General features: G+C 36.8%; 5 protein-coding genes, 1 long non-coding RNA gene and 1 other non-coding gene across 7 annotated transcripts; 3 read left to right on the top strand and 4 right to left on the bottom strand.

Annotated features, from left to right (window-relative positions):
- The first annotated feature begins 22,553 nt into the window (after nt 1-22,553).
- LOC112801130 (polygalacturonase At1g48100) lies at nt 22,554-29,021 on the top strand. The gene is made up of 7 exons (XM_025843699.3): nt 22,554-23,632; nt 25,337-25,468; nt 26,045-26,266; nt 26,357-26,401; nt 26,490-26,697; nt 27,338-27,528; nt 28,254-29,021. Exons 1-7 carry the CDS (start codon nt 23,195-23,197, stop codon nt 28,644-28,646), a joined length of 1,629 nt encoding a protein of 542 aa, XP_025699484.1. The 5' UTR covers nt 22,554-23,194; the 3' UTR covers nt 28,647-29,021.
- LOC112801131 (uncharacterized) lies at nt 25,825-29,843 on the bottom strand. The gene is made up of 5 exons (XR_003201764.3): nt 29,681-29,843; nt 28,422-28,639; nt 27,277-27,469; nt 26,864-26,982; nt 25,825-26,286 (listed from the first exon to the last, which is right to left on the bottom strand). It is a non-coding gene; the product is annotated as an uncharacterized lncRNA (long non-coding RNA).
- On the top strand, nt 29,450-38,741 carry LOC112801128 (phosphatidylinositol 3-kinase, root isoform). The gene is made up of 18 exons (XM_025843696.3): nt 29,450-30,534; nt 30,806-30,902; nt 31,361-31,454; nt 32,038-32,190; nt 32,275-32,484; nt 32,675-32,853; nt 33,473-33,620; nt 33,863-33,958; nt 34,501-34,636; nt 34,727-34,848; nt 35,345-35,539; nt 35,732-35,902; nt 36,164-36,301; nt 36,959-37,113; nt 37,440-37,583; nt 37,690-37,837; nt 37,909-38,090; nt 38,278-38,741. The coding sequence occupies exons 1-17, from the start codon at nt 30,420-30,422 to the stop codon at nt 38,044-38,046; spliced, it is 2,439 nt and encodes an 812-aa protein (XP_025699481.1). The 5' UTR covers nt 29,450-30,419; the 3' UTR covers nt 38,047-38,090; nt 38,278-38,741.
- A 3,861-nt stretch (nt 38,742-42,602) lies between these two features.
- LOC112803405 (uncharacterized) lies at nt 42,603-43,058 on the bottom strand. The gene has a single exon (XM_025846900.1). The coding sequence runs from the start codon at nt 43,056-43,058 to the stop codon at nt 42,603-42,605; it is 456 nt and encodes a 151-aa protein (XP_025702685.1).
- A 3,106-nt stretch (nt 43,059-46,164) lies between these two features.
- LOC112803404 (uncharacterized) lies at nt 46,165-47,224 on the bottom strand. Its single transcript, XM_025846899.1, has 2 exons — nt 46,967-47,224; nt 46,165-46,743 (listed from the first exon to the last, which is right to left on the bottom strand). The coding sequence occupies exons 1-2, from the start codon at nt 47,222-47,224 to the stop codon at nt 46,165-46,167; spliced, it is 837 nt and encodes a 278-aa protein (XP_025702684.1).
- A 1,582-nt stretch (nt 47,225-48,806) lies between these two features.
- Nucleotides 48,807-50,750, bottom strand: LOC112803403 (uncharacterized). Its single transcript, XM_025846898.1, has one exon. It carries the CDS (start codon nt 50,748-50,750, stop codon nt 48,807-48,809), a length of 1,944 nt encoding a protein of 647 aa, XP_025702683.1.
- Nucleotides 50,751-65,312: 14,562 nt separating this feature from the next.
- LOC112804840 (small nucleolar RNA R71) lies at nt 65,313-65,420 on the top strand. Its single transcript, XR_003203460.1, has one exon. It is a non-coding gene; the product is annotated as a small nucleolar RNA R71 (small nucleolar RNA).
- Nucleotides 65,421-71,668: the final 6,248 nt, after the last annotated feature.

Raw genomic sequence — 71,668 nt, 5'->3', positions numbered from 1 at the left:
CGGATAGGAATTACTCATCTATCCACAAAATCATAACTCGGATAGGGATTACTCGTCTATCCTCGGATAGGAATTACTCATCTATCTATAGAATCATAACTCGGATAGGGATTACTCGTCTATCCTCAAAGTATTTACTCAATAACTCCATCCTCATAACTAATATTTTAAGCTTTCTTGTCTCACATCTCATTCAAGTTTAATTAATCTTCTTCACATTAACTATCATTCATCTATTGTCTCATTCATTACTTTCATCATCTCATCAAATCAAGTATCCCCTTCTTTAACTCCTTCGATGCCAATTCTATTTTCTTCCACTCGCTAACCCTTATTTCGTGACTCAAAACCTTACTAATAAAATTTAATCAGAGTTGTAGAGAAATATTTAATAGTTCAAAAATAGTGAATTTCCATCAAAATAATAGTTTCAGAGGTTTACAGGCTTGTTGAGAAGGTCAAATGCTGAAAAATGGAGTTTTTGTGCAAAACAGGGTAGTGTGCGCACGTAAGTGTTATGCGTATGCACACAACATAACAACCTTCCCAACATGTGCGTACGTACCCTTGTGTGTACACAACCCAAATCACACTTTCTGGTTTTCTACACTTAGAAAAATTTCAGTTTTCTGCACCTAATTTTCAGCGTTCATAACTTCTTCTACAAAATTTTGATTTCTAAAAACTTTATATCGTTTTAAAGCTCTTGAAATTATATTTATTTTAAAATAGATTTCATTCAAATCCAAAGTCTGAAGCTCAAGTTATAAACCGTCGAAATTCATTAAAATTTTATTTTTACCAAAACTTCAAAACTCAAGTTTTCCAAACCAAAACCAACCAAATCCTATTCAAAACCATCTCATGCCATATCATAACTCACCAAACGTTCAACATGTCATTTGTCAATCATTAATTACCTAAAAATACCAACATTTTCTTATCAACCTATCATCATATTTTTCACATTCATACATACACATGTTAATTCCATCTATTCAAACTACACCACATCAATTCACTATCCATCCTTAACACATCATCGATCATTATTATTTATACTCATCAACATCATAATTTCACATACGAACCCTTTTAGTTATTCACCAATCTCATGCATAATTTTTCACCAAACTCAATATTTATATCAATAATTCACAATCATCATCAACTCATTATATTTATATCAACTCATTATATTGGCAAAATTCTGAACTCATGCGTATGTGGAAGGCATGCGTATGCATGACCATCCTGTTTTATAGAAATTGTATTTTTGTGTTTTTAAGCATTCCTCTAGTCTTCTAAATTTCCATAATGCTTATTTAAGATCCCCCTAGCTAGTGTTTAGGTTTTGGGATGAGCGAGCATGTTTTGGGAGAATTAAAAAAGAGTGTTTCTGTTATGAGCTTAGAGACAGTGACTTAGGTTCGTAACATACTATGGATGGAATAATTAGAGTAGATTGGTGGAGTGGCATGTGGATAGTAAAGTGGAAAGGGAAACCTAATGATGATTTGTAAAAGATTGAGGTTGGAGAACCTATTGAATATGAAGAGTGATAGCTTAGATGAGTAGCAGATTATGATGCATTGTTGTTGATAAGTTGTGATGTACCTGGCAAGGACGGTGATTAATCCTGCTATGTCATCATCACTATCATCAGCAATCTTGACGGGCTCCATATCATCATCATCATCATCATAATTCAGCAGTACATCTTTAACACCATCTGGTGCTCCACCATGTCCGAAAATCGGTACCATATCAGGAGTACCAGCCGTTGTAATCATTAGCTCACTGAAGGGTTGAGTATCACCTCTTTCTCTGTCACGATTGCAGTTTAGATCAGCTGTGAACGATAGGAGGCAACCAAAACTACCTCAGGTGCAATCATGGGCATAGATGAAGAGGCACCAATAGGTATTGAACTAGAGCAGGTAGCCATTGCTAAAGGTTGAGGATTCTGGTTCGAACCTCCTAAATTGCATACCACATCTATAAGCTTGGCCAATAGCTCAGGGTCCTCACCTCGAGAAACTGCCGACGACAATGAAACAGAACTTGCAAATCTTCGTCGCTGCCTATGATGAACGAATCGTACTTCACAGCATCCCGCAACACGAAAATTGAAATTTTGTAGAATAACTTCTCTACCCATTTCATGCCTTGCATCCCCAATTTTTGGATTATAGTATTCTGAAATTCGGTGAAACTCGTCAAAGTTTTCAGAAAAATACTAAGCGGATTCTTATCAGTAAACTTAATTACAGAACGTGTTTTTTTCTTAATCGACCCTCTATAGTGCACCAGAACTAAAAAACTATCATCATTAGCCATTGTGATCAACTATAATGAATCTATAACATTCTGATCATGTTTATATAGGAACTAATCCTTTGTAAATCGAATTAGTCGAATTCAATTTATATCACTTGCTGGGTATCATAGTAATTCGAATCAAGTAGACTCGATTTACTTTGGTTATTTAAAACAGTAAATCAAAATTGGGTGATTCGAATTACATATCCATCCCTACTCCTTGTAAATCGATTCTTCTCATTTCGATTTACTAATGCTTTTAGTAAATCGAGTCTATCTCATTTGATTTATTCTAAACCCTACTAAATCGATATAGGCTAAGTCGATTTACTACTACAATTTATAATTCGACTTTAGCTAATTCTATTTATATAGTAACATGCATAGAGACATTGACATTACGTTTTTTTACTTTGGGCGATTCATGTAATTTTGAATTGCTTTTAGTTTATATAAATATTTTACCCTAATTTTTGTGGTTTCACCTTTGAAACAATAGAAATTAATTTAGTTATGGATTAAATAATGGTGATAATTATCAATATGGGTGCATGGTGTGTTTTCCACAAATGTGGACCTGCATCGCTCAGTAACCTGCAAAACGCAGGTTACGTTTTGTATGGGACAAAAAAAAGAAGCTGCCACCCACTGTAAAACGTAGGCTGTGATTGGAAGTAAAGGGCGTCCAGAAAATCGAAACGTGTCCGTTGGCTCCCTGCATGCAGACAGGAGCGGCCTTTGACTAGCCTGGTTCCCAAAACGCAGCTTGCATTTGGCAGGCATTAAAAGCAAGTCGCAGGCTGCATTTGGCAGCATCCAGCCTTGAATGCGCAACACATGTTGAATGGGCGGTGATCCAGGTCTTTAAAAGTCAAAACGCAGGCAACCAAGAGTGAAACAATGTGTTAAGAAACAGTGAATCATTGTGCTTAGAGTGAAAGTGAGGAGAAGTGAGCCGAAAGTGAAAGGGAGAGTAAGGGAGTGATACATTGTGCTGGTGTGGAGGAAGAAGAAAACCGGGAAGGGGTTTAGGCTCAAGTGAGGGAAGAAGAAAAAATGGGAGTGGGGGTTCCGGATGATCTCGCTCCCTATTTATTTATGTGCTCCATGAAGCCGCCGCTAGTGTCATTCGAATGCATGGAGTGGCACCCGATAGACCGTGTTAGACGACAGTTTGGGATGCAATAGCTTCCAACATTGACCTCCTCACCAACTGCGCCTAACCCTGACTGTTGTTCGAACTCAACGTACAGCTCTATCATCGGCACGTAAAATCGGGTTTGTTGATAAATACATAACATCTGCTACATACTGGCATCATAAGTGATGGGCATCATTTGAAACTGTATCAACCCACCAAATACTTGTACAGGATTCCTGTATAAAATATTACTCACCCTTTTTGAAATGTAGCTTTGAATGTTATTACAAAGCCCATCTTGCAACTCTACAAAACTCATGGTACATGGAATAGCAAATGATAACGGACATTCACAAACAAAAGATACTCCTTCACGTGTGTTTGGTATAACCTCACCGTTATAATACACTCGCAAATTTGCAATATTTTTTATAACTTCAACATCACCTAATCCGACTATTTTGACACACTTAATTGCCAAAAAAAACTAAGCACTACGACATATGTGGAAGAAAGAAGAATAGAATAAATAGAAGTAAAGTGAGGCAAGTTGAATGAAAGCCTTGCTTCGTATTTATAGGCGGGCTCTTGATTAAAATATTTTTTTAATCAAAACGCAACCTGCATTTTTAGTTTATAAAAAAGATAGCTGACACCCCCATAAAATGCAATCTGCATTTTGCGTATTCTAAAAATAAATCTGACACAAAAAAGCAAAACGCAAGATGCGTTTTGTTATTTCAAAACAAAACAAAAAATATTACCCATACTAAAACGCAGCCTACGTTTGGACTTAAATTAAAATTTTTTCTTTTAAAAACCTTATAAAAAACAAAACGCATGCTGCATTTGTTTCTTTTCCTGAACAAAAAAAAAAAGAATGCGAAAAAAAATAAAACGTAACTTACATTTTGGCCTAACACCAAAACAGTAAAAATTGTCCATACGTCCATTTCATTGCACAACACCAATATCTTTTCCATAACAAAAAAAAATGACCACTAAAACAATCATATTAATTTTTTTTAGCCTAACTAGTAACTACCACTATTTTAAGATTTTCTTAACAAAACGAAGTTTATTTTTTCTTTGTTCCCAGGTTCTTTGAAGATGTACGACATCCACTTATCTCTGCATAGATTTGGTACTTTTGGATACGGTACCTAATTTGGCAGCATTGATCTAAATGACATGATGAAGCAATGAACATTCCATAATAGCAAAAACCAAAAGTGCCCACATGGGTGTGCACTGTGCACACTCATCACAGCTAAGCCAAAATAGAGTTATTGTCTTTTACTCTCTGTCATTTCATACGTATGTGTCTCATCGTTATTTGCCTTGGGATAAGGGTCTTTCTAGGCCATCAAATGAAGGGAAGTGCTAATACATTAAATTATTCAGAAAAAGAAATATTGAAATATTGATTTAGCTCCAAAGGGGGTTCATCAGTTAATAGTTAATAGAATAAAAGAAAAAAAAATATTTCTTTCCATGCATTGAGTATTATTAAAACATATAAATTCTAACAGCTAATTTATATTTTCTATCAAACTTTCTACTTTGTAATATCTTTAACAAGTGTTGATAAGACCCTTAAAATAATAACCAAACATACTTCTATTTTTTTTTTTGGTTTATTATCTTTATATCTTTATCTCAAAATACTTCCAAACACTACCTACAACTACAAGATTAGTAAAATTATTTTCTGATATTTTTAAAATTTAAAGTTATGTTTACCAAAATTATTTTATTTATAACTTATAATTTATCTCTTTTTTTTTAAAAAATACTACATACACATAAAAAATTAATTATCATTTATTTGTGTATAAATATATTTTTGAATAAATTATCAGTTTTATCTATAAAAATTCAATATGTTGATAAATCTATCTATAAATAGATAAACTAACTTTGTATTTATAAAAGACAAAAAATTATCATTTCTACTAAAAAAATCAGAATATTAATAAATCTACGTATGAATAAAATTAAAATTCGGATACTTTTCTTACATATATAAAAATGATCTTTTATCAGTGTAAAACTAGTTTCACTCATTTATGATTAAATTTGTTAGTTTTTTAAAGTTTCATAGTTCAAAATGATAATTTATTTTTTTAATTTATTTTTAATATATATTTTGTATTTAAATATGTATTCTAAAAATGGTTGATTATTAAATATCTAAATTTTAATGTACATAATATAGTTGATTTTTTTAATTAAAAAAATATTAAAAGATCATCAGAATTTATTATTTTTTACTAGTAATTAGTTATTAATGTTTAAAAATATATAATAAAATATGTTGTTGAATTACTAAATTAAAAAAATTAGACTAAAATATTAAAAATTAAATTAATAATTAAATAATAATAAAAAATAATAAATTTTGATGGAGTCTAACATTTCTATTTTAATTATTGTATTGTTTTTACAATATGCAAAATCTTACATTTAAAAGTGGGGTCTCTTCCTTCAAGGAATTATTGATGAAGAGAACACTTTAGGGGCTCAAAGCGATCCGTGAATGTGTGCATTGCTTGTGTGTAGGCCCTTAACACAAAGGGAAGGTCCATGGCCAATGCAAGCTTTGTGATGTGGACAAATGCACTTTTTGTCTTTTGCTTTCTTTGTTAATTTAAGCATCAAATAATGTTAAAGAAAGATTGAAGCATATAAATAGGCAAACGGGTGCTCTTACAACTGAGGGTTCACATGCACAACAAGGCAATAACAATGAATCATTAATCTTCAATGGGAAAACAACTTCTTCAGCTTCGCCTATTTATTTAATCATGGTTTGCTCAAGAATTAGTGTTGGAAATTGTTCATGAGATAGCTGTAACTAGATGATGATGGGATTGGACATACACAATCCTAATTAACTTATTATTTACCATTAAATTAGATAAATTATGGGTTGATTACTGAAATACAATATGGAATTAGTTCAAATTTAACAAATCATGTTCTTATCTTATTTAATAGTAAATAGAATATATGTTAATTTATGATATTTAATAATAATGAATATCATATATATAAGTTAATATGATATCTCATTATGTAAAATAAAAAAAAAAACACACATATACACAAGTTTAATTTTAATAGCTTTTCATTGATGCGATATTATATACACCATTTTTTCATCATCAAATTCTAGGTTGATTCGCGAATCATAAAATGTAACTAGCTAGAGAGCCTAGCAGTAGATAGTCTATCTCAGTAGCGCATCTTACATACAAAGTTAACTAATATTTTTATTTATAGAAACTTTTGTGGCAAATTTATATTTTACACTATAAAAAATGCGCTTAATATCTTCGTGTTTATTATTGGATATAACAATGGATATTATTAGTGGATTTAGTAGCAGATTTTTCGACGATTACAAGTTAAAATTCATCCTTCGAATAAATTATAATCAAATTTAAAATTTTCATAACTAAATAATCCGACGATAAATAGAGACACACAAGTTAATTTTATTAGCGTCAAATTTAGTGACAGAATTTTCTGACGATAATAGAATTTAGTTAAATGCGGTGTTGCGCCAATTGAAGAACATTGTTGCGCCACCACCTGGAGCTATGATCGTCACAACTGCTTAGCCCCATTGTCGTCACAGATCAGTACGGCGTCGTCACTGTTGTTGGAATCTCCGTTGAAAGCTTCTTCTGCAGCTGTCAGCGTCCTTTATCGTTGGAGATCGTCATCGGGTCGCTGTCACCGCAGTTGAGGTCCACTGCGCCAAAGGTAAACTAAGGTTGTTGTCCATTTTTTTCTTTTAGTTGTTTGTTATATTACTAAACCTTAGTTCCACCATCGTAGGTTCACTGTCGCCTCTTGTCACCACTACGCTTTCATCATCCTACAGCCACAATTTAAGGTAATTTTTTTATATTTTTTGTATTTTTTCTTTTTTTTTGTTTGTTTAGGATTTTATTAAGTTTTTTTATTAAATTTTTTAATGAAGTGTGTGATTAGGACTTGTTACATTAATTTAGGAGAAAAGAACAATAGGTCCCTGAACTTTTGCCCTGCGGACATTTTCGTCCATGACCATTGAAAAATACTTTTAAGTTCCTAACCTTCACAAAATTTGGACGGATCAGTCCCTCCGTCCAAATTCCTAACGGAAAATGCTTGTCTTGCGTACGCGTCGCCTGGCAAACTTTCCTCTCACGCGTACGTGTCGATATGAATTTAACAAATCCCCATTCCTTTATGAATTCTCCATTTTGCATGCTTTTTTTTTTCATTTTTTTAAAGTTTTACTTTTTAGTTTGCCTATTTTTTCTTCTTCTGAACGTAAACGTAATTCTGCTCTTCAACCCAAGTTTAGCCAAAGCTAAAAATGATAGCTTTTACATTTACATTTTCACGTTAGATTGAAATTTATTTTCTATCTCCCAATTTTGTACTTCATTGTTCATATGATTAATTTTGTTGCTTTTTTTATAATATTTTTTCTTTAGTACTCTCTCATGGATATTATTATTCTTTATTCTTTTTTTTGTTTATATACATTTTTTATTTATTAATTTTTTTGTATAAAATAATAATAGTAAAATTATAGCGTACTAAAAAAGAGTACTAAGAGTACTAAAAATATCTATATAAAAATATCATAAAAAACTTTTATATTTATTTCCATCGTTGTCAAGATAAATATTTAATTTTTATTATTTTTAGCACTCTCTTTTATAATTGTAATTCTCGTGTACTATATTTTAGTGTAATTTTATTTTATAATATAAATTATGATCTCATTAAAAAAGACAAATTAAATAAAAAATTAATCATAGGTAATAATATAATCGTAAACGTTAGATTCAAAAATAATATTAAGAATAAAATCATTGAGAGTACTGGAATAAGAGTACGATGTAAAAGAATACTAAATTAACATTTTGATGTACAATGCAAAGCTATGATGATACATAAAATAAAAAAGAAAAAGAAAAAAACCGACGAAAAATGTTACTAAAACTTTGAGAGCAGTTTCATCATTGTAACTTTCTTTTAAGTTTTGAAGGCAAGAATGACTTGAAAGAAATGGAAAAAAAAAACATGCAAAGTGGAGAATTGATGAAGAAAAGGGGAGATTTGTTGAATTCATGGTGACGCGTCTGCGTGACCCACGCGTATGTGTGAGAGAGAAGGTTTGCATGCGACGCGTATGCGTGACAAGCATTACGGGAGCCACGTCAGCCTTTTCCGTTGGGTCTGACGGAGGTATTTGGACGGAGGGACTAATCTGTCTAAATTTTATGAAGGTCATGACTTAAAAGTATTTTTCAATGGTTAGGGACGAAAATGTCCGCGGGGCAAAAGGTCAGGAACCTATTTGTCCTTCTCTCTTAATTTAATATAATAAGAAATTAAATAATGTTATGTTAGGTGGATATAATTTAGGTTTGTTTTAAATTTATGCTATTTTGATTGATTGTTAATTTTTTAAATTAATTATTGTTTGAGTTAATTATTTTTTGAATTAATTAGTACTGATTATTAATTCTTTGAGTTAATCTTTACTTGTTAATTTTTTGAATTAATTATTGATTTATTATTAATTGTTGTTAATATTCTAAATTCTATATATGTTACTGCTCTTCTGATTTTTTGCATTTGTCGGTGGGTGTGTAGTCATGAAAAAATTGAATGTTATTCCCAATATAACTTTGTATGTCAATATCTGAGATAAGGCTCAATGTAGTCCTTGAAGTTGCACTCGAGTCTCATAGTAGTCCCTGAACTTAAAAGTTCCTCAGAGTCATCCCCGAACTTGCACTCCAGGACTCAAAGTAGTCCTTCCGGCAATTTCAGCATATGTGGCGCAACCGAAAAGCTTAGCTGGCAGCGTTAGTGACACGTGGGACTCACAACGGCTAGCTGATGTGGCAGAGTAAACTCTTCCGACTCAATTTGGTCCCTCAGGTGAAGTTAAAACCTTAATCCCCTTTTTTGAAGATCACATTGTTCACTCTGTTGTCTCCTCGTCGGTACTGTGTTCTTCTGTTCTCCATCTCTGAAGCCCGAAGGTTATGGCAAGTACGAGCAATGCAGTTGGGAGCTCGAACAACCCACTATCATTTGGAAGCATCATGAGGAGAATGAACAAAAACAGAAAAGCTCGTTTGCCAGAATGGTGTGCCTGCAGGTTGAGACCGGTGCTGCGGTGGTCAGGGACGGATTCTAATCTAGGGAGACCGTTCCTGGGTTGCTCGAACTACAATGTAAGTATTATTGTTGTTGATTGCTGTATTTATGGATATAAATTTTGCTGATTGAATTTTTTTTTATGTGTAGAATGTGGGTAAGAAATGGTGTGGATTGTTTATGTGGGTTGATAAAGTTTTGGAAGATGCCATGCCATGTGATGATAGAACAAGACATTCAGTTGATGATGAAGAATGGAAGATGAAGATGGCTTGGAAATTTGGTAAATTAGAAGCTGAAATTAGGGTTCTAAAAATGGAGAGAATTTCGATGTTTGTGTTCATGCTGCTGATTGTAATTGGTGTTTTTGTATTAAAGTTGGATAGACAGCAGGGTCAACTGTATCTAGCAAAAAACAAATGACATGCATGTTATATGCATTCCTTGTTCATGTACTTGTTCCTATCCTTTTGTTTGAAAGAAATGGAAATTAAAGTGTTTGATTATATGCATACTTTTGTTCCTGGACTTCTTTTCAATGAAATAGAAATGGACAGGATTTGAACTACTCTTAAGTTTGTAACAGAGGATAAGATATAAACAAAAGGTTGAGAAAACTCAATTCAATAAAGTCATAATTCATAATTCATATTGGTAATGTTTGATTCAAAAAAGACACAATATAGAGCCAAAACATCAAGTATATCAAAGTTGTTGACATATTGACTTGATAAAATTCAAATATTAAAATCCCAACACTGGGACAATATTTTAGGCATTGTAAACAACATCAGCAAAATAGATACAAAAAAACAGCCTGCTTTTTCTAAACATAATCATCCTAATCTTCATTTTTTGTGTCTGGGTGCCTTGAATCCAGGGTTGGGCACAAACTTCATGAAATTTGCAAGCCTTGTAGCAGTTTCCTATGTTGCACCTTGCATAGGGCCACTTGTTCAAATACTCCCAGGCTTCCTTATTAACCCTTTCAATCTTTTGATGATATCAAGGAAGCCATCTTGGCTAGTACACCTTGCACAATCCCAAAGTAGCCCTCTAAGCTGGAGATCCTTCCATTGCTTATTGAAGTTCTTCCACAGATGCCAAACACAGAATCTGTGATGGACATCTAGAAAAATCTCCTTAACTGCATTTATAAGGCCCTGTTTCAGATCCCAAAGAAGGGGTCAGATAGTTGTTTTCGAGCAACAAAACTGTCCCTACAGTTATATAAGTGACATCAAAATAGTCCCTAGACTTGTTCAAGTAACATCAAACTAGTCCCTAGACTTATGTAAGTGACATCAAACTAGTCCCTACACAGCACTGTTACAGAACATTATGCAGAACAGGATAAATGAGTAATAATAGATTGACAGAACATTATGCAGCATATAATCAGTCCATGATTAATTCTGCATATATAGACAGCAGCCCAGTGTATTAACATCATATAATCAGTCCAGGATTAATTCAGCATATATAATAAGCAATATGTGCCTTAAATCAAACTGGCAAATAAATCACAAGGACAGGCACCAAACTTCACTCTCCGTGTAGTTCCCCACAAAATCCAAGACCAAGACCTTTTTTTTTTCTTTTACAACTGAGGAAAATATATATATACAACTACAATTTACTAGCAACAAAAAAAGGCACACAGAAATAAAGAAAATCTGCTAAATTTAGAGCTAAAGTAATCACTAATTAGAGAGGTTAAAAAATAATAAAATAATATATAACACTGAAGGTGGAGATGAAACAAGAAAAACCATCTAGAAATAGTAATGGTAAATAGTAGTTCTCTAGACACTAACTTCAATCTTGGTGGATCAAACCATTCAAATTTACATACCCTTTCCCACAACTAATCCACTAGTCCAGACCAAATTCATCAAACAATTTGACTATTCCAATAGCTAAGTTAACTTCATTAGCAATTGCAAAACTTAATTTATATTACTCTAACTTATGTATGCAAGAATCCTTTATGATCACACACTCAGTTTAACTAAACAGCATTACATATTACATTCAGTTTAACTAAACCAACCCAATACAAAAAAAGGCAATTAGGTAAATCAGTCAAATTCAGAATCTATTATCAGAGTTACAAAAAATTTCAACTCCCAAAAGATCTTTACTTCTACTGTGATCATACAAATTCTGTTTAACAAATTCATTCATCAGAGTCATTGTCCTGAAACACATTAACAGTTTGAAAACTCCTCCACTAAGAGTAGTAAACCCTAACACATAAAGAATAGGTTTTCATATCATCAAAACACAAGAAACACTCATACTCTACAATTTTCTTGGCCAAACCACTACGAAAGCCAGTAGTGATCAAACCCTAGCACAGAGAACAGAACAGAGGCGTTCATATCCACCAATTATAATAGAAAAAACGGCCTAAACTTTTGTGAATATTAGATTAACAACAATATCAAAAAACAGAGGAACCACATTTTTTTTTCATTTTTGGCTTACCTCTTTTAGAGAAACTAGGCTTCCCATGATTTTTTTTTTCATTTTTGGCAAACGAGCTTCTCTGTTTCTGTTTATTCTCCTCATGATGCTTTCAAACGATAGTGGGTTGTTCGAGCTCCCAGCTGCATTGCTCGTACTAGCCATAACCTTTGGACTTCAGAGAGGGAGAACAGAAGAACACAGCACCGACGAGGAGACAGCAGAGTGAACAATGTGGCCTTCAAAAAAGGGGATTAGGGTTTTAACTTCACCTGAGGGACCAAATTGAGTCGAAAGAGTTTACTCTGCCACATCAGCTAGCCGTTGTGAGTCCCACATGTCACCAACGCTGCCAGCTAAGCTTTCCGGTTGCGCCACATGTGCTGAAATTGCCGGAAGGACCACTTTGAGTCCCGGAGTGCAAGTTCGAGGATGACTCTGAGGAATTTTTAAATTCAGGGACTACTATGAAACTCGAATGCAACTTCAGGGACTACATTGAGACTTATCTCGTCAATATCTATACTATTTAATATTTAGTCATTGGGTGTTATATAGTTTAAGTGTTAAAATGAAATAAAATATTTTTTATTAATAATAGGAAAGATTGAAGAGTAAACAAGAATTTATGGCTGAGGTGAGAATTCGATGCACTAAAGTAAGTTTGCATTGTCCAAGTCTCACAATTGCTGCTATCTCTTGCACTATCTTTATATATATATGTTATTGACTGTATAATCTTGTTTTGCTTTGATGTTCAAGTTTATAAATAGAGCAACTTGTTACCAATGAATCTCTAAAACTACTGACGACTATGTCAATTAAGAATTTGCTTCTACTACAAAGAAAGCAAATAATCAAGGTTACATACTGTTTGTAACTTTTTGTGCCAATATATGAATTATTTAGATTTTCTATCATTCCTCATACACATGTTCCTTACTCTATCTAATTATAGTTGTCTCTGTTTTGTATATAATTGTAAAAAAATGCAAGTTAGTTTCGTAGATATGATGATGCAATCATTCAATAATAAATTAATGGTTGTTGTAAAAGACTTCCTTGATGTATATATATTCGGCATAGTTTCAAGCATTTTGTTTGTGGGTTACCCATTATATATCAAGATTCAATTCAATTAAGCTGGTAGCGTTCATTAATTTTGTCGTTAACTAAAGATTATAGATAAATTATAGATAAATTATTATAAAAAATTGTAAAATTTTAAATTTTGTTAGTTTAAATATTATTGAATTTAAATATTTAAAATTATATATTAAAATTTTAAATAATTTATTTTAAAAAAATAACATTTAAGTTTATTGTCAGATTTATCATCGATTAAATCTACCGGTAATTATTAATTTAATTATTAATAAATAATATATTATCCTTGGGTTTATCGAGAAATAAATTTAATGGTATCAAACTTTAGAATTTCGCCAATTAGAAGTTTATACCTGTCGATAAACAGTTACCGACGAAATTTATACCGTCAAATTTATTTTGCCGCTAAATTCAACAGTAAACACAGATTATCGACAGACTTTTTAGTAAATCTGTCAATAAATCTGATGATATCTGACGATTTTTGTTGTAGTGTTTGTACTTTATTATATATAGAGAGATTTTTTTAATATAAAATTAATTTTGTTCATTTATAAATGTATTTCTTAATATTTTCGGATTTTATAAAAGATAATTTACCAAACTTTTGCAATTGATGTAAAAGTGAATTTTTCTTTAAATATTTTTTGGTAATATTTTTAAAGTGAACTTATACTTTCAATTATTCTCTATTGGGATAAGTATTGTTTTGGTCCCTCACGTTGAGGGTCAGAATCGAAACCGTCCCCAACGTAATTTTCGATTTAGAATCATACTTAACGTTTTTTTTCGTATTAAAATCGTCCTTTTAATTTTTTTTGAACCAAAATACCCTCACCACTACCAACACAATTACCTCCTCCACCAACACCAACACCAACACCAACACCAACACCACCACCACCACCACCACCACAAACAATAGAATAAACAAAAGAGAAAAAAATTGAGACCTGGGAAGCAGAAATTTGGAACAGGGAAGGAGAAGGAAAACACAGCACCAAAACAGCACAATGAACAAAAGTGATGGATTCAGGCAGTATTCTATTTGTTGAATTCAACAACCAATTACAAGTAAGCAATAAGAATTCAAACAATTACACCCAACTGAATCCAACAATGAAGGTCACATTGAAACAAGAATTCAGCAGCAATAACAACTTAAATTCATACATTGAGCAAAAATCATCCCTGCACAAGCAACCATTAACAATATTTAGCAGCTGGTTCACTCCAAACCGCCATGAACAAACGCACAGCAGCAAGAGACAGGGGTGCAGCAGAATCAGACAAGCCAATTTAGCACTGGGCAAATCAATGAAACAGCAACATTTTTAAACAGGAGCATTAATCAAAACAAAAAACCTAAATCCACTATCCAGCTCAGATTTTCTAACCACCTGGGAAGCAGAAAATTGGAGCAGGGAAGGAGAAGGAAACATGGTGGTGAGGAATGGGCAGAGCAACTTAGCTGGCCTGGTGGTGGCGCTGGCGACATGGCAGCGGTCAGGACGCAGTGAAATGGAAACAGGGATTTTGTCCTGTTCTAACTTTCGAAGACAGTGGGAGGAGCGATGGAACAAGGAGAAGGGGAAAGGGCTTCGCACGAAGGGGAGGGGCTTGGACGCCGCGGCGGCGCTGAGTTGGGTCGCCATGGCTCGTAGATGGTGGAGGCTACGGGTCAGTGGTTCGGCCATGGAAAGGTTGGTTCGCGATGGTGGTTCGACGCTGAAAGGAGACGCAAGGGGGAGAAGAGGGTAGAGGGTCGCGGGGGTAGTTGGCTGGGTTAGGGTTCGGACAGGGGGTGGTGATAGGTTGGGATGCCGGTAAGGGCGCAGTGGCGAAGGTTGGGTGGCAACAGCGTCACTGAGGGGCGCGGCAGCTGTTCGGTGGCAGAGTAGAGGAGAGTGGGACAAGGAGACAGAGAAGAGATGAGAGAAGAGGAAAAAGAAAGGGAAGAGGGGAAAAGCTGGTCGTGTGGCAGAGGAGAGGAGAATGGGAGCAAGGGGACAGAAAAGAGATGAGAGAAGAGGAAGAAGAAAGGGGAGAGGAGAAGCGGTAGCTCGCTGGGGATTAAGGGTAGTTTAGGAATAAAATTAAAAAATTTATTAAAAAGAAGAATTTTAATACGAAAAAAAATATTAAGTATGATTCTAAATCGAAAATTACGTTGAAAATGATTTTAATTCCGACCCTCAACATGAGGAACCAAAACAATACTTATCCCTTCTCTGTTAGTAACCGACCGGGGGAACGGGTCCAAAAACATATAATTGTATTCTTCTTAGGGAGAATGACATAACTATAAACTTTTATATAATGTTCCCATAAACTATTTTAACTTGTAAGCAACAAATTTAAAGTAGGGACACTAGTGCAATAATTTGTCGGTTAAAGCCACCAACCGCAATTTATTCCATTTTCATCAAATTTTTCTTCAATGAATATACGATAATAATAATAATAATAATACAATTGGTCCATTGGAGCAGAAAAGAACAATATATGTTTGGATGCTATTACATCATACAAAAAAAAATTTATAAAATTTTAGTGTATTTTAGAATTTTTTAAATAAAAGTTACATTCTTGTGTTTTTAATAAATTTATCTCAATTTTAAAAAAAAATTAACATAAAAAATAAATAAAAATATTTTTATATTTTTTTATCTAAATATAATTGATAAATAAAAAATATTTTTATATAAACTATTTAAATATTAAATTATCTTTAGATTTTCAAAAAATCTTTCGAAATAAGACCATTTTAAGAAATGTCTTAAAAAAAAAACTCACTCGAACAAACCTAATATAACCTTATGAATTACTAATTCTATACTTCCATTGATATTTATCTGTAGTACATTTTTCAGCACGATAATGATTATGGTTAGAGATAACAATTTGAATTGCTCTTCTATTTTTATTCTATATATGACTAAATTGGTCATATAAATAGATTCAAATCATTGAAACACTTTTTCTATTATGTTCGTATGTCTAATGCATGACACGTATAAGTTAATGCTTTACATCAAACTTTCGTTAATGTCATTAATTGGACCGATTCATTACCTAAAAAACTAATTTAATAATTATGAATAAAGTAACAAATAAATTTTTAAAAATTTAAACTTTAAATATATTAATTTAAAAATAATATTAATAAATTTTTTTATGATAACAGATATAGATATATTATTTTAAGATTGACTCTTATATAATTAAAATAAAAAATTTTAATTTTAGCGTAACTTATCAATAAATATTTACTATCATAAAAAAATTTATTAATATTTTTTTAGACATTAATTCATACGAAATGTAAATTTTTATAAACTTATTTATCATTCTAATCTTTAATTATAATTTGAACAATAAAAAACCAATTTGATTCTCGTGCTAAATTTATAAGTCAACTGAAGAAACAGTGAGGAGCGCATAGTTAACTAGTAGCCTAAGTTTTGGTTTGGTATAATATTTTTAACAAGTGTTTGTACTTTTAAAAAGTATAAATATTTTATTTTGTTTTTGGTAAATTAAAAAATTTAAGTATTTATATTTGCGACTTTTAAAAGAGCATCTAAACGGAAGTTTTTTTAAAATTGGTTGTACTTATTAAATTTTATTTATTTTTCTTATATATTTTTTGCTATTATATTGCCATTGGAATTTTTATTATATTTTTTATTTTTTAACAGTCTTCGTATATTTTTTATTTTTAACCTAATCTTCACAAATTTTAACATAAATACATCTCTACTATATATTAGGTATAAACTTTTATCTATTTATATTATTTTTTTTACGTTATTTTTGTATTTTTTCAGTAAATTTATGATATTTGTTTGTTTTTATTTGTTCTTTAAAATGTGAAGAAGTTGACTTGGTTTATGAAAACCAATCATAAAATTTTTCTTGCATGAATATTAGTCAAAATAATAATAACATGTATATACATATGTAAATATAGATATATAATCATAAGAGTAGTTTATTTGAGATATATGTCTCATTTTTTTGTAATCCGTAAAGGTGAGTCAATATATAAAATAATTTTTTATTTTAAAATTATTTTATTCTAAAATATTATATAAAATTTTAAAGAATTTGAAAAAAAATTATTTTTTGTTATAAACATGTTTATTATAATTTTTTTAAGTTTTAAAAGCTGTTTTACCAAACACAATTGTAGTGTTTGTACTTATTAAAAGTTATTTTTAATTTAATTTTATCAAACACGAGTGTTACAGATTTTAAAAAACTGTCTTTTAAAAGACAATTTTTATGAACTACTTTCAAAAAGTAAAAATTTTAGCAAACCAAACTTAAGTATACTGTTGTGATTATATAATAGTTATAATATTTTAAAAGTATTATTAAAATTAAAAAAATGTTTTTTATTATTAAATAATAATTTTTAAAAAATATTATCAAAATATAAAAATATATAATTTTAATTTTAAATAACATAATCGTATACGAAATTAATAATGGATGAGAAGCAACCCTAATGATCTTCGTGTGCATGCCATGCCGTTCACGAGACGATTTAAATGTTCACGAGAGAGACACAACACTACATACATTCATAGCCACAAAAAGATTGTTAAGATTAAGATGGTCGTATATCGTACGATACGACACACTCTCCTCTTGATATCTTTCGAGATAATTGTCAAGAATGGGGTGAATTTTATTTTATTTTATTTTATTTTATTGGGGCACGCCGTATTTTATTTTTATCACCATAGCTGGAGCAGAGAAAGAAATAAAATGTAAATCAACAGAAATGACTTTATTATTTATTAGAAACTCTAGAGAATTAATAACTTTTGGCCAATAGCCAATATATCAAACTCTTGATATTTTATCAGTTTTTACAGACGCATGTACATACAAATTATTATAATTTACACTTATATTACAGAGTCTGCAAACAGAGATTAACCAAAAACATGAATAATTATTTTTTTTTATTCCCATTTTATCACTATTAGCTATATATTAGCCAAAAAAACTATTGACTATTTAAGGCAACATTTTAATTATAGAAAAGGAAAAGAAATGAATACACTAAACAGAATAAAAAATATTATATATACACAAAAAATTAACTACTAAATTAATTATTATGTCTTTATATATAAATATATGTATTATTTAATTTATATTTTAACATATATTCTATATTATACTTAGTAGCTAATTTTGTGCGTAACAGGGTTGAATAAGAATACATGTGAATATGTGATGAGTTGTAGATGTCCTTAGGTGTAGGCATGCATGATGAAGGTGAAGAAGGGGGAGTCACAAAAAAGCAGGGTGTGTGATGAGAATGAAGAGTGGCTTTCAAGCATTGGCATTTTGCAACTGACACTCATTTCTGACATTCAACAAGCTCCCTCTCATGTACTCGAGATTACAAAAACATGCAAATAACACAAAACAAACACCTGTATTTTCATCATTCATCATTCTTTATATAATCCCTCATGCCTATCATTTTCACCCCCCAAAAATTATATCATATCATGTTGACTTTAATTGCTATCTTACACTCTCATATAATCATGTAATATATTATTTTACAGGTCCTTGCTCTACTGTCTAATTTGTTAAAAAAAAAAACTAAATAATCAACGTTTGATTTTAAAGATACAAAAATTAATAAATTTTGAGAATTTTTGGTTTTTGCTTTAAAAGATAAGTTCAGTATCAAAATAAAAAGACACCAGAAAATTTACCTATTTTAAATCATACTCCTTATAAATTCTTTGACCGTTGTTCTTTTGTGTTTATTGTGTATTTGTGTTATATAAACAATAATCAATCAAGATGAAATTTGACGAGTATAAAGTGTCCGACAAGATACTAGTATAACTATGTAATTATATATAGTTGGAGGAATGTATGTACCAATTTCGTTTACAACAAGAATATAAAAGAACAGATACATAAATGTCTATATGCTTATGAAAGCCTCATAATTCATGCAGAGGACAATGATTTCAAAAATCATGCCATAACCCTGCCCTGAATATGATTCTGCTAGAAATAGTACGGTAACTCTTACATTCTTAACCATACACTAAATCAATAACAATGCTTTTTTCCAACCACACTGATTTTATAAGTTATAATGCCAATAAATTTCTGATAATTGATCACTTTTTTTTTTGTAATCTTTCACTTCTGGGGGACCTGAATAGATTTGCAAGGCATATGCACAAAAATAATGCATGAACATGACATTGTACTTTTTCTTTTGTTCCTATTCATTTGCGCAGAAAATATTGTCTAACAAATCCGTGAAGAAAAAAAAAAAAAAAAAAGAAAAAGCTGCAGAATCTGTGGGCGTTAGAACTTATAAGGTGGTTTAATTTGTTTCAAAACCCTTCCTTTAAAATTTCAATTCTATATGCAACATCATATCATATCCTAAAGATTACTCTAAAAGGAGCTTAGTAGTTTTGATAATGCCTTTATTCAATTCAATTCAATTCAATTCGTTCACTCTTGAAACAGCCGAAATTAGAGGAAACATGTTAAGTTATGAGTGTGTAATGAATTGAGAGTGGGCTCATGGCATATTAAGAAGACAAAGTACACAGAAGTCTTGGCCCGTGAAGTTTGCATGTGATCATGGATTTGTCTATGGTGAGGAAAGTATAAAGTGGTTCTTTAAGGACTAGAGAGAATATGCTATTTTTATTGTGACTTTGAGAATTTTTCACACTATTTTTTTTATTACATAGATGACTTCTAAGCTAGTAAAATTATAATAAATAAATTAAAAGATGGTCCAGTTATACTAAAAATTTTAAGGCATAAATTTAGTGAAAGAAAAATATGGACTTTTTGAAATAAACATATATTTAGTAAAATTAATTTAGTAAAAACAATATATATATATATATATATATAAGTAAATATCAAAATAATCATTTATTCCTTTAATTTTTATATTAATAAAAATAAAATAAAATTGATATTAATTTTATTTGCTTTGCTTTATTTTATTGGTACCAAAAAATATATAATTAATTTGAATCTTTCAACAAAATTATTGAGGAAAGTAAATATTCAATTTAAAACCCTTATTACAAACTATGTAATTTATATATATTCACACAGATTATTAGATAAACTTTAGTAATTATATATATCATGAGTAATATAAATATTTAAAATACAGTAATATTATTTAATTATTCTAATTATTATTTGTATAATACTATTAGTTAAGTAAATTTAATCAAGTCTTTAATTGTTTTTAATATATTTAAAATGAAAATTTTTTAACATTTTTTATTTTAAATTAATATTGTAATTACTAGGTTATATACATGTCGATCATAATTTAATTTTATTCACATAATTTTAGTCCTTTCAAAATCTATATTGCAATCTTACTTATTAGTCAAAATCTATATTCACATGATTTATTTTCCATGATAATTTACATCTCAATTAGATCTCATGAATAATTCTTTTTATAATTTTATTCATATAATTTTAGTCCTTCCAAAATCTATATTGCAATCTTACTTATTAGTCAAAATCTATATTTACATGATTTATTTTCTATGATAATTTACATCTAGATTAGATCTCATGAATAATTTTTTTTATAGATAAAATTCTTAATTGATTGTATTTTGATTTTTCAGTTATATGTCAGAGTTAATTCTTATTTAAAGTAGATGTAAATAATAAAGAATCAAATAAAATATTTACCTCAAGTTACCTGGAGTCATTAAATTTTTTTACCAATAACGTGTCATTAATAATCTCCTCTAAAAGTTTAAGTTGTATAAATACAATTGGATAATTTTAATTATTAAATTATATATAAATAGTGTATATAGAAATATGACTATTAAATTGAATAATTTAGTTTTTTTACTTTAATGTTTAAAAGATATTTTATTATTTTTGTAATAAAATTAAAATTTTAACATTCTCATAATCAGATTAAAATAGACAAACACAAAAAAATACTAAAAAATAAAAATAATCAAATTAAAATTATAATGTCTAACATAATCAAGCATTGTTACATCTAATATGATTTTTTAGTTGTTTAAAATAAAGTAAAATGATATTTTATCATTTTTAATATAAAAATCCAATGAATATACTTGGTTTAGGTATAATTATAAGAATAAAATTAATTTTAAATATAAATAGGATAAATAAGAATAAAAACTAGTGTAATAGATTATTCAATTTATAAAATATCAATATGATTTTTTCTACAAGTGTTTAAATATAAATTATGTGTCATTATTATATGAAAGATACTATTTAAATTATAAAATTGTATGTCACTAATACATGAAAGGTTATTTTATTAATTATAATTCACTTATGTAATGTAATTTTAATTTATAATTGGATTTGTCAAAAAAAATTGAAAAATAAATTAAATATAATAAAAATTTATTTGTCTGGAGGGTGGAATAGTCATTTCGACAGTTAAAGGAGTGAAATGTGGTTGTGTCACATGTGCAAATGAATAAAAAATATACTTTAATTATAAATTGATTTAATATCAAATGAGTTTTAAAATTAAAAAAAAAAATTGCACAAAGATACTGGTCCTCTAAGGACCTTAATATTCTTTCCCCACAGTAGAACTCTCCTGTGATCATTAAGAGCTGTTATAATCAGTGCCCCTTGACTCCTTTTAAACCCACTCACGTGTATCATTTTGTCTTTTCCCATCAAATCTTGATTCATTACACTATAGATACTATACTATACTATACTATATGTTTAAGTAATTTAATTAATTAGTACAATACACAACTTGTAATAATGTTTGTATGAGCAAGGGAAAGAAATAATCCAAATGTAATCATAGGGATAAGTGCAATGATATTAACAATAATTCCTCATTGAAAACCAAGACCCACCATTTTGTTTGGTTAGCAACATTACTGAATCTGGTTTAACAATGTGTGACGTTTCAGTTTTGTTTCAAAATTCACATATGATATGGTTTTTTTCAATTTCAGGATCAATGATTTTCTTTTCTAGCTTTCATCAAATAATAAATATATCTTATCCACATTAAAACTAATGTTTTAAGCTTGTAAATGAAAAAGAAATTGGGACAATAACATCAACAGGTAGATACGGCTATGATGGCCTCCTCCAATAATAATTATGAAAGACTGTGTATATGTGTGCACAGTTAAATGACAATTGTAACCCCAACAACCAATAGGTTGTTTAGTCACTACAGGTGGCAGTGGCACATAGCTGAACTAGTGTTTTTCCTGGTCCAAGAGAACTATAATCCTAATATCCCTCTGGCTTATGTTCATTTCTGCTTCAGTCCAAAAGAGCCTCTGTTGAAACAAAAAAGGTTTAGTCACATGTGACAACTTTTTTAATACGTGGCAAGAGAATAGCAGCCATTCCCAATTTCTGATCGTGAAATAAATGCTAATCAAAATTCACAAAAAAAATTGACAAAAGATAGGAAAAGCTAGGTAAGAGGAGGAAACACAAATACCCGGAACCATGAAGAATTATCTTCTTATTATTTTTCTGCTGCGAATCTGAATTCTAATTAAAGTTTTATTATTGGTAAATGAATTGTTATTTACAGAAAGCAGAATTTAAATTCGTGACACTTATTTAAATAGACGAATAAACTAATCACTCAAGCAAGTTAAATGAGTTATATTTTACCTCACGTAATTGGAATTTCATACAGCTGAGTATAGATTTTTCAAAGAAATATTTTCCATTTTCAAAATTACAACTCAAAACCTTAGTTAAAATATTTATTCTTGTGTTTGCCTGCATTTTCAGATTTCAATTACACATTGCACTCCTTATATAAACATAGCCGTCACTTTGTTCTGGAAATACAGAGAAACTCTCATATTCTCTCTCTCTCTCTCTTTTTCTCTGGCTGTCTTCAGAGTTTTTCAACTTCCATTTTCCACATAACAAGTGAAAATGAGTAGATTGAGTATGAAGAACTTGAACTACATGCTTGTCATTGCAATTCTTATTTGGTGTTCAAGTTTTGAGTCCTGCATTGCAAGAAGAGGCAAGCATTGGAGACATACCAGAGCTTTCTCATCTTCTCTGTATAAGAAGAAAGGTAAGAGTTATTATGGTCATAGTCATAGTCACAATCACAATCACAATCACCATGGTGGAGGATCATCAAAGTCAAAGCCTCCAACACATAAAAAGAGTTCTCCATCACCACCTAATCCTCCACCATACACAACCATTCCACCACCACCACCACCAAAGAGTCACAAGCCGAAAGTCGGCGTACCCTCGACTCCACCGCCGCCACCGAAAGATTGCAATGGTGGCCATTCTATCATATTCAATGTGCTGGATTTTGGAGCTAAGGGAGATGGAAGCACTGATGACACAAAGGTAAAAAGAAAGAACTCTTTTGAGTCTAACATTCACTAGCATTTTGGTTATAATAATTTAGCTTTTTGCTTACAAGGTAACATGAAAAGTTTTTAGTGTGGTTCAAATCTTTCCATAAAAATTCAGTGTTTTCATCACAATTCAATGGACATGCAGGGCAATCTTATTGAGTTATGAACTATACTGATATAGTTAGAAAAACAAGTTTTCATGCTGCTTACTACATTGTTATAGCATTGCATTGTCACATGTGAATTTTTATGTTGTCTTGGATTTACTAAGGAGTAAGGAAGTAGCATTGTAAGAGAAAATTTTTGGTAAATTTTTTCCTTTTGGTCACTTCACCATGTTTGGCACTTTAGTTAGTAGAGTAGAAAGCAACTTTGGTCAAAATAGGTGTCCAATTCTAATTAGACACCTAAATTGAGAGAGTAATTAAAATTACTTTAATGTTAAGATAAATTTAAATGAGTTTACAAAATTAATAAATTATGTTTTCCAAATTATATTTTTCTTATATACACTCTTCTCTCTTCATACTTTTAATTTTCATTTAACAAAGCTATTACTTCAAATTTCTAAATAAACAATTATTACAATCCCAAAAAAAAAATACACTTATTTAGTTATTTATTAGGCAGAAAAGACTAAAAGAGAGTAAATATTTATTTTTTTCCCCTTTTCCTAGCTAAAAGATAGGGTGATTCAAAATCACAAAATAAGAATCTTTTCCTTCACTAACCTGTGAATATGATGGTCACATCTACCTAATTTAACTGTAGAATAATATGGCATTAAGGAGCATATGCATACAAGTATTCTCACCTATCAAAGCCGTTTGTCTTACTCATTAGGAGCATATATACTGCATCAGTGTTCACAAATCATATAATTGCTATTAATAAAAGAGTTTACCATAAAAAGGCTAGAATATATCATAGATTAAAGGTTAAATAGTGAGAAATATATATAGAATAGGTGACAAAGCAACAGAACCAAAGAGATGGGACCCCCACTACTTGATGAATGATTCTCGTCCTTCACAGGCAGTTACTCATGATTCCCACAATAATTGTTAGACACCCACAGGAACAAACTAACACCTAACCTTGTTACTGTGCTGTGGAGTGTTCATGAAGTATTAGATAACTTGGTCTTCTATTTCAACTTTCAATTGATACAACACACATTTTTATCTAAAATGTTACTCAATTATTGGTTGAAATATTTTTCACTTTGTGCTCCACAGACTGCGCGAGTAGCCGAGTATCTATACTTCTATACTACATATAATAAAGATATGAAAAAAGTTGGTACCAACTTTCTTTTCTAAAATGCTTTTCATTATATATAATTTATAAAAAAATATATTTTCCCCCTATTTCCATAAGTTGAACTCAAAGCTTTTAATTAAGTTATAAACAACTTATCATTGCAACTGATTTTATATTTATTACTTTTACACACATTTAATAAGTAAAGTAGTAAATCAGTAAGAACGAATTAATATAATTTGCTCCTGATAAGATTATTAAACTCTTTTGAGTTAACTTATCAACTTCTAAAATTGGGTTCACAAGTTAACATTTGACCATTACATAACTCTACAAAAACTTAGTGAACTCTAGAATCTCATAACCTTATTTGTTTTTTATGGTTTGCCACTTATAAAATTGAAAAAGCTACATTGCAATTGCAATGCAGGCATTCCAAGCCACATGGGGAGCAGCTTGCAAGGTAGAGGCATCAACAATGCTAGTCCCAGCAGATTACACCTTCTATGTGGGGCCTATTTCATTCTCAGGGCCATATTGCAAACCAAGCATTGTTTTTCAGGTAACACAAGTTACACAACGACCAAAACTGAAAGCAGCAGGAAAAAAAATAATGGAAAAACACAAGGCTAGGTAGTAGGTACTAGGTAACATGTGAACAAAGGGTGCTCCTAATCCGCATCCCAATATTCACAAATCACCAGGCTAAAACATGGTTTAACAAAAGACAAATGACTTGCCAATGTCTTGTTGCTAATTCAGAAAGTTACATAACATAGAACAGTTATTGCATTTTGTCCTGAAAACTTTGCATTAACTACCATCCCATCTTTTTTTGTTTTCTTTTTCTTTTCCCTTATCTTTTGCTGGAACAAAAATAACAGCAGTAATATTGAAAATACTTTAGTGACACAATACTGTCAAAATTGAGTAGACAAAATGATGAAATATGCTGTTGAGTATTGACTTACATAAACCAGTCTTATTGTTTTATTTCAACTAACAGTCCTTATGATTTCTAGAACATTTGTAACAATTCTGTCTATTATATAAGTTCTAAATATTAGAAATAAAAATAAAAATAATGTAGCAACAACGCAAACTAGGCTAATAAGGGTGGTACAATTATTTGTGTCAGCTTGATGGTACAATTATTGCTCCAACAAATGCAAATGCTTGGTGTGGAGGACTGCTACAATGGCTGGAGTTTACAAAGCTGGTGGGAATCACCATTCAAGGAAAGGGTGTCATTGATGGAAGAGGCTCAGTTTGGTGGGAAGACCAGCCATTTGATAACCCTATAGATGGTGAAGAAAAGCTCATAGTCCCTTTAAACCACACATGGAAACCACCGGTGCCGGTAAATTATCTTTGTTACTTCTACAAAATTTTACATGACAAAATATCAACAAATTGAAACTAATAATGTACTATGCTTCAACTATACTAGGTTCAGAGTGCTATGGGGAGGAAAATGCCAAGCATCAAGCCAACTGTAAGATCAGTTTGAAACTCCACAAAGAGCGTTTTGAATCAAGTTTAGGGACTGTTTTAACATAATCTTGTTTTTCTAATTTGCACAGGCATTAAGATTTTATGGGAGTTTTAACGCAGTAGTGACAGGCATAACAATTCAAAATAGTCCTCAATGCCACCTCAAGTTTGACAACTGCAATGAGGTTCTGGTCCATGATGTTAGCATATCATCCCCTGGTAACAGCCCAAATACAGATGGAATTCACCTTCAGAATTCCAAAAATGTGATGATTCATACCAGCAACTTAGCATGTGGTAATTACTTCAAGACTTCAATTATATATAAGTAATTACAATGATCATTAAAACAATTGAGTCTCAATGATTGAATAAGCCTGGTGCACAAGTATCCCGCGCCAAGTCATTAATGCAGGGGTCAGGGAACGGCCACATCCAAAACGTATAATGTAGGAAGCCTAACCTGGTAATTATATCAGTGGCTGATTCCAGTGCTTGAACCTGTGGCTTTGAGGTTATATGGAGACAACTCAACCGTGGCTCCAACACTTCTTTTCAAGGATTAGATAAGCACAAAAAAACCTAAAAAAAAAAAACCTTATAAGGTCAACTAACATAAAGTTACTTAAAACAAATCAAAACAAAAAAAGTAAATATTAGTTTTAAAAGAGCATAGCATTATCCTATCACATGGCAAGCAAACAAACTACCAATGCTACACGCCATCTACTACATGACACGTGTCAAACACAAAGTTTTCACTGCATCATTGCTATCAACCCTTAATTGAAGCTCTAATTAGCAGAACACAGGGTGGATATAGAACATGAGAAGCTCCATCACGAGCAAAACCAAACACAAACATATATAACTCACACCATAAAGTAGTTTTTGAGTTGGTTAATAAGTATTGTTCTGAATTTCAACCATGGTGCAGGTGATGACTGTATTTCCATACAAACTGGGTGCTCAAATGTATTTGTGCACGATGTCAACTGTGGGCCAGGACATGGAATCAGCATTGGAAGCTTAGGTAAGGATAACACCAGAGCCTGTGTCTCAAACATCACTGTCAGAGATGTCAACATGCACAACACAATGAATGGTGTCAGAATCAAGACATGGCAGGTACTAACAATTTGTACAAAATCATTTCTCACCACAAAATGAAAACCTTGTAAACAAGTTGGGAAATTTTGGAGTACAGAATTGAATTAGTTCACTGAAAAGGTGAAAGTAAATTAGAGTATATTTGGTTGAAAGTAAAAATGTAGCGGAATAATTTACACACCATTTTTTTCTCCACAACCACACGGCTTACCTTAAGATGAAAATTGGAGTGCAAACAGAGAAACACATTTAGACTCATCCATGAAAATTTCACACAATTTTTATCTGCCAACCAAACATTACCCTAAGATGAAAATTATATTTGTTACATTATTGTGTTGGTCTCTATAATTTTACTAAATTTATAATCAAGAAGCTTTCAATTGGGTCTTTACACTGTTTTGAATTTTGTAATTAGGTCTTTGTTGTGTTAAAGACGTTAGAGTTACCAGAATATTTTTCCTCAAATTGAAAATATCCACACTTAAGTGCTAAGTCCCTAAACCTAAACGTCCTATCATTTTCAGAATATTATGTTAATTCTAATGATTTTCAAAATGGTAAAGGGACCAAATTGGAAGTTTTTAAACTACAAGAACTTAATTACAAATTTGGTAAAATTACAGGAACTGACAGAATAATTTAACCAATTATATACGGAGTAAAAATAGACTTCTTTTTTGTTTTGTTACTTATAAAACATTTCCGAGTATGATGAACAAAATCAAATAAAATGTATGCAGGGTGGTTCAGGATCAGTGCAGGGGGTACTATTCTCAAACATACAGGTTTCTGAAGTTCAACTCCCTATTGTGATTGACCAATTCTATTGTGACAAAAGAACATGCACAAACCACACATCAGCTGTGTCTCTGGAAGGAATCAACTATGACAGAATTAAGGGAACTTACACGGTAAAGCCGGTTCACTTCGCATGCAGTGATAGCCTGCCATGCGTGGACGTGTCGTTAAACAAGGTGGAGCTGAAACCAGTTCAGCAGCAATACCATCTATGTAATCCATTCTGCTGGCAGACTTATGGAGAACTGAGATCCCCCACTGTCCCTACTATCGATTGTTTACAGATCGGGAAGCCATCGAGCAACCGGATTCAAACCGATCATGATATCTGTTGAACCATTAAACCAATGAAAGAGATATGTAAATTTCAAGTGGCTGTTCATTGTTGGATCACCTGAGAAGGGTGAAGCAGTTTTTAGATATATCCCTTCACAATGTTAGCTAGTTAGACATGAAAGCAAGCATGTGTGTACATTATTATCAGAGCCCTATATTATAGGAAATTTTCTTCATTAGGTTGCCATTATTATTATTATCATCATTATCATGAGAATATATACAGATTACAAGCCCTGCGATCAGCAAGAGGCCAAAAAGTATTGTGAAATGGCAGAGCCTTGTAGCTTTGCCAAATTGCATTAGTGTGAGATCTTATTATACAAGTTGTAGCAAGCATCTATGTATGCAATAAAAATGAGCTTTGAATTCCATTGTTGATGAGTGATGACACCTAAGTTGGATTACAATTTTGTTTGTGGGCTTCATAAAATACTTTTTTGACATCATATCCTAGGTCCCTATGATTTCTTGTCATGATGTTTTGAGGAACTAAAATTAAATTAAATGTAACTACAGAGATCAATTTTTCTTTGAAAAACAAGGGAAAATTCAATATGAAAAACGCAGAAAACTTAAAAAATATAAGAACAGATAATTTGAGAGACCAAAAATCAAATTAGCAGCTCTGAAAGCAAGGACCAAAACCTACAAAATAATACATAAATAACTAATAAGGATTAAAACTAAAATATCATCATCCACCAAAATAAAAAATAAAAGAAAAAGTTATATACCAAGAATCTCCTAAACTAAAGAATTACATGGAATCATATTTAAGAATCAGAGCAAGTACATACATAATGATAGTGCATAATTATAGTCAATTTTATGTGTTTTAAAGTTAAGTATAAAATGCTCTTACCAATAACTCCAAAAAATATATTTAATTATATTTTATAAGTATCACAAATATCATATTTAACCCGTAATTAAATTAGTTAAGATAAAACAGGATTAGATTACAAGACTTTCTTTCATGTATTTCTGTTTTTGTTCATAAAAAAAGAATAGAATATAATAGAAGGTTAACTTTATCTGAAATGGTTAATCGTAGACTCGCCGGGGTGTAGGGCCGTAGTTTGGGCCAGAGTCGGCCCGATTGAATCTGCAACGAGTTTGGAGCTGGACTAGGCGGCCGCTGGAAGGTCCGCCCTGTGGGTTGGTGGCCACGGATACCAATTCCTCAAGTCCCAGCAGTCGAAAGGATCAGAGGAGGATCTTCGGGGCGGGTTTTTGTGGGGTTTGGATTCTGTTTGTTGGGCTCTGCCCTTGGCCTACCAGGCCGTGACCAAAAACAAAAACCGAAAAATAAATAGTCTTACCCGGTCTATACTCTAGTCAGTCAATCGGATTAGTGTTACGTACTTCGAGTCACGCGATCGGGTTGAACCAAATTAATTAGGTTTCGGTTTAGCCAGGTTTCCCACTTATCTCACCCTTCACTATCATTCGCGGCTGCCATATCGCCGGCGACATTGTCGATGCGCCTTTTTTGCCATCGCTTCTCTTGCGTGCCTTTCACGACCGCTTTTATCTTTTGAGCCTCCTAGTCTCGTTGCCGCCACTCTGCTCTCCTCGGTAGCCGCTCTCTGCCGCCACTTTGTTCCTCTCTCCGTTTGCTTACTCTATGTTCTTCTCCATTTTGGCAACACACAGGAAAAGCTGCCTCTAAAACGATCTTGGAGTAGAAGAAGAAGAAGAACCCTAATTCCTCATTAAGAAAAAGCAAAAGAAAGCATCTGAATCACAAACAATCCCTTTCAGCTCACATGACTGGGAACGAGTTCCGCTTCTTCCTTTCGTGCGACATTAATCTCCCCGTCACCTTCCGCGTCGACCGCCTTGAAGGCCATTTGCCCCTTCCCGTCAAATCCCCCAATTCAGGTTCAATTTACCAAACTTCACCAATATTACTAATTTGAGTTTGTTCGGAGTTTTGTTTTTCCTTTTTTTTTTATAGAAAAAAAAATTGGTTAAGTAGTCAGTTTAATTGAGGATTGTTATCTGTTATCATTTTAATACCGTGTTTCATTGATTTCTTGAGCTTGGTGATTGAACGTTAGTATAATATAGTAGAATATTGTTGTGAATTAGTCTAATGTGCTTGGTCCTGTGTTCCTTTTTGGTTTTTGAATCTTTGTTTTTCAAAATGCAGAAAGTAATGTCCCTACAGAAGATAGAACGGGAGAGTTGTATGTTGAGTGTGCATTATACATTGATGGTGCACAATTTGGCCTTCCCACGAGAACAAGGTTATTTTATAAATGTCAAATTTGACAGCTTTTTTAGTGTTGAAGTTCTGATCCTTATCTCCTGGGTAGTGAATCTCACATGCAGAACAGTTATAGGGATGGGAGGAATGGAGGTTTTGATTTTTGCCCTAGTCATTACTATTATTTTTGTTATTACTGTTACTATAATGTGTTCTCCAACTTCATAGATGTTCTCTTGAAAATATTGGAGATCTAATCTAAGTACAAATTCCATGGGATTCTCGTTCTTTTCTTCTTGTTAGCATGTTTTCTCCTGTTAGGTAGCTCATGTTTATTACTCCATCAGTAATTTGATATGTTTATGCTGACAATTATTACTCGATTAGGGATTTGATATGTTTATGCTGACAATTATTACTAGATTAGGGATTTGATATGTTTCTGCTGACAATTTTCTGTATCTTTGGATTTTGATATCTACAATTCTTCTCGTGAAGATTGGAGTCCTCAGGACCATATTGTTGGAATGAGCTCATCACGTTGACAACTAAATATCGAGACTTAACTGCTCAATCACAACTAACTTTCACTGTAAGTGGCAACTTAGGCTTACATGCTTACTTCAAGCACGATAGAACAAGATCTTGGAGTTCCTTTTGTACTTGTTGCATCTATCCATGATTGAAACATGTTTTTTTTTTTTTTTCTTTTTGCCTTGTTTCTAATTGCTGCACGGTTAGTAGGGAGCAATAACATGGTAAATAAAATGACAAAGGATGTATAGCCTTCTCATAATTCCATAAGAATTACGATTTTGCTGTGAATGAAAATCCTGAAAACACTCAGTCAAGAAACATTAACTTTACCTTAGCCTACCAAATTTTAGAATATTTGAAGTTTTAGAATTTAATATAAGTCAAATCCCCAAAGAATATTTCTACACCCCAATAGTGAAAATTAAATGTCACCAGAGTTTATTGTGAATTTCCGTTTGATTTTTCTTCAAAATACCTATTCCTATGCCTTAGTCTAAAATGTTATGTTTACTTGCTTCTAGCACTGTTAGTTATCCAGCTTGCATTCATTTCTTAACAGCTATTTTGTTATGTAATTGGGTGATTACAAAATATGATTTTGAATTTTGATATGGTTATCAATATTCCTGTTTGAATAGGTTTGGGATGTTTCACATGGTGACGGATTGGTTGGAGGAGCCACAATTCTTCTCTTTAACAGAAAAAAACAGCTCAAAACTGGGAAGCAAAAGCTTAGGCTTTGGCCAGGAAAAGAGGCAGATGGAGCATTCCCTACTAGTACACCTGGAAAGGTGATTAGCATTTTAAGTGATCTTAGATGTTATCATCATTCCATCCTCTATGCTGATAAATATACTATGGATTGTCCTCATTAGGTCCCCAGGCATGAGCGCGGTGAGTTAGAGCGGTTGGAAAAGCTTGTGAACAAGTACGAGCGAGGTCAGATTCCACGCGTGGACTGGCTAGATCGCCTCACGTTTAAAACAATGGAGAAAATCAAGGAACGTGAAAGCTTAAAAAATGGAAGTTCTCATTTGTACTTGGTTGTAGATTTTTGTAGTTTTGAGCATCGGGTTGTTTTTCAGGTATTCTTGCCTCCGAATGTCAGTTATCTTTTTGTGCTTAATTATTATTATTATGATTATTATTATTATGTTCATTCCATTTTTTTGTGTGTGTTGGGGGGGGGGGTGTGGCGGAATATTTTCAGTTATATACTAAACGTTATTATAGATCCCTACAGATGTTGTAACTCTTATTTGTTAGAATACGTAGGAATCTGGTGCAAATTTTTTGATGCCATCCCCTATAGCTTCAACAAATGATATTGTTATTGTCTGGGACCCTGAAGTGGGAAAGATAAATCCCTCTGAGCACAAACAATTAAAGTTGGCCAGAAGCTTGACCCGTGGTGTCATAGACAGAGATTTAAAGCCAAGCTCAAATGAGAGAAAGTAAGCTCAAATTTATTCTTACTTTGCTACTTTATCTATCATAAGACTGTACGGTGGGCTTGACCTCTTCTGCACTTAAAATGTTTGTTTCTCGACATTTATGAACTGAAAAGTGAAAGCAATTGACATATTACTGAAGTTTCAAGTAACCTGGGAAGATCGGACACTTCAAAGAGAAGTTTTCTTTTTTTTTTAAATTTTATTTTATTTTTTAAATCTTGAACAGTTTTTATGTTGTACATGTGCCACATCAGATGTGTAACCATGCCCATTTCAGCACCTGCATTACCAAACTTTGGTCTCTGGTGGTTAACATCTCAAAACTAAATGGATTCAGATTTAATTAGCTTTTTTTCCATAATTTCTAAATAGTAATACTTTGTAAATATGGGTAAAAATATATCTTTGGATTTTTGCAATGTCAGAAGACAATACCATTTGTTCAATGCTTTTTTGTGGCATCCAAATGTTATCCAAAGAAAATTTTGGAGGTCTAGTACTGTACTTAAGATAATTTCGTGTATAAATGATTGTTTGAACTATTTTAGTGACACCTTAATGCCTATGTTCTAGCATAAAAATGATTGTCTAACTATTTTACTGACTCCTTAATGTCTAGGTCCATTCAGAGGATACTGAAGTATCCACCAACAAGGACTTTGAGTGGAGATGAAAGACAGCTATTATGGAAATTTCGCTTCTCTTTAATGTCTGAAAAGAGGGCTCTCACAAAGTTCCTTCGTTGTGTTGAATGGAGCGATGTTCAGGTTAGCCTGTTGTTTTGGGAATTGGTAATAGATATTATATTATTGGTTTTGGGTGAGTGATAACATTGCCACTTAAAGCAATGAGTTCTTTTGACAATTTGGCTGTAGCCTCAATACATCAACTCATCTTCACTAGACAATGTATGAATAATATAACCTAGAAAATAGATTGTGTACTTGCTAATGTATTATCAATGAGTGGTTCCCAATTCTCATATCCTCTAATGCTGATCTCATCTCAGGAAGCAAAACAAGCACTAGAATTGATGGGAAAGTGGGAAATGATTGATGTTTCTGATGCACTTGAACTTCTGTCTCCTGTTTTTGAAAGTGAAGAGGTAATTTTGGCATATACATGAATTTCCCCCCATCGATATTACCCCAAAAGAATAATGGTTATAGAGAAGAGAAAGTTTATAATGGTTATAGAGAAGAGAAAGTTTATCATACTGAAGAAAGGATAATTACAAATAGGGTGAGAACTGAGGAGACAATATATGCTTCAATATTTGCCTCTTGTATGTACTTGCCTGTTCTTGTTAGGAGGGTCTTTCATCCTCCTGTCGTTTTGCACAATTCTCTTCATGTTAATAAATTTCGTTCTTTATTTACAAATGAACAAATGACTGTCACATCTGCAAATCTCTTCTCCTGTTAGAAAATGTGATTCCCATGAAATAGCCATGAATAGAACACCAAAAGGAAGCCATCCAATTAACACAACAGTAGTTGTAGGGATAAAATTGCCAAGGCATTCCTTGCCCATGCTTTCGGTCTAGATATATAACTTAATATCTCACCTTCGATTCAAAGTTTCTTTAGGAGTAATATATGGACCTTTAAGAGCTATATAAGGCCTAATCCAGTTGTATCTATTCAGGTCCGTGCTTATGCTGTTAGTGTTCTTGAAAGAGCTGATGATGAGGAGCTTGAATGTTACTTGCTTCAGCTGGTTCAGGCTCTTAGGTTTGAGCGCTCTGACAAATCTCGCCTTTCTCATTTCCTTGTCCAACGTGGTATGTGCAGATGGTTTAAGAGCAAGTTTATGTTCTAATTCTAATTAAAATTGGTTTGTCTGATGAAGGAAACCTTTTTAACTCTGACAGCATTACGTAATATTGAATTGGCAAGCTTCCTTCGTTGGTATGTGGCTGTTGAACTTTATGACCCTGCATATGCCAAACGATTTTACTGCACTTACGAGATATTGGAGGAGAATATGATGAAGGTGTGAACTCATAAATTTCTTATTCATGAGCATTTGCTTCAGTAATTTTTGTGTCTATGGTTCTCATTGTCATAATATGTAGACTGTACCCTTCTTCTACCTGCATCTGAAAAATATTGCTTGAAAAGATATTGTATATTTCTTCTTGTGCTAGTTTGGACCTAATAACTAAGACATTTTTACCTCGTTTATACTCCTACATCACAAAATCATGTTATTCTGACATTTTTAAAATTTGTCATTATCTCTGAATAAGTTTTTTTTTTTTAATTTTTTGATTTTAAGAATGAAAACTTTGGCGAAGACCACCCTGTCTATATTTAGTTATTTTCTTGCTTAATTAAAACATTGTGATGTCATTTGTCGCATACATGCAATAAATGTTTGAAGAAAATATAGTTTGGCCTATTAATCTTGGATTGTATCCAGCATCATTGTGATGTGTAATAAAATAAATGTATTCATTCTGAAATTAAATTATTATGCCCTGTTTCAGATGGCAGCTGGTGTGAATGGAGAGGAAGATGGGTTTAAACTTTGGCAGAGTTTGGTGCGTCAGACAGAGTTGACTGCTCAGTTGTGTTCAATCACAAGAGATGTGAGAAATGTCCGTGGCAATACACAGAAGAAGATTGAAAAGCTCCGACAATTGCTATCTGGTCTTCTTAGTGAGCTTACTTATTTTGATGAGGTAATTAGTCTATGAACTGGCATAGTCATTTGTTGTTTTTATCTGTCTGTTTACAGTTTTACTTCAATGAATGGTATTTATAGGTAAGACAACTATTTAATCTCTTGTATTTAACCAATGTATTTCCAGTAATTATATCTATTGAAATCTTAGAAAAGTTTTCAAATGTATTGACGCTACTTTCAATTGCAGCCAATACGATCACCTCTGGCGCCTGGTGTCCTCATCACTGGGATTGTACCCTCAGAGTCGTCAATATTTAAAAGTGCGCTGCATCCTTTGCGGCTTACTTTTAGAACAGCAAATGGTGGAACCTGTAAAATCATATTTAAAAAGGGTGATGACATTCGACAGGACCAATTGGTATTCCTACAAAACATTACTTCTCCACCCCTTTCTCTTTTCTTTCTTCTTTCTTCTTTCTTCTTTCTTCTTTCTTCTTTCTTCTTTCTTCTTTCTTCTGCTCTAAATACAGTTGCCATAGATGCCTGTGTACGTGTGCATATGAGCACTGCCAAACATAGGCTTGCCTGTCTGCTTATGCACACACTTAGGGATTCTACTTGAATTTATAGATCAATCTTCTGAAGGCATGAGTTTCATTACATGAATTCTGTTTTGTAGGTTGTTCAAATGGTATCACTAATGGATCGATTGCTTAAGTTGGAAAATCTTGACCTGCACTTAACACCATACATGGTGCTAGCAACTGGGCAAGATGAAGGCATGCTGGAATTCATTCCATCCCGTTCGCTAGCACAGGTATGGTATTTTTTCAGAGTTGTTTCTTTTGTTAGTCTGGATTCAGTGCTGTTCCTTTTCCTTTTGTGTTTTGGTGACTGAAGATTCCTTTGTCACTATATAAAGTTTTTAATGTAGAAGTGAACCTTTGTTACTTTGCAAGTAACCACATTCCTGTTAAGCTAATGCTTTGGTCTTAGTATTCCCAATCTTATTTTCATTTTATTTCATATTTGATATATCCCAGCACATCACTACATTGTGAATAACTTAATATTTGTTAAAGGAGTTGAAAATGAGTATTTTTCTTTAATAATTTATCCTATAACTTCCTTGAAAACACTGAACATATCTGAAAATGCCTAGATGTGTGTTTTGTCATGGACGTCAATTTATATTTGGGTACAACTATGTCAGAGCAAGTTTATATGTTTGATTGCAAACATTTTTTTTTCTTTTTCTTTTTGGTTCTCTCATTGGAAAGGTTGCTAGTCCTTTTCTCTGTTTGAAATATAGGCTTTTGAAGTTTGTTAGTTGCATATTAACTGTATCCAACTCATTCTTTCCCCCCTTGAAATTTTCTAGGATATAGATTTTGATATTCAGTAAATAAGCTGGTTGGTTGCTGGATGTATAGCCTTGAATTTCTATACTGATGTGCAATCCTTTCCTGCCTAGATTCTATCGGAACACCGTAGTATCATAAGCTACCTGCAGAAGTTTCATCCTGATGACCATGGACCTTTTGGCATTACAGCCACTTGTCTTGAAACATTTATAAAAAGCTGTGCTGGCTACTCTGTTATCACATATATACTTGGTATTGGAGACAGGTAATTGTTTATTTTTGTTCACTGCGAACCATTTTCCATTAGCTGTTTGTAGTAACTTTGGTCCACTGGTAAAAGAAGATGAAGGCTAAAGGGGAATAGAGAAGGATAAAAGTAAGGAAGTAGGTTTCTTAACTATTTCTAAATAAACTAGTCTTAATGTTTGGATACAAATTCTATTTTCATTTATGCAGCTCAACTGTTTCCAATTCTTTCTATGTAATTTCAATAAAGAGTATCATGTATTTTATACTTAATCAAATGAGCATGCTACATTATTCTTGGAATCCATATTCTATCCTGCTTGAAGTGAGTTTTTTATTTGGTAGGCATTTGGATAATCTCCTCCTTAGAGATGATGGACGTCTTTTTCATGTTGATTTTGGTTTTATCCTTGGGCGAGATCCTAAGCCATTTCCACCCCCGATGAAGCTTTGCAAGGAAATGGTTGAGGCTATGGGTGGTGCTGAAAGGTAAAGTTTCCATGGGATAATTCATTCAGATTCAAAACAATGGCTCGTTGTTTGTGCCTTTAGTTATTGAGATAATGTAGTGATTGTTAACATTTTCTCCCTGCAGCCAATATTATACAAGGTTCAAGTCCTATTGTTGTGAAGCATACAACATTCTTCGGAAATCCAGTAACCTAATTTTAAATCTGTTTTACTTAATGGCGGGTTCAAATATTCCTGACATAGCTTCTGATCCTGAAAAAGGAATCCTCAAGGTAAGCTTCTTTATCTTACAATAATTATGTCAGTTACTGTTCTTTTGTTCTTAGACTTTCTTGCTGTACAGCTTCAAGAGAAGTTTCGCTTGGACTTGGATGATGAAGCCAGCATACACTTTTTCCAGGATCTCATCAACGAGAGTGTGAGTGCATTGTTCCCACAAATGGTTGAGACCATTCATCGCTGGGCGCAGTATTGGCGGTAACCCCAATATTTATTGCGTGTTGTTACACCTTTGTAATTAGCCAGGTAATTTCTAGCTGTATTCCAAACACACAGATTTTGAGCTTTCAATTGAATCATAAGTCACTGAAGCATATTCCCTTTGCACATAAAATGAGACACTAGGCACATCATTATTGGCAACTGATTCTGCATTTTCTATTCTTTTGTTGGGTTTGTTCCCTAGTCCTAACCTCTCCTCTATTGCTTGCAGCATGTGGTGTTGTCTAAAGGCTTTTTCTAAAGCATCTTCATCATCCTATGCAGTTATCTCTTCTCTATAATCAGAGGCAGGTCTTAATCCTACTAAAACTGTGCAGTTAGCTTATACACGCAGTTCTAATTTCTAAACTAGGTATCTTGGAGGCAGTGGTATTGTCTCCAACTGTAATTAAATTAGTTATCTTTCATTCTTCTGCCTGCATTAGTCTCAAGATGGCAGCTTAACGCATAAAACTCTAGCATCTCCAAACAAATGGTAACTAATCATTTTGTTAGCTTCAAAGAAAGTCTACTATCTCCAGTTCGATGTACATTTCTTGTAAATAAATATAGCTGTGTCGTCCTTCTTGGCGTGTGTATGTGTATGCGCCTTGATATATCATAAACTTAATTCTGAATTTTCATATTATGTAAATAATAGATTATATGGGAAGACCACGTTTATCCACTCCAAAATTCAAATGAGTAACTTGATACGTGTTTCAAAAGATAAAATAGATAGTTATAACTTACAAGACAAGCTAATATGGATGATTGTGGTTGTCATGGAATTGCAAAATTTCCAAAAAGATGAGAGTATGATAAGGAAGGCACCTAATTGATATTCCGAATGTTAGTAGAAGAAAAACATTTTTTAAGTGGAACTATGAGTACATACTACATAGTCTTGAAGGCACACCTTTTTCTTTGATTTTTTTTTTTTATAGTTTAAAGTCTTTTTAGTTGATTTTAATCAAACTATAGTAACTGAAACGGCAGAATCAATATTGATATTAATTAAGGTATCTTGTTAATTGTGGTATCAATATTAATAATAGAATAATATTACATTACTAATAAAATTTATTATTTTTGGTTCATACTTGGTCAACAAAGATATTTTTAAATTAAATCATAAATTTTATATCTTAATGGTATAAAAGTAAAATGTTAGCTCAAAATATTAATTAAAATTAATAAAAATATTGGCTCCTTAACAATTCTCCTCATAGTAGCCATTGCTGCTTATCATTCACGCATTAGCTAAACGAAAAATTCCAATTTTACACTTCTTAATTAGATATATATTTTTTTAACTGTTATATAGACGAGAAAACAAAAGGGGCACATAGGAATTTATAAAGTGAGAATAAAAAAGACACCAAAAAAAAGTGAGAATAAAATATTTGAAAACGTGAGATAAAAAGAAATTTTGATAGCAAAACCAAAAATTACATTAAAGTGAAAATAAATGAAGACTTAGATATTTGATAGTAAAGACTATTAACAGGGATTAATTAAAAAATAAATTATATAAATTATTGTAATGTATTTAATAAAATTTAGGACTTAAGGGTTGTATACTGTATAATGATCTAATAGTGTTGCTTTCATCAGAAGGCATGAATATTTTTTGGATCATTCCTTCTGGTTTCAAATATTTTCGATTGATTTAAACCACCTTGTGAAAACTATTAATGTACTTTTAGGATTGTATATGAGAGTGCTGGTGACAATGACATAACATTTTATTTTATTTTTGATACAACACAGAATTTGTTTTATTTTTTCATGATAATGAATTTGTAATGCACAAGAATAATGATATAATATAATTATTTGTGTGCACTGGTGAAGTAGTGCTACTTGCATATAATAATAGCAACATGCCCAGAAACTATATTAAAGCTTAGTTAGCTTTTAACCAGGGACGAAACTAATGAAATATTAGAAGGGGCTAAAAATATTTACACAATAAAATAAAATTAAATAAAATTTTAAAGAGGGCTAAACTGAAATTTACATATAATTTACATGTAAAAAATTAAAATTAGGTGGACAATTACCTCCTTTCTTTATAGGTAGCTCCGCCCCTGCTTTTAATGTATAAGAATAATTTTTATCTTTATATATATGCCCAGATTAATGATTTTTAGTTACAATAAATCTGGAGAAACAATATAGATTTTGGATGTTATTTTTTTAATGTACAAATCTTTTGTTAGTTTATTCTTCTACTTGTTCCCATTAGTAAGACAAATTGAGTTAACATTGTTGTTTTGATTAACGATTGTTATGTTAGAAAAGAAAAAAAAAAGTGGAACAAGACACGAAGGCGATTGATAATTATCTTCAAAAACACTCAAGTTTAATAAAATTCAGAATAACATGACAAATTAACCAATTCTTATTGTTTGTGTAAAGTTAATTTACACAGACTAATTTAACGAAACAACTATTAGAATCATACTTAGAAGGTCGAAGATTTATCCTATATTAAGAAAATGACTATTTATTCACATTTTAACAACAAACAACAACAACAACAAAGCCTTGTCCCACTAAGTGGGGTCGGCTACATGAATCAAACGACGATATTGTCCTCTGTCATGTATCATGTCTACAAGAGACCGTTTACATGTAGATCTCGTTTGACCACCTCATGGATGGTCTTCTTAGGTCTTCCTCTGCCTTTCACCCTTTGTCCATCTTTCATCTCATCCACCCTCCTGACTGGATGTTCTATCGGTCTTCTTCTCACATGTCCAAACCACCTGAGACGCGATTCAACCATCTTTTCCACAATGGGTGCTACTCCAACTCTCTCCCTTATATCTTCATTCCTTATTTTATCCAATCGCGTATGATCACTCATCCATCTCAACATCTTCATCTCTGCCACACTCAGCTTATGTTCGTGCTCCCCTTTAGCCGCCCAACACTCCGTACTATACAGTATAGCCGGTCTTATAGCGGTGCGATAGAATTTACTTTTAAGTTTTAAAGGCACTTTTTTGTCGCATATAAAACCAGATGCACTCCGCCATTTTGACCAACCTGTTTGGATCCTATGATTTACATCATGTTCAATCTCTCCATTATCCTGTATGATGCACCCAAGATACTTAAAACTTTTAACTTTTCGTAGGATGTTCTCTCCAATTTTCACCTCTATATTGGAGTTTTCCCTTCTCAGACTGAACTTACATTCCATATATTCCGTCTTGCTACGGCTTATGCGCAGACCATACACTTCTAGAGCTTCTCTCCATAACTCCAACTTCTTATTTAGGTCTTCCCTTGACTCTCCCATAAGGACGATATCATCGGCAAAAAGCATGCACCATGGCACAGGCTCTTGGATATGCTCTGTGAGTACTTCCAAGACTAATGTGAAAAGGTATGGACTTAAGGATGATCCCTGGTGTAATCCTATACCAATAGGGAATTCCTCTGTCACACCACCTTGAGTCTTCACACTAGTTGTGGCCCCATCATACATGTCTTTAATTGCCCGAATATATGCGATCCTTACTCTCCTCTTTTCTAAAACCTTCCATAAGACCTCCCTTGGTACCCTATCATACGCTTTTTCCAAATCAATAAACACCATGTGTAGATCCCTTTTATTACTACGATACCTCTCCATCATCCTTCTTAATAGGTATATCGCTTCAGTGGTAGATCTGCCTGGCATAAATCCAAATTGGTTCTCTGTTACTTGTGTCTCTTTTCTCAACCTCCGTTCTATCACCCTTTCCCATAACTTCATAGTATGACTCATAAGCTTAATCCCTCTATAGTTTCCGCAACTTTGTATATCCCCTTTATTCTTGTAGATAGGTACCAAGGTGCTCTTTCTCCACTCATCAGGCATCTTCTTTGACCTTAAAATCTCATTAAAAAGCTTGGTTAACCAGTTGATGCCTTTTCCTCCAAGACCCTTCCAAACCTCAATCGGGATATTATCAGGTCCTACTGTCCTGCCATTTTTCATCTGCTTTAGAGCCTCTTTTACCTCGAAGTCTCGAATCCTTCGATAGTAGTCAAAGTTTTGATCTTCTTCCCTTGTGCATAATCGACCAAGGCTCGGAAGAGTCTTCTGTCCCTCATTAAATAACTCGTAGAAGTAGCTCTTTCACCTTTCATTAATCTTCTCCTCTTGAGCCAACACCTCTCCATCCTTATCCTTTATGCACTTAACCTGATCCAAATCTCTCGTTCTTCTTTCCCGGCTCTTTGCGATTCTATATATACCTTTTTCTCCTTCTTTCGTGCCCAAAGACTGGTAGAGACCCTCATATGCTCTTGTTCTTGCTTCACTTACAGCCACTTTTGTCTCTTTCTTAGCCGCCTTATATTTTTTCCAGTTATCTGCATTGCGGCATAAAGACCACTCTTTAAAGCATTCCCTTTTTTGGATAATAATTAGGATAATAATTCTACATAATTAAAACAAATTAAAGAACCCTACGGAACACTAAAAAAAGAAAGGTTCCTTCAAGTTGTAGTGGTAAGCCTGGTAATTAAGTGGAATATAGCATGGTGAAGATGAACCTATTCATCATCTATCTGTGTCTGTGAATTTGGAAATACGATGCAGCGGCACAATGGACAAGAATACGGCGACTGACAGTTGGCACAACCTCGGAGCCAGCGGAACATGCAGTAATCATGAAAAACATGCGAGCAATTTGTGCGAACAACTTCTACACTTGAATCTTCATTACCATGGCCAAATTTCTCCAAGCAAATAGCGCATTCAGCATCATCATCTTGCTCATCAATTTTGAATCTCTCCAATAGATTCACGAATTGTGCTAGTTTAGAAAAATTTTGACAGAGATCATCATTATAGATATCTGAATCTTGAATAACAATGTACGTGGTAACATGAAGGTTCACAACAATCTCTCGCGTGTTGGAGTCACACCTTTCACGGTTTAGAATCCTTCTTGCAGTTTCGCCTATGTCGGGTAAAATTTGGTCCAATAACTCAGGGGACACAGGCATTGAAGAAAAGATTTCATGTAACAAGACTGTGTCTTCTCTGTTGAGATTTGTGAGTGGAGTACAACTACATAGGATGTTTGAAGGAACCAAGATTGTCACTGTAGTACTCTTTTGGTTTATGGCTGGATCTTCAATGGGAGTTGTTCTGTCCTGAGGGTGCCGAGGTCCGCTGCTTCCAGTTGAGCACTTCGGCCCTTGATCAGGCTAAAGGTCGTCCAAGTATAACGGTGCGGCTCTAACCTTGATTTTCTGGAACACGGCGGCGGGAGCACCTGCACAAAGCACTCCGACGCTCAAGTGAGTATATGAGTTATAAGAGAAAAAGAATAATATATGAGAATGAGTTCTGTAACCTGTCTTTTGTGGTTGGGTTAGATTTAGTTTTATAGATGTGTGGTGTGTTAGTTTGTTTCGAAATGTCAGGTGAGTGCTGTTACTGATATCTTTGACCTATGCAGAGACGCGATTGAATTGAGGGAGTGAGTTCCGTGATTGTGGGTGACGCTGCTGACCTATTCGCGTTTTAGTTGGAGGTTTTTATGCCTTTGTTTGGTTTATCCGAGTCTTTAGGTAGGTGATCAGCTTTGAGTTTATCTCCGAGTTTGGTATTGTACACGTCATAGCCCCCAAGTTCGGCTAGTGTTCTATGTAAGAACAGTGGGCGAATTTTAGTTGATTTGTTGCTGACTTCGTTTTTGTGGCTTAATAACTTTTTGTCGTTGCTGGGCCTTCGTGGCCCATTAAAGGATTTTGAAAGGAAATTGGAGTGACTCTTTGGTTATTCTTGTGACTCATTTAATGTGTCATTATGTAGATTGGTTCCCCGCGTTGACGGTAGTTATTGACTAAGGTTCCCACTAATTTAGTGGGCTTTGTAATAATAGCTGCACTTTGCTTCGGGACTTTACATTTTGCTGCTACGTTTCTTTTTTACAGTTTACCCTCCCTCATGTCTTCGCAAGGTTAGTATTTTTCTTCATTTGCTTTTTATTATTACTGCTATGGCGAGAGAGAAGTTGAAAGCGGTTGAGGAGAGAGAAGACGACCCGTATCATTGGGTCCATGACGACGTTAAGACTCGTTCTTCCTCGTTTATCAGTGCCGAGTCCATATCTGATCTGGGTAGTTTGACTGTTGTTAGGGTTGGTTCTGCTGTTGCTATCGAGCTTCTTTCCTGTTCTGATACTGATAGGGTTTGTGAGAGGAGGGGCGATTGGGGGTATTTTTATATGTATACCCCCTGTATCTTTGAACTTGGTGTGAGATTTCCCTTTACTTCTTTTGAGTGTGACGTTCTTACGCAGTTAAACTGTGCGCCTTCGCAACTTCACCCAAATTCGTGGGCGTTTCTTCGTGCCTTTGAGTGTTTGATGGATTTCCTCAATTTTCCATGTTCTTTGCCACTGTTTTTCTCTTTGTTTCAGTCAAAAGGTGTTCGAAAGGGTCTGTGGGTTTGCCTTAGTAGTTTCCCAGGTCGTTCCTTGTTTCTCTTGTACAAATCCTCATTTAAGAATTTTAAATCCTTGTTTGTTAAAGTTAGGGCAGCCAAGGTTGAGTACCCGTTCTATTTGGACAATGAGCTTATCGAGAGGTTTCCTCTTTATTGGTGTTCTGAGCCGAGTCAGATTCTTGAGGCTTCTGAGTTGAGTGGGGAGGAGGAATCTCTTTTGGATTTTTTGGTTGAGGGTTTTGCCGCCGAAGAGTGTCTATCAATTTCTAAGCTTCTGCGTTTGTATGATTCTGGTGATAATGAGGGCTTGAAAGCGTATATAGGTATCATTGTTTCTGTTATTAGTTTTGCTGAAGTTTGTAGTGTTTTCTAATTTTTGATGTTTTCAGGTGGCCGAGCTCCTCTTATTGATCCGACGAAGTTTCAGTCCTTCCTGAAGAAGAAGAAAGAGAAAAGTATTGGTGGTGCGGGGGTGCAAAAGGACGATGGTAGTCAAGTTGCTCATTCTGCTACCCAGCCGACGTCTTCGTTCAAGAGGAGGAGGGATGAGAATGAGAAGTCATTGCAGATCATTTCGGAGGGTGATCAGGAGGCTCGTGGGGGTGGTAAGGTTGCCTTTGATCGTCAGAAAAAACTTCATGGCTTCGTTCCTGGGTCGAGGTCTCAGACTCTGTAGAGTGAACAATTTGATTTTGCTGGGCTTTCAGATAGGGCGTCTCAATACCCAGGGGACATGCTCATGACTCGAAGGGTTGGCGTGGAGGCCCTTGGGAAGTTTGTTCAGGTCGGTTTTCTTTATGGTCTTTTTTATTTTCTTTTGGTCTTTGATCCTTACGTTTTGCGGTTCTTTGTAGATTATTTCCTCTCGCCTTCTATGTGTTGGTCGTACCGTTGAGCTTATAGGCGCTGAACAGCAAGAGGTAGTAGATAAGGCTTCTCGGCTTAAGATGTCTTATAAAGAGAAAGTTGCCAAGTTAGAGAATTCTTTGAAAGAAAAAGATGATGCCGTGGTTAGTGCTGTGGCCAGGGCAAAGGATTCTGAGGATGAGGTTGTACGCTTAAGGGATCAGGTTCGATTGTTGCAAGCTGAGATCAAGGAGAGTGATGTTGCCAAAGGGAAGTTAACAGCTTGGGTTCATGAATTGGAGGAAGTAGGGATGGAGATGTTTTCTTCTGGCTTCGATCGTGCTGTTAGTCAAATCTCCTTCTTGGCTCCTGACTTTAATTGTGATCTTTTGGACGTGACTAAGGTCGTGGTCGGTGGAAAAATGATTGTGGATGGTACTGTTGAGGAGCATGACGAGAATGCTCCTTGATTCGTAGTTATTTGTGACTTATTTTTTGTTTAGCCGAGTTTTAGCTTTGTAGACCGATGTTTTGGTCTTTTTGACTTTGTTTTGTAATTTGAATGGTGTTTTTTGTTTCGGCCATGTGTTGGACATGCTTTGAAAATATCTTTACTGTGATTGACTTTAGCGTACGCTTTATTGTTTCCGGATTTGTGGGTTAGAATTAGATTTGTCTGAAAACAGCCATTCGTATTTCTTTGAATATATTGTGCGTTCGGCCTCGTTAAAACCCTCCTTAGGCAAAACCCTTTTTGGGAGAAAAACTCTAAGGGGGAAAAGGAGTGCATTCATTCGCTAATTGTACAAGTTATGATCTGTACATTTTTAGGGAGGAGACATTCCAGTTTCCCGACATTGTGTTGCCTTGTAGTATTTGAAGTTGGTAAGCCCCCATTCCGAGTACTTTTGATATTCGAAATGGGCCCTCCCAGTTCGCGGCTAGCTTGCCGTGTGAATGAGGTCGTCTTGCTTCTTCTGTTCGTCTGAGGACTAGATCGCCTTCCGAGAAGGTCCTCGGCACAACCTTTTTGTTGTGCTTCTTTTCTGCCAGTTGTTTCTGGGATCTTTGTTTGATGGCAGCGATTTTCCTGTCTTCCTCGGCTAGGTCAAGCTCAGCATTTCTGGCATTTATGTTATGTTGTTCGTCATATAGCTCGGCTCTTAGCGTTGGGATCCCGATTTCTACAGGAATTAATGCTTCCGAACCATAGACTAGTCTGAAGGGTGTCTCGCCCGTGGTGTTTTGTACTGTGGTGTTGTAGCTCCATAATATTTCCGGTATTAGCTCGGCCCACTCGCCCTTCGCGTTGTCGAAGCTTTCTCTTGATCGCCTGTAACACAACTCGTTTAGCAGCTTCGGCCTGCCCATTGGTTTGTGGGTGCTCGACTGAGCTAAAATGATGCTTTATATTAAAATTTCTTAAAAATGAGCCAAGCTTATTATCTGTAAATTGTCTACCATTGTCTGATATTATTTCCTTTGGTATTCCAAATCGGCATATTATGTTTTTCCATATGAAAGATCGTACCTTTTCGGCTGTTATTCTTGCTAAGGGTTGTGCTTCTATCCATTTTGAGAAGTAATCTATTGATACTAAAAGAAATTTTACCTGTCCTGGTGCTATTGGAAATGGGTCGAGGATGTCGAGTCCCCATTTGTGAAAAGGCCAGCTTACCTCCATGCTGTGCAACACCTTGGCCGGTTTTGTGGAGATGGCTTCGTGTTTCTGGCATTTGTCATATGTCTTGACTTTTGCTAAATAGTCTCTCTTCATGGTCGGCCAGTAGTATCCTGTCCTGGCTATTTTTGCAGCGAGAGCTCGTCCTCCTATGTGATTTCCGCATACGCCCTCATGAATTTCGTCCATCACCTCTCTTGCTTCATCTTTGCTTAAGCATTTTAGCAATGGTTGTGAAAAATCGCGCCTGTATAGCTCTCCCTCTATCTTTGTATAGAAGCTCGCTTTACGTCTGAATTGTTGTTGGTTGGGCTCGTCACTAGGTATGGTACTTGTATTTATGTATTCCAAAAAAGGTGTTCTCCAGTCATGGAGGCGGTTAATGTTTCTATGTATAATAGTTCAGTGCTGGGTTTTGTGAGTGTGAGTTGTGATAGCGCCGATATTTGTGTATCCGCCCTAGTGGCTGCAAGTTTGGATAATATGTTTGCCCTAACATTTTGTTTTCTATGCACATATAGTATAGTAAATGAGCTGAATTTTGAAATCAGATCCTTTGCTATGAGCCAGTATTGTTCTAGCAAAGGATCTTTTATCTGGAATTCACCTCGGATCTGTTGGACCACTAGGAGGGAGTCGCAATGTGCTGTCAGGCTTTGTACTTGGTGGCTTAGGGCGAGCTTGAGTCCTGCTATGAGGGCCTCGTACTTGGCCTGGTTGTTGCTTGCTGAGAAATGGAATTGGAGGGCTTGTTCGGCTATTACCTCGTCACCTTCTTTTAGGATTATTCCGGCCCCACTTCCTTCTCGGTTTGACGCTCCGTCCACATGTAACTCCCATGCTTTGTTGTGTTTGTCCGGTGTCAGTTCCGTGATGAAATCGACGAGGATCTGTGCTTTCAGGGCCGATCTGGGTTGAAACTGAATGTCGAATTTCGAAAGCTCTATCGACCATTTGGTCAGGCGTCCGGCGAGTTCTGGTTTCGTTAATATTTGCCTTAATGGGTGGTTTGTTCTTACCATTATCGTGTGGCTTTGGAAATAGTGCCTTAGTCTTCTTGCTGTGATCACGAGTGTTAAAGCTAGCTGTTCTATCCTCGGATACCTTTGTTCTGTCGGTTGCATGACTCTACTGATGAAGTATACTGGCTGTTGTGTTTTTCCTGTCTCAATGACAAGAGCCGAGCTTATAGAATGATTGGAAACGGACAAATACAAATATAGAGGTTTACCGACTATAGGTCTCTGTAGCACGGGTGGTGGCGCTAAGATGGTTTTAAGCTCGTCAAACGCTTTCTCGCATTCTACTGTCCATTGGAACTTTTTATCTTTTAAGATCGTCTGGAAAAAACAAGTAAGATCGGCTTGATACTGCTGGTAGGAATCGAGAGAGTGCCGCTACCCTTCCTACTAATTGTTGCACCTCCTTCATCGTTTTAGGTCTTGCCATGTTGAGTATTGCTTTGCATTTTTTAGGGTTCGCTTCAATTCCTCGCGAGGTTAGCATAAACCCAAGAAATTTGCCTCCTTAAACTCCAAAGGCGCATTTTTTCGGGTTGAGCCTCATATTGTATGATCGGATCTGTTCGAATATTTCCTTGAGGTCGTCACAGTGTGACCGTTCTTGGGTGGTCTTGGCTACCATGTCGTTGACATAAATTTCGATGTTCCGACCTATTTGATGTCGGAATACCTTGTCCATCAATCGTTGGTAAGTTGCACCTGCATTCTTTAGGCCAAATGGCATAACTCTATAGCAGAAATTACCATGTTCAGTTATAAATGCAGTCTTGCTTTGATCTTCTGGATGCATGAGGATCTGGCTGAGGTCTTTCCTGGGTGTCCCCTCGAGGATTAAGTTCGGTCAAGGACAAGACTTCTGTGCCATGTATTGATTGGACTTCGCGTTGTTTCAGGCTTGTGTCCGATCTTTTTAGGCTCGCATTATAGCACTCCCGAGCTTGTTGACGATCAGAATGTATTGTTACTATCTTGCCGCCCTGCGCCTGGAATTTAACACATAGATGGTAAGTAGATATGACTGCTCTGAACACGTTCAGAGCAGGTCTTCTGAGAATAATGTTATAAGGACTAGGGTAGTCAACTATTAGGTATTGTATGTCCAAGGTTCTTGACAACAGGTCATTTCCCATTGTAGTCCTTAGCCATATATAGCCCTTGATCGGCACTCTTTCTCCAGAGAATCCTACTAATTCTCTGGATGAAGGTTGCATTAGTTTTTCGGATAGATTCATTTTTGAAAAAGTAGAGTAAAATAGGACATCTGCACTACTACCTAGGTCCAAAAGGACTTTTCTTACCAGAAGGTCGCCTGTTTGAATGGAGATTACTACCGGGTCGTCTGTGTGAGGGGCGGCCGAGCATATATCAGCTTGGTTGAAAGTGATTTCTAGGTCCTGCACTTCTTTGTTGTTTGGCGGTGTTGTTCCTTCGATTGCTAGCATTGCACGGTAACTTCGCTTCCGTGCTGAGGTCGTTTCGCCGCCTCCTGCGAATCCCCCGGATATGCAGTTTATAACCCCTTTAGGTGGGTTGTTGTTTAGCCATTTGTTGGTATCTTTGCCTGCCAAGGCTTGCTGGTGTTCCTCTTTGTTTCTGTCGCTCTCTTTGTACTTCCGTCCTTCGATGTATTTATCCAACAGGCCCTGCCGAGCTAACCTTTCTAGGAGGTCTTTGGCTATTATGCACTCGTCGGTGGTGTGACCATACTTTTGGTAGAAAGCACAGTGTTTGTTTTTGTCGACGAATCGCTGATCTTGATAGCTTCCGACCCTTGTTGGTGGCTTAATAATCTTGGCGTTGAGTATCTCTTTGATTATCTTTTCTCTTTTTGTATTGAACCTGGTGTAGTTGTCGAATTTTGGGGTGAGTTTGAATGGCTTACCTAGGTTTTTATTGTTCCCCGATCTGGATGTTCTGTCGTCTTCCCTCCGTGGTCTCCTTTCGGTTTTGTCGGCCTCGCGGAGTTCTTCAATCTCCATTTGTCCTGCTGCTCTCTCTCGAAACTCTTCCAGTGTCTTTGGTTTTGTAACTGCGATTATTTCTCTGCATTTTCTAGGTCGGAGGTCGGCTTTGAGGGCATGTAGGTGGACGGCCGGGTTGAGATCGGGTATTTCCATGGTGGCATCTGTGAATCTGATTATGTAATCCTTCAGGCTCTCTTGTGGACCCTGACGGATGGTGCTGAGATGATCCAATCCGTGCACGTAGATTTGTGCCGCTGCAAAGTAATCGTTAAAAGACCTTGCTAATTCTTCGAATGAAGCAATTGATCCTGCAGGTAATTTTGAAAACCAGAGCAAAGCAGCTCCGTCAAGGTAAGTAGGGAAAGCTCTGCAAAGTACCGGATCGTTGTTAGGTCCGTTAAAAAATATCATAGATTGAAATTTTTGAATGTGAGCCCGGGGGTCACCAATCCCCTTGTATGGCTCAAGAGAGGAAGGGAGTGTGAAATGCTTCGGCATTTGATAATTCGTGATTTCCTCAGAGAATGGGTTGTCCAAGGTCAGCTTCTCCTTGGGGGGGTTGACACCTATTAGATCGATGCCGCCTTGGGTTGAGCTTTTAGAGTTGCCCTCCTCTCGCTTGCTATTTTGGGATGACAGCTTTGCTAGTCTCTTGACTTCCGCTTGCAGTTCAGCCATCTGGGTCATGAGTTCGGCCTGACTAAGTTGATGAACTCCATTGTCAGCCATGTCGGAAGGTTGATAAACCCTGCGTGAAAGAAGAAAACAAAGTGTAATATGAAAACAGAGTGGGGTTAGATGTCGGGCCCCACGGTGGGCGCCAAATGTTCCGTCCTGAGGGTGCCGAGGTCCGCTGCTTCCAGTTGAGCACTTCAGCCCTTGATCGGGCTAAAGGTCGTCCAAGTATAACGGTGCGGCTCTAACCTCAGTTTTCTGGAACACGGCGGCGGGAGCACCTGCACAAAGCACTCCGACGCTCAAGTGAGTATATGAGTTATAAGAGAATAAGAATAATATATGAGAATGAGTTCTGTAACCTGTCTTTTGTGGTTGGGTTAGGTTTGGTTTTATAGATGTGTGGTGTGTTAGTTTGTTTCGAAATGTCAGGTGAGTGCTGTTACTGATATCTTTGACCTATGCAGAGACGCGATTGAATTTGAGGGAGTGAGTTCCGTGATTGTGGGTGACACTGCTGACCTGTTCGCGTTTTAGTTGGAGATTTTTATGCCTTTGTTCAGTTTATCCGAGTCTTTAGGTAGGTAATCAGCTTTGAGTTTATCTCCGAGTTTGGTATTGTACACGTCAGGAGTGATTTGCAAAGAAGAAAAGGTGAATTCCATGAAAAGGTAACAAGAGTAATTAGTTCGGTTTATGCTATTGCTAGGTAGCTTTTATACAGTTCTGACTTTCTTTAATAGCTTAAGGAAAAAAAAAATCTTTTATTAACAAATTAAATCTTTATCTCAATTATAACTGATTTTAAATTTAGTTCTGATTTGATACATATATTTTATATATTTTTTATAGATCTTAAATTGTTAAAAAGATTTTATCAATCATTTGTATTGATAAAATATAAAAAGAACAATGTATTATTACTGTTTTTTTTGTTGGTAAATATTATTGATTTTTGCACTAATAATAAAAATAATTTAATTAAATATCTTTAATAGAATTTAACTAAATACTTTAATACATGAATTATACGATTTAACTCATAAACCAAATCCTTTAAGTTTGAAAGTTTCTCTGGGATTATTATTGTTGTATAATTTGAATTTGATCTTAAAAAAAAATATCTTTATACTTAATTTTTAAACCACTAAATAATCCTTTTAGAATAATTTTAAAATACTAATATACCCTTTAAGAATTAGAATTGTTTGATTGTGTGAATAATTTAAAATTTGAATTTGATTTAATTAAAAAACTAAAATACAAATTTTTAGGAATTAAAGGATTAAAATACCCTTATATAAGTAAAGTTGTTGTTCGGTCGTCGGGTTCCGGACAGATCGGGTGAGCAGGAGAGGGAGTGAGGACGCCTTAGCTTTGGTCGTACTGGTTGCGGGTTTGCCGAGCAGCCGAGCACTTGCCTTGAAGAGAGGACGAAAAAAGGGGGGTGCCACCTGCAAAGACACTCCGACGCTCAAGTCAGCGATGTGCAGGCGGGTAGAATAATGAGGTGAAAGGATATGACGTACCTCGGGGGAAGAGCCAATCTTCCCCTTATATACATGTCAGTGGTGGGCCCCCCTCACGGGGTCAGGCCCATATCCTCAAGGACGCTGTCCTATAGCTACGTATGAGCCGTACGGGACGCGTGTCCGGGTCGCATGAAGGGCACGGAACCGGGTCGGGTGGAGCTCGGGCCGGATCGACCCGTCGGTTCCTTGGGCCAGGCCGTAACAGTGCCCCCACGCGCCGATGGTAGCTGTGGGAGCTATCAATGGCGTGTCGTGTCGCCTCTCATTCGGGATCGTCTGGTCGGCTGTTCGTGATGAGGATGCGACCCCAACGCGCGTGTCCTTTGGTTGTACAAGCAACCGTTTCGTCGCATCGTTCCCAGTGCCGAGCATTAAATGCTCATAATGGGGTGGAAAACCCTTGCTGAAAAGACCATTATGCCCCCAGACGTTTCGCGCTTCCTAGGGAGGTAGTTTTTAAACAGGCCAGTTTTGGCATTCTCTTCTTTCTTTTGTATCTTCCTTTTTCTGCCTTCTTCTTGCTCCCAAATCTCAACATTTCTTTGCAGTGCTGTTGTGCGCCCCTCCCATCACATCTTTCTTTGCCAACTGTTCCGTCCTCCTTCCATTAATTCAGGTAACTTTCGAATCATTCTCCCTTTTATGCATTATTTTTGCATGTTTGTTGTTTGGTTTTTTGCTGTTGTTGCGTAGCCTTTTAATTGCGACTAGATGTGTTAGGGGGAAAAGTACCATTCCAGGGTAGGTTTTTTCTTGTATTTTTCGTGCTTTAGTCTCGTTTGGCCTTAGTCGGGGAGTCGTGGGGGGTAGTGTCTGTATTCGGCCTGAGCAACCGATCTCTTAGACTGACTGGATGGACCCCCCATGTAGGTATGGCTCGCACGGTTTCCCGGGCTTCCGTTAACCCCGCGGCGTATGATCCCTATGCTTGGGTCGTTTCCGACCTGAAGGAATCGCCCAACCAAATGGGCGAGGAGGAGCTCACCGAGTTCCGACAAGCCGAGTACTTGTGTGGAGGGACTGACGAGGAAGCCAATTATGACGTTTTTGTCCCGGCTCCACACGAGCGATTGTATGAAATCAACTTCCAACACCCCCGAGTCGCCGACTGGATTTGGTTCTACAAGTCCATGTTCACCCAAGTCGGAGTTCGTATTCCATTCTCAGCCTTTCAAATGGCGCTTTTAGGTCGAATTTCCGTGGCGCCATCGCAGTTGCATCCGAACAGTTGGGCCTCGATCCGCTGTTTCGAGATGGTTTGTGAGTACCTCGAGCTGCCGGTGTCCGTAGATGTTTTCCTTTTCTTTTTCACCCTCACAAACCCTTTGAAGGAGGGGAAACACAAAAAGGGGTTCATGTCCTTCCGGTCTGCCCAGGGTCGGAGGATTTTCGGTTTATTCGAAGATTCCTACCATGGGTTTAAGGACAAATATTTCAAGGTCCGCCCTGTCAAAGGTCGTCATCCCTTTTGGTTGTCGTTGGAGGGGGTACGGCTCATCCCGACCTATTGGAGTTTCGGGGCAGGGTCCAATACCTTTATTAAGGTAACCTATGGAGGCATGTCGGCGGTGGATAAGCAGATTGCCGAGGTGTTGATGGCAGTCTTTGGGAAGAATCAAGTAAATCCCCACCTCCTTATGGGTGACCGGGAGTCCGGTCGTAATTACATTTGTGAGAAACTTTTACTTTACCCTTTATCTTTTTGCTTTTACTGATATTTTGTGGCGATTAACCGACCTTCTTTGCTTTCCTGCAGTGGAGATGTCTGCGTCGGTAACGAGTCTTCCCGACTTATTCCAAACTTTCCTTTGTGCCAGCGACGACGAAGGGGACAATGAAAAATCTGCCGCCGAGAAGTCTGCAATTCCTCCGGAGGACAAAGCCACTTCCGAGCAGGAAGCCGCGGTTGACGGAACCGGGACCTCGACCCAAGCGGCCCAGGTCGAGGGCGACAAAACGGTTCATGCTTCTCCCTTCCGCGAGGTGATAGGCACCGGGGGTTCGACGTCTAACCCTGATGTCGATGATGGTGTGGAAGAGGTCCCTAATCCTAAGAGGAAAAGGAAGGCGTCCTCCAGTCCCGAAGGGGTTCTTACCGTCATGGAGAGGAATTTTGATGCTGGGAACTTTATAGATTCCCAGCTGATCCCTGGTACTGAGGAGTATTTCCACGAGTCTTCCCTCGCCGGGCAGGCGAGGTGGATGTATCGTACCCTTCTGCGGGGCGCCGTGATAGCTCGGAAGGCCGAGTTCGAGCTGTCCGGGATGGAGTCCCTCCGCAGAAGGTTGGAATCTAGTGGGAAGGCAAACAATGAACTGAAGAGTGAAGTCGAGACTCTCCAGGAGCAGTTGACCCAATTGAATGAAAAACTTGACGCCGCCGAGAAGAAGGCCACTGCTGCCGAGAAGAAAACCGCCACTGCTGAGAAGAAGTTAAAAGACTCGGACGCCACGGTTTCTCGCCTTGTCGAACGTGAGATGACTTTGGAGAGCCAGGTCGGCGCAACGCAAAAACGGGTGGCCAAGATGGAGAAGGAAAAGCAGGCCGTGGAGGCCGAATTGGCAACGTGGAAGACCAAGTACAAAGATGTCGTGAAGCAGGGGAAGGGTGCGATCTTGGCGACCGAGGAGGCTCTTAAGGCTCAGGTCAAAGTTATTGCTCCCGAGTTTGATACGTCGGCGATTGGTGTTCTCAAAGTCATTCAGGATGGCAAAGTTGTCGACGTCCCCAAGAAATGAATCTTCTGTTTTTGTTTAGCCGTTTTGTTTTGGCTTATGAATAATTTTAATCTTGGCCGCTTTGGCTTATGGACAATTTGATTTCAGCCGTTTTATTTTGGCTTGTGAACAATGACCTTTTTTAGTCGTTTGCTCGAGTTGTCGTGATAAACTTTTTCTTATTCGTCTGGTCGTGTTATCGTTTCTATTAACCGTTTTTGGTTTATTGTCGTCATTTATATCAACGGCCCATGGCCTTTCGCGTAGTCGTTACGACGATGGTTGGCGGGTTCCCGGGGAGATCAGTCCCGGGGTCGCGCATCGTCATTGGTCGTGATGAGATGGTTTATCTGGAGAATTGAGTGACAAAACAGAAGAGAAAATTTGCACAAGTATATCTTATTCGGTAATCGTATAAAGGACTCGTAAGTCGCTATGAAAAGTTCAAAAGTTAAATGTGCAAATTAACTACTTAGCTAGGTTGGTCGGCTTGTCGGGCCATCTTCTAGGAATAGAATCTTCTTAGGTTGTCCGCGTTCCATGTTCTCGGGACTTCCTTGCCGTCAAGCCTTTCTAACTTGAAGGCTCATTTTCCCATCACTTTTATGACTCTGTAAGGGCCTTCCCAGTTCGCCGCTAGCTTGCCTTCTCCGGGGGTGGGTAGGCCGATATCATTTCGCCTCAGGACGAGGTCGTTTTGCTCGAATTCCCTCTTGAGCACTTTGGTGTTGTAGCGCAGAGCCATTCTTTGTTTTAGCGCCGTTTCTGTCAAATGGGCCATTTCCCTGGCTTCATCTATCAGGTCTTTTTCTACGGTTTCCTCCACTCCTTTCAAAAGCAACCGCAGGCTCGGCTCACCGATCTCTACGGGTATTACTGCGTCCACCCCGTACGTTAGTCGGAAGGGAGTTTCCTTAGTGGAGGATTGTTCTGTTGTTCGGTAGGACCAGAGAACCGCTGCTAGCGCGTCGGCCCAAGCACCCTTTTTATTGTCCAACCTCTTTTTTAGCCCTGAAAGGATAACCTTGTTGGCGGACTCCACTTGTCCGTTCGTCTGAGGGTGTTCTACCGAAGAGAACCTTTGCCTTATACCCAGGCCGTGGAGGAATTCCGTGAATTTTTTGTCAGTAAACTGCGTGCCGTTGTCCGAGATGATGACTTCCGGTATCCCGAATCGCGTTATCACTTGCCTCCACATGAATTTCCTGCAATTGGACGAGGATATGCTAGCTAGTGGTTCGGCTTCTATCCATTTGGTGTAGTAGTCAATTGCGACTATGAGGTATTTGACTTGCCCGGGGCCGACTGGGAAGGGCCCTAAGAGGTCGACTCCCCATTGAGAGAATGGCCGGGAGGTCGTTAGCAAGCTTAACTCGGAGGCCGGCGCCCTGGAAAAGTTGGCGTTCTGTTGGCACTTTACGCATTTTTTGACAAACTCCTTGGAATCTGCCATCATCGACGGCCAATAGTATCCGGCTCGGATTAGTTTCCTCGCTAGGGCCTTGCCTCCAATGTGGTGCCCACAGCAGCCCTCATGGACTTCCCTGAGGACGTAGTCCATCTGGTCGGGGTGTAGGCACTTCAGTAGGGGTTGGTTGAACCCTTTCCTGAACAGCTGTCCCTGGATGACGGCGTATTTGGCCGCTTCCCTTCTCAATTTCGCCGCGTCCTTTTCATCAGCAGGGAGTTTGCCGTGTTCTAGGAAGTCGGTGATGGGGTCTAGCCATGAAGAACCTAGGCTTGTTATGTGCAGTGTGATTGCTGGTTCTCTTGTCATGCCTTGGATGAGAGACCGGTTCCCTTCTCCTGGCTTTGTGCTGGCTAACTTTGATAGGAGGTCTGCCCGTGTGTTCCTTTCTCTAGGTACGTGGTAGACCGTGACCTCTTCGAACTTTTGGCTCAAGCTTTTAACCTTTTCCAAGTATTTCTGTAGCAGAGGGTCTTTGGCTTGGTAGCTACCGTTTACTTGGGAGGTGACGACTTGGGAATCGCTGCATATTTCTAGTCTTCTTGCGCCGACTTCTGCCGCTAGGGTTAAGTGGTGGACGAAATTGTGATCTATACTTTCACACAAATCGAATAATCCCCGGTAATGGCTCCAAAAGCTTGGTGCACAATACTGCGGCTTTCACAACTCCGTTCAACTAACCAGCAAGTGTACTGGGTCGTCCAAGTAATAAACCTTACGTGAGTAAGGGTCGATCCCACAGAGATTGTTGGTATGAAGCAAGCTATGGTTACCTTGTAAATCTCAGTTAGGCAGATTAAATTTGTTTATGGGTGTTCGAAAATAGAAATAAGAAAATAAATAATAAAAAGGATAGAATACCCATGCAGATTCATTGGTGGGAATTTCAGATAAGCGAATGGGGATGCTGTATGGCTCAAGGACGCCTGCTCTCCCACTGCTTCAACTCAATTCTTCTTACTCCTTTCCATGGCAAGCTGTATGTAAGGCATCACCGTTGTCAATGGCTACATCCCATCCTCTCAGTGAAAACGTTTCTATGCTCTGTCACAGCACGGCTAATCATCTGTCGGTTCTCAATCAGGTTGGAATAGAATCCCTTGATTCTTTTGCGCTTGTCATCACGCCCAGCCTTCAGGAGTTTGAAGCTCGTCACAGTCATTCAATCCCAGGATCCTACTCGGAATACCATAGACAAGGTTTAGACTTTCCGGATCCTCATGAATGCCGCCATCTATCTAACTTATACCACGAAGATTCTGTTGGGGAATCTAAGAGATACACATTCAAGCTCGGTTGCATGTAGAACGGAAGTGGTTGTCAATCACGTGCGTTCATAAGTGAGAATGATAATGAGGGTTACTTATCATCACATTCATCATGTTCTTGGGTACGAATGAATATCTTGGAATAAGAATAAGAGAGATTTGAATAAAAGACAATGGAATTGCATTAATACTTGAGGTACAGCAGAGCTCCACACCCTTAATCTATGGTGTGCAGAAACTCCACCGTTGAAAATACATAAGTAAAAGGTTCAGGCATGGCCGAATGGCCAGCCCTCTCCATGATCAAAAGACCGAATGATCAAGAGATTAAACTGTCAAAAGATGTCTAATACAATAGATAAATGTTCTATTTATAATAAACTAGCTCCTAGGGTTTACATGAGTAAGTAATTGATGCATAAATTCACTTCCGGGGCCCACTTGGTGTATGCTTGGGCTGAGCTTGATCTATCCACGAGCTGAGGCTTTTCTTGGAGTTGAAATCCAAGTTATGACGTGTTTTGGGCGTTCAACTCCGGATCATGACGTTTTTCTGGCGTTTAACTCCAGACAGCAGCATGTACTTGGCGTTCAACGCCAAGTTACGTCGTCAATCTCCGAATAAAGCATGGACTATTATATATTGCTGGAAAGCCCTGGATGTCTACTTTCCAACGCCGTTGAGAGCATGCCAATTGGAGTTCTGTAGCTCCAGAAAATCCACATTGAGTACAGGAAGGTCAGATTCCAACAGCATCAGCAGTCCTTTTGTCAGCCTTCTTCAGAGTTTTGCTCAAGTCCCTCAATTTCAGCCAGAATTTACCTGAAATCATAGAAAAACACATAAACTCATAGTAAAGTCCAGAAATGTGAATTTAACATAAAAACTAATGAAAACATCCCTAAAAGTAGCTTGAACTTACTAAAAACTACCTAAAAACAATGCCAAAAAGCGTATAAATTATCCGCTCATCACAACACCAAACTTAAATTGTTGCTTGTCCCCAAGCAACTGAAAATCAAATAGGATAAAAAGAAGAGAATATACTATAAAGTCCAGAATATCAATGAATATTAATTTAATTAGATGAGCGGGACTTGTAGCTTTTTGCTTCTGAATAGTTTTGGCATCTCACTTTTTCCCTTGTAGTTCAGAGTGATTGGCGTCTCTGGGAACTCAGAATTTTGGATAGTGTTATTGACTTTCCTAGTTAAGCATGTTTGATTCTTGAACACAGCTACTTATGAGTCTTGGCCGTGGCCCTAAGCATTTTGTTTTCCAGTATTACCACCGGATACACTGGTGCGCGAAATTGTGAACAATACTTTTTCACAACTCTCATAATCCCCGGTCATGAACCCCAAAAACTTGGTAGTTTAGTACCATGGCATTACACAACTTCGCACAACTAACCAGCAAGTGCACTGGATCGTCCAAGTAATAAACCTTACGCGAGTAAGGGTCGATCCCACGGAGATTGTTAGTATTGAAGCAAGCTATGGTCATCTTGTAAATCTTAGTCAGGCAAACTCAAATAGTAATGGTGATGAACGAAAATAACAAAAAGGTAAAGATAGAGATACTTATGTAATTCATTGGTAGGAACTTCAGATAAGCGTATGAAGATGCCTTCCCTTCCGTCTCTCTGCTTTCCTACTGTCTTCATCCAATCCTTCTTATTCCTTTCCATGGCAAGCTTGTGTAGGGTTTCACCGTTGTCAATGGCTACCTCCCATCCTCTCAGTGAAAGCGATTGCATATGCTCTGTCACAGCATAGCGGAATTCAGCTGTCGGTTCTCGGTCAGGCCGGAATAGAATCCATCGATTCTTTTGCGTCTGTCACTAACGCCCCGCCTGCTAGGAGTTTGAAGCACGTCACAGTCATTCAGTCATTGAATCCTACTCAGAATACCACAGACAAGGTTAGACCTTCCGGATTCTCTTGAATGCCGCCATCAGTTCTTGCCTATACCACGAAGACTCTGATCTCACGGAATGGTTGGCTCGTTTGTCAGACGAGCACTCGGTTGTCAGGCGATCAACCATGCATCGTGCAATCAGGAATCCAAGAGATATTCACCCAATCGAAGGTAGAACGGAGGTGGTTGTCAGTCACACGTTCATAGGTGAGAATGATGATGAGTGTCACGGATCATCACATTCATCAAGTTGAAGAACAAGTGATATCTTAGAACAAGAACAAGCGGAATTGAATGGAAGAACAATAGTAATTGCATTAATACTCGAGGTACAGCAGAGCTCCACACCTTAATCTATGGTGTGTAGAAACTCCACCGTTGAAAATACATAAGCATAAGGTCTAGGCATGGCCGAATGGCCAGCCTCCCAATGAGGGTTCAATCATAAAAATGTATGATCAAAAAGCTCTAGTGATCGAAAGACTCCCAATACAGTAAAAGGTCCTACTTATAGAAAACTAGTATCCTAAGGTTTACAGAAATGAGTAAATGACATAAAAATCCACTTCCGGGCCCACTTGGTGTGTGCTTGGGCTGAGCAATGAAGAAGTTTCGTGCAGAGACTCTTCTTGGAGTTAAACGCCAGCTTTAGTGCCAGTTTGGGCGTTTAACTCCCATTTTGGTGCCAGTTCCGGCGTTTAACGCTGGAATTTCTGAAGGTGACTTTGAACGCCGGTTTGGGCCATCAAATCTTGGGCAAAGTATGGACTATCATATATTGCTGGAAAGCCCAGGATGTCTACTTTACAACGCCGTTGAGAGCGCGCCAATTGGGCTTCTGTAGCTCCAGAAAATCCACTTCGAGTGCAAGGAGGTCAGAATCCAACAACATCTGCAGTCCTTTTTAGTCTCTGAATCAGATTTTTGCTCAGGTCCCTCAATTTCAGCCAGAAAATACCTGAAATCACAGAAAAACACACAAACTCATAGTAAAGTCCAGAAAAGTGAATTTTAACTAAAAACTAATAAAAATATACTAAAAACTAACTATATCATACCAAAAACATACTAAAAACAATGCCAAAAAGCATACAAATTATCCGCTCATCACAACACCAAACGTAAATTGTTGCTTGTCCTCAAGCAACTGAAAATCAAATAAGATAAAAAGAAGAGAATATGCAATGAATTCCAAAAACATCTATGAAGATCAGTATTAATTAGATGAGCGGGGCTTTTAGCTTTTTGCCTCTGAATAGTTTTGGCATCTCACTCTATCCTTTGAAATTCAGAATGGTTGGCTTCTTTAGGAACTCAGAATCCAGATAGTGTTATTGATTCTCCTAGTAAAGTATGATGATTCTTGAACATAGCTACTTATTGAGTCTTGGCTGTGGCCCAAAGCACTCTGTCTTCCAGTATTACCACCGGATACATACATGCCACAGACACATAATTGGGTGAACCTTTTCAGATTGTGACTCAGCTTTGCTAGAGTCCCCAATTAGAGATGTCTGGGGTTCTTAAGCACACTCTTATTGCCTTGGATCACAACTTTATTTCTTTCTTTCCTCTCTTTTTCGTTTTCTCTTTTTTTTTTCTTTTTTTTTTCGATTTTTTTTTCATAGCTTTTTCTTGCTTCAAGAATCATTTTTAATGATTTTTCAGATCCTCAGTAACATGTCTCCTTTTTCATCATTCTTTCAAGAGCCAACATTCATGAACCACAAATTCAAAAGACATATGCACTGTTTAAGCATACATTCAGAGAACAAAAGTATTGCCACCACATCAAAATAATTAAACTGTTATAAAATTCAAAATTCATGCAATTCTTTCTTTTATCAATTAAGCACATTTTTATTTAAGAAAGGTGATGGATTCATATGACATTCATAACTTTAAGGCATAGACACTAAGACACTAATGATCACAAGACACAAACATGGATAAACATAAGCATAAAATTCGAAAAACAGAAGAACAAAGAACAAGGAAATCAAAGAACGGGTCCACCTTAGTGATGGCGGCTCTTTCTTCCTCTTGAAGATCCTATGGAGTGCTTGAGCTCCTCAATGTCTCTTCCTTGTCTTTGTTGCTCCTCCCTCATGATTCTTTGATCTTCTCTAATCTCATGAAGGATGATGGAGTGTTCTTGATGCTCCACCCTTAGTTGTCCCATGTTGGAACTTAATTCTCCTAGGGAGGTGTTTAGTTGCTCCCAATAGTTTTGTGGAGGAAAGTGCATCCCTTGAGGAATCTCAGGGATCTCATGATGAGTGGGGTCTCGTGTGTGCTCCATCCTCTTCTTAGTGATGGGCTTGTCCTCATCAATGGGGATGTCTCCCTCTATGTCAACTCCAACTGAATAACAGAGGTGACAAATGAGATGAGGGAAGGCTAACCTTGCCAAGGTAGAGGACTTGTCCGCCACCTTATAGAGTTCTTGGGCTATAACCTCATGAACCTCTATTTCTTCTCCAATCATGATGCTATGGATCATGATAGCCCGGTCTATGATAACTTCGGACCGGTTGCTAGTGGGAATGATTGAGCGTTGTATAAACTCTAACCATCCTCTAGCCACGGGTTTGAGGTCATGCCTTCTCAATTGAACCGGCTTTCCTCTTGAATCTCTCTTCCATTGGGCGCCCTCTTCACATATGACTGTGAGGACTTGGTCAAACCTTTGATCAAAGTTGACCCTTCTAGTGTAAGGATGTTCATCTCCTTGCATCATAGGCAAGTTGAACGCCACCCTCACACTTTTCGGACTAAAATCCAAGTATTTCCCCCGAACCACAGTAAGATAATTCTTTGGATTCGGGTTCACACTTTGGTCATGGTTCTTGGTGATCCATGCATTGGCATAGAACTCTTGAACCATCAAGATTCTGACTTGTTGAATGGGGTTGGTAAGAACTTCCCAACCTCTTCTTCGGATCTCATGTCGGATCTCCGGATATTCACCCTTCTTGAGTGAAAAAGGGACCTCGGGGATCACCTTCTTCAAGGCCACAACTTCATAGAAGTGGTCTTGATGTACCCTTGAGATGAATCTTTCCATCTCCCATGACTCGGAGGTGGAAGCTTTTGCCTTCCCTTTCCTCTTTCTAGAGGTTTCTCCGGCCTTGGATGCCATAAATGGTTATGGAAAAACAAAAAGCAATGCTTTTACCACACCAAACTTAAAATGTTTGCTCGTCCTCGAGCAAAAGAAGAAAGAAGAGAGTAGAAGAAGAAGAAATGAGGAGAAAGGGAATGGCTTTGTATTCGGCCAAAGGGGAGAGAAATGGTGTTTAAGGTGTGTGAAAATTAAGGAGTGAAGGAGGGTTTATATAGGAGGGGGGGAGAGGGATGTTCGGCCATTTGAGGGTGGGTTTGGGTGGGAAATTGGTTTGAATTTGAATGGTGGGGTTGGTGGGGTTTTATGAAGGATGGATGTGAGTGGTGAAGAGAAAGATGAGATTTGATAGGTGAGGGGTTTTTGGGGAAGAGGTGTTGAGGTGATTGGTGAGTGGGTAAAGAAGAGAGAGAGAGTTGTAGGGTATGTGGGGGTCCTGTGGGGTCCACAGATCCTGAGGTGTCAAGGAAAAGTCATCCCTGCACCAAATGGCATTCAAAATCACGTTTTGTGCCTTTTCTGGCATTAAACGCCGGGCTGGTGCCCATTTCTGGCGTTTAACGCCAGCTTCTTGCCCATTTCTGGCGTTTAACGCCAGTCTGGTGCCCCTTTCTGGCGTTAAACGCCCAGAATGGTGCCAGACTGGGCGTTAAACGCCCAACAGCTAACCTCACTGGCGTTTAAACGCCAGTGGGTGCGTCCTCCAGGGTGTGCTATTTTTCTTCCTGTTTTTCATTCTGTTTTTGCTTTTTTCATTGATTTTGTGACTTCTCATGATCATCAACCTACAAAAAAGAGAAAATAACAAAACAAAATAGATAAAATATAACATTGGGTTGCCTCCCAACAAGCGCTTCTTTAATGTCAGTAGCTTGACAGAGGACTCTCATGGAGCCTCAGAAATGCTCAGAGCCATGTTGGAACCTCCCAACACCAAACTTAGAGTTTGAATGTGGGGGTTCAACACCAAACTTAGAGTTTGGTTGTGGCCTCCCAACACCAAACTTAGAAGTTGACTGTGGGGGCTCTGTTTGGCTCTGTTTTGAGAGAAGCTCTTCATGCTTCCTCTCCATGATGATAGAGGGGTATCCTTGGGCCTTAAACACCAAAGATTCTTCATTCACTTGAATGATCAACTCTCCTCTATCAACATCAATCACAGCCTTTGCTGTGGCTAGGAAGGGTCTGCCAAGGATGATGGATTCATCCATGCACTTCCCAGTCTCTAGGACTATGAAATCAGTAGGGATGTAATGGTCTTCAACCTTTACCAGAACATCCTCTACAAGTCCATAGGCTTGTTTTCTTGAGTTGTCTGCCATCTCTAGTGAGATTTTTGTAGCTTGCACCTCAGAGATCCCTAACTTCTCCATTACAGAGAGAGGCATGAGGTTTACACTTGACCCTAAGTCACACAAGGCCTTCTTGAAGGTCATGGTGCCTATGGTACAAGGTATTGAAAACTTCCCAGGATCCTGTCTCTTTTGAGGCAGTTTCTGCCTAGACAAGTTATCCAGTTCTTTGGTGAGCAAAGGGGGTTCATCCTCCCAAGTCTCATTTCCAAATAACTTGTCATTCAGCTTCATGATTGCTCCAAGGTATTTAGCAACTTGCTCTTCAGTGACATACTCATCCTCTTCAGAGGAAGAATACTCATCAGAGCTCATGAATAGCAGAAGTAAGTCCAGTGGAATCTCTATGGTCTCATTTTGAGCCTCAGATTCCCATGGTTCTTCATTGGGGAACTCATTGGAGGCCAGTGGACGCCCAGTGAGGCCTTCCTCAGTGGCGTTCATTGCCTCTCCTTCCTCCCAAAATTTGGCCATGTTGATGGCCTTGCACTCTCCTTTTGGATTTTCTTCTGTATTGCTTGGAAGAGTACTAGGAGGGAGTTCAGTAATTTTCTTGCTCAGCTGACCCACTTGTCCTTCCAAATTTCTGATGGAGGACCTTGTTTCAGTCATGAAACTTTGAGTGGTTTTGATTAGATCAGAGACCATTGTTGCTAAGTCAGAGGTATTCTGCTTAGAGCTCTCTGTCTGTTGCTGAGAAGATGATGGAAAAGGTTTGCTATTGCTAAACCTGTTTCTTCCACCATTATTGTTATTGAAACCTTGTTGAGGTCTCTGTTGATCCTTCCATGAGAGATTTGGATGATTCCTCCATGAAGGATTGTAGGTGTTTCCATAGGGTTCTCCCATGTAATTCACCTCTTCCATTGAAGGGTTCTCAGGATCATAAGCTTCTTCCTCAGATGAAGCTTCCTTAGTACTGCTTGGTGCATTTTGCATTCCAGACAGACTTTGAGAAATCTTATTGACTTGTTGGGTCAATATTTTATTCTGAGCCAAAATGGTATTCAGAGTGTCAATCTCAAGAACCCCTTTCTTCTGACTAGTCCCATTGTTCACAGGATTTCTTTCAGAAGTGTACATGAATTGGTTATTTGCAACCATTTCAATCAGTTCTTGAGCTTCAGTAGGCGTCTTCTTCAGATGAAGAGATCCTCCTGCAGAGCTATCCAGAGACATCTTGGATAGTTCAGAGAGACCATCATAGAAAATACCTATGATGCTCCATTCAGAAAGCATATCAGAAGGACACTTTCTGATTAATTGTTTGTATCTTTCCCAAGCTTCATAGAGGGATTCTCCTTCCTTCTGTCTGAAGGTTTGGACTTCCACTCTAAGCTTACTCAATTTTTGAGGTGGAAAGAACTTTGCCAAGAAGGCATTGACTAGCTTTTCCCAAGAGTCCAGGCTTTCTTTAGGTTGAGAATCCAACCATGTTCTAGCTCTGTCTCTTACAGCAAAAGGGAATAGCATAAGTCTGTAGACCTCAGGGTCAACTCCATTAGTCTTGATAGTGTCACAGATTTGCAAGAACTCAGCTAAAAACTGATGAGGATCTTCCAGTGGAAGTCCATGAAACTTGCAATTCTGTTGCATTAGAGAAACTAATTGAGGCTTAAGCTCAAAGTTGTTTGCTCCAATGGCAGGGATAGAGATGCTTCTCCCATAGAAATCGGGAGTAGGTGCAGTAAAGTCACCCAGCACCTTCCTTGCATTGTTGGCATTGTTGTTTTCGGCTGCCATATGTTCTTCTTCCTTGGAGAATTCGGTCAGGTCCTCTAAAGAGAGTTGTGCTTTGGCTTCTCTTAGCTTTCTCTTCAAGGTCCTTTCAGGTTCAGGATCAGCCTCAACAAGAATGCCTTTGTCTTTGCTCCTGCTCATATGAGAGAGAAGAGAACAAGAAAATGTGGAATCCTCTATGTCACAGTATAGAGATTCCTTGAAGTGTTAGAGGAAAAGAAGAGTAGAAGACAGAAGTAAAAAATTCGAACTTATCAAAGGAGATGGAGTTCGAATTTTGTATTAAGGAATAGTGTTAGTCCATAATTAGAAGGATGTGAGAAGAAGGGAAGTGATTTTCGAAAATTAAGTAAAAATTTTGAAAACATTTTTGAAAAACATTACTTAATTTTCGAAAATGAAAGTGGGAAAGAAATAAAGTGATTTTTGAAAAAGATTTTGAAATTAGAAATCAAAAAGATTTGATTGAAGACTATTTTTGAAAAAGATGTGGTTAGGAAAATATGATTGGTTTTAAAAAGATGTGATTGAGAAGATATGATTTGAAAAACATTTTAAAAAGATTTGATTTGGAAAATTAAAAACTTGGCTAACAAGAAAAGATATGATTCAAACATTAAACCTTTCTCAACAGAAAAGGCAACATACTTGAAATGTTGAATCAAATCATTAATTGGTAGCAAGTATCTTTGAAAAAAGAAAGAAATTAAATTTGAAAGAGATTTGATTGAAAAGATATGATTTGAAAAAGATTTGATTTTGAAAAACTTTGAAAACTAAAAAAAATTTGATTTGAAAACAAAATCTTCCCCCTTGTGCCATCCTGGCGTTAAACGCCCAGAATGGTGCACATTCTGGCGTTTAACGCCCAAAATGCTACCCTTTTGGGCGTTAAACGCCCAACCAGGTACCCTAGCTGGCGTTTAAACGCCGGTCTGTCCTTCTTCACTGGGCGTTTTGAACGCCCAGCTTTTTCTGTGCAATTCCTCTGCTGTATGTTCTGAATCTTCAATTCTCTGTATTATTGACTTGAAAAGACACAAATTAAAAATATTTTTGGATTTTTAATAATAAGGACAAATCAAAATGCAACAAGAATCAAATAACAGTGCATGCAAGACACCAAACTTAGCCGTTTGTACACTACTGACACTAACAAAATGAAAATGCATATGAGACACACAAAACACTCAAGTCAATTGAATTCAAAGATCAGAGCACGAAAATCATCAAGAATTACTTGAAGATCCTTAAGACACATGCATGAATGCAATAAGAACAGAAACATGCAATTGACACCAAACTTAACATGAGACACTAGAATCGAACAAGAAATATTTTTGGATTTTATGATTTTGTAATTTTTTTGGATTTTCGAAAATTAAGTGGAAAAGAAAATAAAGGTATCAAAATTCTTAATGAGAATTCCAGGAATCATGCAATGTTAGTCTAAAGCTTTAGTCTAAAGAAATTAGACATGGCCAGCCAAGCTTCAGCAGAACATTGCATTCAAGAGCTAAATTGATGAAGATCAATCAGCTTTGGTGATGATAAGAATATCACCTTGAAACACTAGAATTCATTCTTAAGAACTCTGAAGAAAAAAAAATACCTAATCTAAGCAACAAGATGAACCGTCAGTTGTCCAAACTAGAACAATCCCCGGCAACGGCGCCAAAAACTTGGTGTTGTTGCCGGATCTTGGCACTGATGTTACCAAAAGCTTGCTCAAAACTTGAACAATCCCCGGCAACGACGCCAAAAACTTGGTGCGCGAAATTGTGAACAATACTTTTTCACAACTCTCATAATCCCCAGTCATGAACCCCAAAAACTTGGTAGTTCAGTACCATGGCATTACACAACTTCGCACAACTAACCAGCAAGTGCACTGGGTCGTCCAAGTAATAAACCTTACGCGAGTAAGGGTCGATCCCACGGAGATTGTTAGTATTGAAGCAAGCTATGGTCATCTTGTAAATCTTAGTCAGGCAAACTCAAATAGTAATGGTGATGAACGAAAATAACAAAAAGGTAAAGATAGAGATACTTATGTAATTCATTGGTAGGAACTTCAGATAAGCGTATGAAGATGCCTTCCCTTCCGTCTCTCTGCTTTCCTACTGTCTTCATCCAATCCTTCTTATTCCTTTCCATGGCAAGCTTGTGTAGGGTTTCACCGTTGTCAATGGCTACCTCCCATCCTCTCAGTGAAAGCGATTGCATATGCTCTGTCACAGCATAGCGGAATTCAGCTGTCGGTTCTCGGTCAGGCCGGAATAGAATCCATCGATTCTTTTGCGTCTGTCACTAACGCCCCGCCTGCTAGGAGTTTGAAGCACGTCACAGTCATTCAGTCATTGAATCCTACTCAGAATACCACAGACAAGGTTAGACCTTCCGGATTCTCTTGAATGCCGCCATCAGTTCTTGCCTATACCACGAAGACTCTGATCTCACGGAATGGTTGGCTCGTTTGTCAGACGAGCACTCGGTTGTCAGGCGATCAACCATGCATCGTGCAATCAGGAATCCAAGAGATATTCACCCAATCGAAGGTAGAACGGAGGTGGTTGTCAGTCACACGTTCATAGGTGAGAATGATGATGAGTGTCACGGATCATCACATTCATCAAGTTGAAGAACAAGTGATATCTTAGAACAAGAACAAGCGGAATTGAATGGAAGAACAATAGTAATTGCATTAATACTCGAGGTACAGCAGAGCTCCACACCTTAATCTATGGTGTGTAGAAACTCCACCGTTGAAAATACATAAGCATAAGGTCTAGGCATGGCCGAATGGCCAGCCTCCCAATGAGGGTTCAATCATAAAAATGTATGATCAAAAAGCTCTAGTGATCGAAAGACTCCCAATACAATAGTAAAAGGTCCTACTTATAGAAAACTAGTATCCTAAGGTTTACAGAAATGAGTAAATGACATAAAAATCCACTTCCGGGCCCACTTGGTGTGTGCTTGGGCTGAGCAATGAAGAAGTTTCGTGCAGAGACTCTTCTTGGAGTTAAACGCCAGCTTTAGTGCCAGTTTGGGCGTTTAACTCCCATTTTGGTGCCAGTTCCGGCGTTTAACGCTGGAATTTCTGAAGGTGACTTTGAACGCCGGTTTGGGCCATCAAATCTTGGGCAAAGTATGGACTATCATATATTGCTGGAAAGCCTAGGATGTCTACTTTCCAACGCCGTTGAGAGCGCGCCAATTGGGCTTCTGTAGCTCCAGAAAATCCACTTCGAGTGCAGGGAGGTCAGAATCCAACAGCATCTGCAGTCCTTTTCAGTCTCTGAATCAGATTTTTGCTCAGGTCCCTCAATTTCAGCCAGAAAATACCTGAAATCACAGAAAAACACACAAACTCATAGTAAAGTCCAGAAAAGTGAATTTTAACTAAAAACTAATAAAAATATACTAAAAACTAACTATATCATACCAAAAACATACTAAAAACAATGCCAAAAAGCATACAAATTATCCGCTCATCATACACAAATGCCACAGACACATAACTGGGTGAACCTTTCCAGATTGTGACTCAGCTTTGCTAGAGTCCCCAGTTAGTGGTGTCCAGAGCTCTTAAGCACACTCTATTACTTTGGATCACGACTTTAACCACTTAGTCTCAAGCTTTTCACTTGGACCTTCATGACACAAGCACATGGTTAGGGACAGCTTGATTTAGCCGCTTAGGCCTGGATTTAATTTCCTTGGGCCCTCCTATCCATTGATGCTCAAAGCCTTGGATCCTTTTTACCCTTGCCTTTTGGTTTTAAGGGCTATTGGCTTTTTCTGCTTGCTTTTTCTTTTTCTTTCTATTTTTTTTCGCTACTTTTTTTTTCGCAAGCTTTCTTTTTTACTGCTTTTTCTTGCTTCAAGAATCAATTCATGAATTTTTCAGATCATCAATAACATTTCTCTTTGTTCATCATTCTTTCAAGAACCAACAATTTTAACACTCATAAACAACAATATCAAAAGACATATGCACTGTTCAATCATTCATTCAGAAAACAAAAGTTATTGTCACCACATCAATATAATTAAATTAAATTCAATGATAAATTCGAAATCTATGTACTTCTTGTTCTTTTGAATTAAAACTTTTTTCATTTAAGAGAGGTGAAAGACTAATGGATTTTATTCATAGCTTTAAGGCATGGTTACATACTAATGATCATGAAGTAGAGACACAAAACATAGATAAACACAATACTAAAAACCAAAAACAGAGAGAAATAAAGAACAAGGAATGAATCCACCTGAGTGAGGGTGGTGCCTTCTTGAAGGTCCAATGGTGCTTTTTGAGCTCCTCTATGTCTCTTCCTTGCTTCTGTTGAATGATTCCTAGTAATTTTGGTGTTTCTACCCTTAGTTGCTTCCAATATTTGTGTGGAGGATAACTTATTCCCTGAGGTATCTCAGGGATTTCTTGATTTGCAGCCACATGTTCTACCACTGAGCTATGACGGCTTATAGTCTTTCCATCTCCCAAGACTCAGAGGTGGAAGCTTTTGTCTTCCCTTTGAGGTTTCTCTGGCCTTAGGTGCCATTAATGGTAATGGAAAAGCAAAAAAAAGCTATGCTTTTACCACACCAAACTTAAAATATTGCTCGCCCTCGAGCAAGAGAAGAAAGAAGAGAGGAAGAAGAAGAAGAAGAAAATGGAGGTGAGTGGGGGGAGATGAATTCGGCTATATGGGTGGGATTGGGTGGGAAGGAGAAGTTGAATTGTAAAGGTAGGTGGGGTGTATGGGAAAGAGTGGATAGATGTAGGTGGTGAATGAAAAATAGAAGGGATGACCATGAATGGAAAGAGAGAGGGCGAGGTAGGTGGGGATCCTGTGAGATCCACAGATCCTGAGATGATCCTGTGGGGTCCACAGGTCCTGAGGTGTCAAGGAATTCCATCCCTGCACCAAATAGGCATGTAAATTGCCTTGGCACACCATTCTGGCATTTAAACGCCCATTGGTGCATGTTCTGGGCGTTCAACGCCCATGTAAAGCATGTTTCTGGCGTTGAACGCCAGTTTCATGCTTGTTACTGGCGTTCAGCGCCAGTTTGTCTCCTCTAGGCACATTCCTGGCGTTCAGCGCCAGGATGTTGCTTGTTTCTGGCGTTCAGCGCCAGAATGGTGCTCTGTTCTGGCGTTGAACGCCAGCCAGATGCATCTTACTGGCGTTGAACGCCAGTCTGCGCTACCTCCAGGGTGAAAAATTTTTTTCTTCTGTTTTTGACTCTGTTTTTAATTTTTTTTATTTTTTCGTGACTCCTCATGATCATGTACCTAATAAAACACAAAATAACAATAAAACAAAATAAAATAAAAGTTAGATAAAAATTGGGTTGCCTCCCAACAAGCGCTTCTTTAATGTCAATAGCTTGACAGTGGCTCTCATTGAGCCACTAGGTGATCAGGTCAATTTTTGTATGGTCCCAACACCAAACTTAGAGTTTGGATATGGAGTTTGAACACCAAACTTAGAGTTTGGTTGTGGCCTCACAACACCAAACTTAGAGTTTGACTGTGTGGGCTCTTCTTGACTTTGAACTGAGAGAAGCTCTTCATGCTTACTCTCTTTTGTCACAGAGGGATGGCCATGTGCTTTAAACACAAGGTAGTCCCCATTCAATTGAAGGACTAACTCACCTCTGTTGACATCTATCACAGCTCCTGCTGTGGCTAGGAAAGGTCTTCCAAGAATGATGCAATCATCCTTCTCCTTCCTAGTGTCTAGGATTATGAAATCAGCAGGGATGTAAAGGTCTTCAACCTTTACTAAAACATCCTCTACTGTCCCATAAGCTTGTCTCAATGACTTATCTGCCAACTG

Source organism: Arachis hypogaea, chromosome 5 (genome assembly GCF_003086295.3).
Source record: "Arachis hypogaea cultivar Tifrunner chromosome 5, arahy.Tifrunner.gnm2.J5K5, whole genome shotgun sequence".
In the NCBI taxonomy this organism is placed as follows: domain Eukaryota; kingdom Viridiplantae; phylum Streptophyta; class Magnoliopsida; order Fabales; family Fabaceae; genus Arachis; species Arachis hypogaea.
This window is presented reverse-complemented; position numbering and strand designations above follow the sequence as displayed.

Coding starts and splice junctions, on each gene's coding strand:
- LOC112801130 (XM_025843699.3), top strand. CDS start 23,195: ATGAGTAGATTGAGTATGAAGAACTTGAACTACATGCTTGTCATTGCA. Junction 26,267..26,356: donor CATGGAAACCACCGGTGCCG/GTAAATTATCTT, acceptor CAACTATACTAG/GTTCAGAGTGCTATGGGGAG. Junction 26,402..26,489: donor TGCCAAGCATCAAGCCAACT/GTAAGATCAGTT, acceptor TAATTTGCACAG/GCATTAAGATTTTATGGGAG.
- LOC112801128 (XM_025843696.3), top strand. CDS start 30,420: ATGACTGGGAACGAGTTCCGCTTCTTCCTTTCGTGCGACATTAATCTC. Junction 33,959..34,500: donor CTGTTTTTGAAAGTGAAGAG/GTAATTTTGGCA, acceptor GTATCTATTCAG/GTCCGTGCTTATGCTGTTAG. Junction 37,114..37,439: donor ATACTTGGTATTGGAGACAG/GTAATTGTTTAT, acceptor TTTATTTGGTAG/GCATTTGGATAATCTCCTCC.
- LOC112803405 (XM_025846900.1), bottom strand. CDS start 43,058: ATGCCTGTGTCCCCTGAGTTATTGGACCAAATTTTACCCGACATAGGC.
- LOC112803404 (XM_025846899.1), bottom strand. CDS start 47,224: ATGGACGAAATTCATGAGGGCGTATGCGGAAATCACATAGGAGGACGA. Junction 46,744..46,966: donor TTCCAATAGCACCAGGACAG/GTAAAATTTCTT, acceptor ATTTTAGCTCAG/TCGAGCACCCACAAACCAAT.
- LOC112803403 (XM_025846898.1), bottom strand. CDS start 50,750: ATGGCTGACAATGGAGTTCATCAACTTAGTCAGGCCGAACTCATGACC.